Genomic DNA, 60,948 nt, shown 5'->3' with positions numbered 1-60,948 from the left:
TGTTTTAGAATCCTCCAAATGATTCTGATCCATGTTAAAGGTTGAGAACCGTAGCCGTACGTGAATCTTCTCATTGGGAAAGATTGAACCATGTACTTGAACCCCACATGGGCTGTCAGATGGGGAGTCTCAACTTTGTATATTAGCATCACTTTTTAAAAATACTCATGGCAAACCACAGGACACACCAATTTAATCAGAATCTCTAGGATGTGGATTTAAAATGGTCCAATTCTAATATCCACCTTGGGTTGAAAGATGACTGTTTTAACTCATCAGCAAATCCACTAGCCAGTGCTACCAAAAAGTAGGATTCTAGTGTCCTTTTGCTTTATACTGACACATTGGCCTGATGTGTTCTGAGTACTTGTTGGGAGATATGTCTCATGACTCTCTCATGCTTCTCACAGCTTGCTGGGTGTACCATGAATGGAAGGTCATCACTACTTTTGACCTGGACCATTCTTAGGGCTTTTATTTTCAGGGAACACCTTGAGGAATGAAGTATTTTATATCTGAGACAAAGGGCAGGCTTGTTTACTTCTTGCTATAAAATGGTGGGTTCTGCAACAACAGAGTTTTTCCCCAGTAACACCACCTCCTGTGTATGTGAGCACCCATTGGATCCCTCCTGCACATCACCATATTAGGACTCACAAAGCAAGGGAAGTAGATGCAGATGCCCCTGCTGCTTCCTGGGCTGAATAAACAGTCCTTTATTCCTGACTCAGGAGTCCCATATCTTCTACCAGTGTTTATGAAGGTTCAGGTGACCTTCCTAACTGGTAATCAGGTAAAATCTCAGACCTGTAGTAATGCATACCAATCTATTCCCAATACTCTGTTCTCTTCTGCTATACCTTGCTCTTTAGACAAGAGTTGGGTATTATAGAGACCTGGATTTGATACTCATAGATGATACTCCTAAATTTCATTCTTGCCTATGTCTGTGATTCTTCCTGTGATATAATGAGTTGTAAGAAATATATATTTGGTTGTTCTTATGACCAAATATATATTTTCCAGGTATATTTAGTCTTCATCCACATTTCCTGAAAACACTAGAGAGTCTTAATGGCAAAACAGGTGGTTTCTTGTGTTAATGAGAGACTTTTAGACCCCCACCCTAGGGCAGGGGCTGGAAGCTGAATCAGCCGATGGCCAATAATTTAGTCAATCATGACTATGCAGTGAAGCCCTCACAGAACCCATGAGAGGAGCTCTCACTCTCTGTGCTCTGCTCGATTGGATCCTGCTCCTTGGTCCCTGAGAGCTTCTGTGCCTGAGGAACCAGAACACGTCCACGTGCCACTGAGCCAGACCCCAAACTCTGCAAGGATAGAAGCTCCTTTATTTGGGACCTTGCCTTATGGCTCTCTTCATCTGGCTGTTAACTTGTATCTTTTATGATATCTTTATTAAACTGGTAAATGTGTTTTCCTGAGTTTTGTGAGCCACTCTATCAAATTAATGGAACCTTAGGGGCAGGTTGTGGGAAACTCCACAGTCTGTACCCAGTAGGTCAGAAGCACAGGGAGCTTGCCTGGGCCTTGTGACCGGTGTCTGGAGTTGGGGGTGGAGGGCAGTCTTGTAGGACGGAGCCTGTAAACTAGGAATCTGGTGCTGTCTTCCAGGCAGATAGCATCAGAGTTGAGTTAACTTATCCGACACCCTGCTGGTGTTCAAGAATTGCTTGGTGTAAATACATGTGGGAAGACCCCCTCCCACAGACCCACGCACATTGGAATGGGGTCTGGGTACCCAAATGAAGTCACAGTGCTGTTACTGCTGTGTATAATACTTTAAATGTTATACATATGTGTAGGCAAAAAATACACCATGACATTTGGTGTCCGAGATGTTGCACTCCCTTTTGTAACTATTAGCTTCAGTCCACTCAGGAATGGGCTCTCGTAATGGCAGCCTTACTCCATAGACTTTCTGGTTATCGGTATCTGCCTGTGGTATCTGCCAGTATCACTCTCTGAAGATGCTATCATCTTCCCCAGCGATACAGATAACATCAGTATCTGCCTATGAACCAGACCAACCTAGGCCCAAAAGAGGAGTAAAATTCACTGTGTTAAAAGCACATAAATCTTTTTGGTTGTAAATAATACTAATACACATTTATATAACATGTTACAGCCAGGAAAGTATTTTCATAAAAATCATTTTACCTATTTGTATTCCATATTTAATAACCTTGCATGTAATAAACTCATTATTTATTGCTTTGAACAAATAAATAAATATACTCAAGAACTCAGAAATAGATGAAGGATAGGGAAAAGAAAAATTCTGTTTGTGGACATAGGTATGTAACTTAACTCTCTGATAAAAAGTACTTTAATTATATTAAGCATCTATGGGTAAAATTGTAATATTTCCGGAGTCTCTCACCTGGCCTTCGTCTATCTCCATATCAATAGGTGTTTACATGCAGAACTAGGGCATAGCTGGACCGGAGAGATTGCATGGGGTCCTTTCTAGCAGTGGGTTGTGGGAGACTCCAGAGAGCAGAAGTGGACAATGGCTTGTAAGCAATCAATGCGTTCCTTCCAATTTATTTATCCCTTTGGCTGATTTTGGTTTCAAAGGTAATTTGCCTGGGCTGGGAAAGTATTTTCCCACCAGAGTTAGACCATCCTTTATCATCACCATCTTTGTGATTATCATCATCATCACCATTTCTATTAAGTGAGTTCACATAGTATTTTGTTAGAATGGTTTATTTTCTTCCCGGTAAAGAGCTCCACACTAAAACAGCAAAAGTATATCATCAAGTCAGTCAGCAGCCTTTATTATCTCTGTTAATTCACGTATGGCTTGTTTTATCCTTCTTTAGTGCCTTCCCATCCTGTCTCTTTGAATTTGGACAGTTCATCCTTCCAATAACTTACTGAGAACACTCATAGGGAAGGAATGAGGAGTGATTTGCAGTTTGAGGGTGGAATGTCTGCTCTCCGTTCCTCCTTCCTCTCAGGGAGACAACTGCTGGGCTTGCTTACTCTAACTTTGGGCCACTCCGCTAAATCACATCTGGGGTGGTTTCTTGATGCTTAGGGCTAAAGTAGGGAAATGGAAGGAGATTCGAGGAAATGCAAATCTTCAGTCAGCCTTCACTGTCACACAGCGATAAGATGGTTTGAAGAGAATGGGCAAGATAAAGAGCACCTGACTTTTAAACAGTATCTCTCTGATTCATTCCTGCTTCTGCCTTTTGGTGAATTTGGGTATTGTAAAGGGGTACTACAATACAGGATTACTGTTAATCATAAATACAGAGAGTAGAGAAGTTAAAAAATTTGGTTAATAAACAGTCTTAAGTCTTCCTTTATTGTCAGTACTAGATTTTTGCTTCCCACAAATAAGTTGAGGAAATACGCCAGGTCTGCCCTCTGTTTTTTACAGAGCAGGGAGAAAAGCAGTAGTCACTGAAGGGGCTCACAGGGAGTCCATCTGGGAACCCCGTCATCAGCTGCCTACTGTAGGAGGTTTGCTTCTACTCAGGAAAGAAAGACTGTGCCCAGCATTTTAATCCACAAACACCTCACAGGTTTTAATGTAAAAATGACAAAATCTTTAGTTATTTTCAGGCAATATGCTTTGCTGTTTTGTTGTTACATATAGAAAACAGCAAGACTTTATAGCACACACTGGGTGGGAAGCTCACTAAATTCTATACAACTAAGAACAAACCTCAAGAGCTACAGAAATTGCTTATGGAGAATCTACCAAAAACTGAAACTTAAAACAACTGCAGTTGAATAATCTAAGAATACTTGGTACTTATTTCAATTCCTGATTTAAACAACAACAGCAAAATTCTAGGAAGTATCATGAAATATGAATAGTGTGGAATATAGAGGAAATTAATTTACAGTAAAACCCCTGGGTAATAAAAAAATAAGTAAAAGTGTTTCTTTGATTTAGAAAATGTTTTGTTATCCCCCACCCTTAAGTTGAGAGTATAATAACTTGTTCCTTAGCTTGAAAGAATGGAAGGAACTGGCAGAAGTACACAATATTTTTTATAAGATTTTCACCTGTACTTAATCATACTCTTGAAAACTTTATTATATGTTTTTCTCATTCCATAGCTTGGATTCAGTCACTATCAGTGTTTTAACTCAGGAGTCCAAGTAAAGAATTCCTTTTAAGTATTTTAGATAAAAGAATTGAGTGAAACCAGCTGATAATTTCAATGAAGATTTGTACCTAGAATGGTCAGGAGTCATCCCCAACCCTCTTCTGAAAGTAGGTTTGGAGCCTGAAAAGGCTGTTCCTCCTTGGCTGTGCTGCTGCTTAGAGGTTTTCTCAGAGCAAATTGTATTTGCCTATGTTTGAAAGTCTGTTCTCATTATGCTGATTGTTCATATCATCTAATTGCTTTTTCAAGTGATCAATTTCACATGATACTGTGTTATAAGGATGTCCTTGTTTTAGATATTTTAAACACTTCTTATGTCCTCAGTGCATAATAAAGCATGACTTCCTGTTCACTTTTGATAGTTCCTAACATATTTACATTAGAACTCATAGCGATTCTAGTAGTTTTACTTAAATTTGTGTAAAACCCTTGTAACTTTTATAGGGAAAAGAAGGGTGATCAAAATATGATGCTCCATGTTAAAGTATGCTAACTGAAAAAAAAGTTTGCATTAAAGATAATTTACAGGACATCAAGGTCATATTCACCAGCAAAGTGCTATATTGTGTTTAAATTTTTAAAAAGTGACAAAGTAGAATTTTAGAATAGAGACTGAAAACTGATGTCTGAGGAAGAAGACATATTGTAAGGTTATATGTAGGAAATATATTCTAACATATGTGAAAAATATCTTTTTTAATGTTTGATTTTTGGAGAGAAGACAACTGTATTCAATAATATAGTGAAAGACTGGAAAGAGAGAGGGGGACCAAAATATATTTGGTTTAAGCTTTGCCTAAAGACATATTTGAGTATTTTGTTATTTAATTTTAATGGGTAAACTTAAAAAAATGTGTAGCATCTCCATTAATACCTGTTTCATTCTAATAACATGTTTTAGCTATTGGTAATTTGTTTTTCAGTATGCTCTTAGTGAGTATCAAGTATGTACAGTTAGTGAAAGGTTTTCAATGAGATTGCTTCCAAAGATGAATATGACAAGATCCCTGTCCTCAGGAGAGAGAAAAATACATAAACATTTAATTCTAGCTGTGTAACTCGGATAGAAAATCTCAAATTATTTTAATATCAGTACTTCTTTAAGACTCTCAAAAATTACTGAGGATCCCAGAGAATGTTTTTTTAGTACTCCTTCTGATGCCAGCGTTCTTGTTTGAGGAGTTGAAGAATGAACTTAGCAAGCACTCAAGGTGGAAGAGTGAGGGAGAGACCTTTATTTAGATATAAAGTGAGAAGACCGAGCTCCTGGCTGACATGAGGAGGGGACAAGAGAACCCATTGTTGTGCGTTGTCTCTGGGCTTTATAGGCAGTTGAGGATTTTCGGGAACGTGATAAATAGCTTAGGGGTCTTAGAATGTTCATCCTTGATGAGAGATTATGTGAGTTTTCTCATCAGTCCTCTAGGTAATTCTGAAAAATTAACATAAGAAATTTACTGCATATTTCTTGCCCAGAATAGCAGCTTTTCTTGGTCTCGGAGCATATCAATCATCAGTCAAGACTGCCTGCCCTGCCCTCAAGGTGGGCTGAGTTATTGTCTGTTTGCTGAAGAGTTTAAAAGGCAGTCTAAGATGTAATCTTTCTTGCTTTTACTGTGCTGTTTATGGCTGGGCTTGCTTGCCACTATTAATTACCCACGTTGCTAATAACCTGATCAGGTCTGATGGAGGAAAAACAGCATATAGGCCTGGGCCTTTTAGCATGCTGAAGTGAATCTTACACATGTTTACAAATGATTAGCATAATAAAAACACAGGCTATGCCAAGATACTTTATCTGGGGAATATTAACTGATCTCACTGAAGAATGACTCTAGAGCTTAATGTTTAACATGGAGTTTTGGTAGTGGGGTTTCTTTGCATGTAGTTACATTGCTCTGACCGTGATTGTCTTGCCTGGCCTTTTGCGGGGGCCTAACCCTCCTCTGTCTAAGTTCACAGTCCCTGTCTCCCTTTTATCTATCAATATTTACCACATTGGATATGGAGCAAAATAAAATACAAACATACAATAACAGTGCTTTCCTTTAATGTCAGAGTAATTTTATCTCATGTCCTGTAACCTCGGGAAAACTCTACTGTATGTACACTTGTGACAACATGAGAGTGACGAGGGCAGATAATATCTTATCATTATTAAGAAACTATTCTTGACGTTGTGAAACCTCTGAAAGAGTTTTTAGGAACCCCAGAGACCACACTCTTGCAGTCAGTGCACCAGAGTACAAAATGTTTGGAGTTACAATGATGTGTAATTATAATCCCATGGGGATACAGAAGGGGAGAGGAATTATATTAGCTATTGTTAAGAATTGTTAATTAATACATTATCAATACTGTTCTCTATTGAGTCGAGATTACAATGAAAACCAAATAAAATAATTACGAATATGAGTTTTTGCCAAGTAGCTCAGTTCATGTAACGAAGGCATTCCCCTCCACCTGGTGGCAATGTATCCTAGTGATGGATTGAAGAGTTTTGGAATGGTGTACAATTAAAATATATCCTAATTTAGATCTGGAATTTTTGAATGTGGACACCACCCATCAAAGATGGTATAATATACCTGTGTGGCTAAAATTGTAATATTTCCAGAATATCCCCAGGGTGGCCGGTGAAAAAGCCAGATGGCTCCTAGTGTATGACCATAGACTACAGGGAATTGACTAAAGTCACACCCCCTTTGTATGCTGCCATGCCCTCTATAGCAGACATTCTGGACACCCTCAGCCATGAGCTGGGAACATGTCATTATGTAGTAGACCTTGCTAATGCTTTCTTCTCTATTGACATACCACAGGAGAGCCATTAATAGTTTGCCTTTGCATGGTAAGACTGGCAGTGGACATTCACTGTCCTTCCACAGGGATATGTCCAATGTAACACCATCTGTCATGGACTGGTAGCTCAGGACATGGCCACATGGGAGAAACTGCAAACGGTGTGGCTGTATTGATGATACTATGCTCACATATACTGTATCAGATTTAGAAGAGGCAGTTCCTAGGCTATTGCAACATCTACAGGAGAAAGGATGGGCTGTGTACAGCCCCAAGGTTCAGGGACCTGGTTTCTCTGTAAAATTCTTGGGGGTTGTCTGGTCCGGTAAAACTAAAGTTCGTCCTGAAGCAATCATAGACAAGGTCCAGGCTTTCCCCACCCCTACCCCTGTTGCAGTCTTACAAGAGCTTTTGGGTCTTTGAGGCTACTGGAGAGTGTTTATCCTGCACTTGGCACAAATTCTGAAGGCCTTATGCTGGTTGGTATGAAAGCTCATCCAGTGGGACTGGGATGAGACATGTGCAGCTGGTTTTACTGCTGCCAAGCAGGCAGTCAAGGCCGTGCAGGCCTTGAATGTGATGGACTCATCAAGGCCCTGTGAGCTAGCTAGATGTTCATGTAACCAAAGATGGTTATGGATGGGGTCTTTGGCCACAGCTTGAATGGACATGCTAACCTGCTGGATTCTGGTCACAACTATGGAAAGGAGCACAGGTCCAGGACACCTTTATAAGAGAGGCAACTGCCTGCTGTGTGACATGCCTTGCTGGCTATGGAGCCCATCACTGGAGCAGCTCCGACCAAGGTAATCATTACCTATCCCATTGCAGGGTGGGTTCAAGACTGGAACCAAAGTCCACGGAGTGGCATGGCACTGATGCTACACTGGCCTAATGGGGCACATATTTACACCAGCACTGTGCCCTCTCTACCAGCCCCATTAAGTGGAGAACTCCAGTGCTTATTGGGGCCAGTGACCTATACCAATGGAAAACAGAAAGAAGTTGCTTTTGAGCCATTGGTAGCTGAGAGTCCTTATCAGGAGGGAAAAGCCCCTATACCTGAAGATGCTTGTTATACAGAAAGCTCTGGTCATGGGCAGCCCCCAAAGTGGAGGGCTGTCACTTTCCGTTAAGACTGAGACCATATGGATGGAGGTTGGAGAGGGGAAGAAGAGCCAGTGGGCTGAGTTGTGGGCAGAGTCGCTCATAATCAACTAGGAGCCTTCCCCCTAGTCGTCTGCACTGACAGCTGGGCTGCCTATTGGGGCTTGACCTGTGGCTACCGACATGGTACCATGCCAACTGGATGGTTGGATATTATCCCCTTTGGGGGCAAGAGTTGTGGCAAGACCTGTGGGCCTCTGGTCAGACTGAGACAGTTACTGTACATCATGTGACTGGCCATTTGCCTTTGGCATTCCCGGGGAATGATGAATCAGACACCTTGGCCCAGGTGCATTGACTAGAAGGAAAGCCTGCTTCTGATGTAGCCCAATGGTTGCATCTGCATTGGTTGCATGCAGGACAGAAGACAGTGTGGTCTGTAGCCCATCGGTGGAGCTTGCCATTGACCTTTGAAGAAGTCAAGAGAGCCCGGAAGGAGTGCCTGTGTGCTCTGAGAAGAACCTACACCGAGTCCGGAGGATCATGGTACAATATTAAGGGGATCGATACGCTTTGTCAGGTGGCAGATAAGCTATATTGAGCCTCTGCCCATATCAGAAGGATATCAGTATGCCATGACTTGTGTGGACACGGCTACTGGACTATTGGTTGCTTTTCCTTCATGTCATACAGCTCAGCAAACCACCGGGAGGGGAACTAGGGCGTCTCTTTGCAGCCTATGGCTATCCTCAGGTGATTGGGAGTGATCAAAGACACCCACTTTAGTGGACATGCATTACAAGGATGGGTGCAGCAATTGGAATAAAGTGGAAATTTCGTGTACTATATAACCCTACTGCGGCAGGCATGATAGAGAGGGACAATGGTTTGTTTAAATCTGGTGTGAAGTTGGGCAGCAATAGTCTATGGGGCTGGTCAGTTTGCCTGTGGACAGTACCACAGCATTTGAATAGGAATCAAAAAGGAGCCTTGATCCCTGTGGACATGCTAACACATATTGGTGCCTTTCCTGTACAATTGTATGCGCAAACCAAAGAAGAGATATTGAAGCCAGGATATTTAAACTTCATTTGTCCCAGGAGAGCAACATCCTGCTGTCAACCCGCACTGCATTAAACCCTGGAGATACTGTTAAATGGACATGGCCCTGAACATTCCAAAAGATGGACCAGCGATGGCTGGCCCATCCGGCAACTTGAAGAAAAGGCCTGGAAGCTGGTCTCATGTGTGTTCAAGGAGTAGCAGATTGGCCCACAAATATCAAGATAGTGTTCTCAAAATGTCCAGGAGGTACTAGCATCTTATGGGGAAGTTTTGTTTTATCTTTGTAACCAGTGCATAGTCCTCCCATAGCCCTATGTATTGATCCATCTGTAACTCCCACAGCGAGGGGTCTGAAAGTCTGGTATACTAGACGAGAATGAGATTCCATTCCTGCCACTGTTTTATCACAGGACCACTCTCTTGCATGTATCCTACCTGATGGACAAGAATTTGGCTATGCTGGCGTCATTAAAACATGTGTCTTACTGCCCTTAAAGTTATTTTCTTCTACAGTCCCTGTGGCCTGGATGCGCCTCCTGGTTGCAGCTGCCATGTGATCATTGCTCTGAACCCTCTACCTCTTCAGTGACTGCCTGCCCATGGCATGGGGGAGCTATGGACTTATTCTATATAAGACTTTGAACCTAGCTGAATCCTCCAGCTTGAGGATTATCATGATTTTATTGCTGTTGCTATTGTATATCATTAGTCTGGTCACGAGGGTCCAGTTCTCACCCAGGGACCACTGCAGAAGAGGGGAAATGAGTAGATTGTAAGGCGAGATTTCTGGAGGGGTGGCCTGTGGGTAAAATTGTAATATTTCCAGAATATCTTGCCTGGCTTTAGTGCATCTTCATATCAAAAGGCATTCCTCAGGGGTGGAGAGTCGTTCATCTCCATATCAATGGGTAATTACCTGGGCATCAAAGGGCTTATCTGAACGTGAGACCTTCGGGGCAAGTCTTGTTTGCTTTTGCCTGAGCAAGAAAGAGAGGGCCCCGGACTGCAGTTTGTAAGTAATGAAAAAGGTTTTAAACTTCATTTGTCCCTTTGACTGACTTTGGTTTTAGAGGTACTTTGCCCCAGGATTTCCTCTCCCTAGAGTTACAACCTTGAACCGCTGAAACATGCCAACTTTCCTTAACAGCTCATCAATGCAATAAAAGCAATTAGGTTAAAATACATCTGTGTTTTAAAGAACTGATAATTAGGCAGGATTTTCATAGTGCTTTGAATATAGTTGGTGCTCATTAAGTACATCAGGGTGGCAAAAAGAAGAGCTTTCTTTATGTTTCTCTAATGCATTTTCTCAGAGCCTATGAACAAAAGAGATGGGTCTACAACATTTAGGTTTTGTGGACTCAGTCTTGGAGAGTTGAGAATATGCCCTAGAAGAGATCAGGATAATGGGCTCATTGATCCACGCTCCATTCTAAAACCTAAGGAAGGCATGCTGCCCCAGCAAGTGCAGTACATCAGCACACAGATAGCTGGACAGAGAATTAAGGGAGCGATGGAGGGCCAAACGAACTTTGAGCCTGAGAAATATGGTAGGGTGACACGGATTGACTCCTCTGGTTGCTCCCCTTTTTTAGTATAAAACATTACATTCTCTGTATTATATTTTTCAAAAGGACAGTAGGAATAGATTTCATCCTTATACTGTGGTAACTGAGCTTTTGTGAAGCAGGAACTTGATAATTTAATATTTTTATAAGGTTTTTGCATCCCTCCCAATGTTTAGAAGCACAGTGTAGCATGGTGAGTACATACTCATCAACCTCTGAGTCCATACCAGCTTTCCAAAATACCTAAGCATGGATGGCTTTAAGACAATACATTTCCCAATACTTCCATATGTAGTTTTTCCCCAAAATTGATGTGCCAGAGAACCACACTGAGTTCCCAAAACCCAAGTCCCACCTCATAAAGGATATGCAAATTCCTCATCCTCCTCTTACATCTTAACTAAGGTGAATGGCATGAAGGGTAAACCAATCTAGGTGCCTAACAAGGGGGAAGCCTTTGTAATGATTAATCACAGCAGCTGCACCTAGGGGGCCTGAGTCTTTTTCAAATTTATACATATTACTGTTAAGGATAAAGCATAGTGATCAATCTGGTTTATTTGCCTCTTAATAATGTGATGAGTTCAGATACATGGTGTAGAGAGTAAGGGAGTAATATCAATTTTTGTTTAATCAACTTTGCTTCTGTAGTCTCCTCTATTTCCAAAAATTCATGGCTTTTTTTGGAAGAGTACACTGAGGAGAAAAGAAGGAGCATCAGTAACAAATACTAAATGCTTGCCAATGATCTTTTTTATATGTTTAAGTTATGGAAATCCTTTTCCGCTATTCTCAATAATAATTGTCTAGTCTCTGAAAGCACCAAAGAACAACCAAAGTATATAAAGTAGGAAAGCTTTTTTAAAAAAATGTAATTCAGTATTTTCTGGAAATAGCAAAATTTAAAAAATATTTTGGGAAAAATCTCCAGATAAAACTTTAATGTGATCTCTTTCAAAGTCAATGTATATTGTCCACCACAGTAATCAAAATCTTTTTAAAGTCATGTTTAAGATTTATTTTAAAATTATCATTAATCCGAGGGCGGAGCCAGGATGGCGGCGTGAGTAGAGCAGTGGAAATCTCCTCCCAAAAACACATAGAGCTATGAAAATATAACAAAGAAAAAACTTCCTAAAATAGAGACCACAGGACACAGGACAAAATCCAGACCACATCCACACCTGCAAGAACCCAGTGCCTTGTGAAGGGGGTAAGATACAAGCCCCGGCCCGGCGGGACCCGAGCACCCCTCCCCCCGGCTCCTGGAGGGTGGAAAGAAACCGGAGCGTTTTTTTTTTTTTTGGCGAGAGCTTTTTGGAAGCCTTAAAGGGACAGGGACCCCGGTGCTAGGGAGGCAGGGCGGCGGGACTGGTGAGCGGGTGCCTGGGACCGGTGCCTGAGGACAAAGAATATCCCGCGTTTTTCCCTGCGGGACCAGTGGGCGGGTGCCTGAGACCAGCACCAGAGGAAGGAGGAAATCGCGCATTTCCCCCCTTTTTTTTCCTCTTTTTGGCGAGCGTTTTTGGAAGCCTTAAAGGGACAGGGACCTCGGTGCTAGGGAGGCAGGGCGGCGGGACTGGTGAGCGGGTGCCTGGGACCGGCGCCTGAGGACAAAGAATATCGCGCATTTTTCCCTGCGGGACCGGTGGGTGGGTGCTTTTTGGAAGCCTTGAAGGGTCCGGAACCCTGGTGCTAGGGAGACAGGGCAGCAGGACCAGTGAGCGGGTGCCTGGGACCGGCACCTGAGGACAAAAAAAAAAAATCGCGTGTTTTTTTCCTTTTTTTTTTTCTGTTCCCTCTCTCATTGTTGCTGTTGTTGTTTTTGTTTGGAGAGTGCTTTCTGGAAGTCTTAAAGAGGCAGGACAGGACACTTAGACCAGAGGCAGGGAATCTGTGGATCTCTGGGCACTCTAACCCCCTGGGCAACAGGGAGCACAGAGACCCCTTACGGAGAAAAATAGACTCCCGGCCACTCCCCCTCCAACGGGGCTCCACCAGTTTGGAGGAGTAGCCCCAGCCAGGCCACACCCAGAGCAACAGTGGAGATAAACTCTATAGCAAACGGGCAGGTGGCAGAAGCCCTGTCTACGCAGAGCTGACAAGCATAAGCCACTAGAGGTTGCTATTCTCCCAGGAGAGGAAGGCCACAAACCAACAAGAAGGGAAGCTCTTCCAGCGGTCACTCGTACCAGCTCTGCAAACTATCTCTATCACCATGAAAAGGCAAAACTACAGGCAGACAAAGATCACAGAGACAACACCTGAGAAGGAGACAGACCTAACCAGTCCTCCTGAAAAAGAATTCAAAATAAAAATCATGAACATGCTGAGATGCAGAGAAAAATGCAAGAGCAATGGGATGAGATGCAGAGAAAAATGCAGGAGCAGTTGGATGAAGTCCGGAAGGAGATCACAGATGTCAGGAAGGAGATCACAGAAGTGAAACAATCCCTGAAAGGATTTATAAGCAGAATGGATAAGATGCAAGAGGCCATTGAAGGAATAGAAGCCAGAGAACAGGAATGTATAGAAGCTGACATAGAGATAAAAGGATCTCCAGGAATGAAAGAACACTAAGAGAACTATGTGACCAAGCCAAAATGAATAATATTCGTATTAAAGGGATACCAGAAGAAGAAGAAAGAGGAAAAGGGATAGAAAGTCTCTTTGAAGAAATAATTGCTGAAAACTTCCCCAAACTGGGGGAGGAAATATTCGAACAGACCATGGAATTACACAGAACCCCCAACAGAAAGGATCCAAGGAGGACAACACCAAGACACATAGTAATTAAAATGGCAAGGATCAAGGACAAGGAAAGAGTTTTAAAGGCAGCTAGAGAGAAAAAGGTCACCTATAAAGGAAAACCCATCAGGCTAACATCAGACTTCTCGACAGAAACCCTACAGGCCAAAAGAGAATGGCATGATATACTTAATGCAATGAAACAGAAGGGCCTTGAACCAAGGATACTGTATCCAGCACGACTATCATTTAAATATGATGGCAGGATTAAACAATTCCCAGACAAGGAAAAGCTGAGGGAATTTGCTTCCCACAAACCACCTCTACAGGGCATCCTACAGGGACTGCTCTAGATGGGAGCACCCCTAAAAAGAGCACAGAACAAAACACACAACATATGAAGAATGGAGGAGGAGGAATAAGAAGGGAGAGAAGAAAAGAATCTCCAGACAGTGTATATAACAGCTCAATAAGCGAGCTAAGTTAGGCAGTAAGATACTAAAGAAGCTAACCTTGAACCTTTGGTAACCATGAATCTAAAGCCTGCAATGGCAATAAGTACATATCTCTCAATAGTCACCCTAAATGTAAATGGACTAAATGCACCAATCAAAAAACACACAGTAAGAGAATGGATAAAAAAGCAAGACCCATCTATATGCTGCTTACAAGAAACTCACCTTAAACCCAAAGACAAGCATAGACCGTAAGTCAAGGGATGGAAAAACGTATTTCAGGCAAACAACAGTGAGAAGAAAGCAGGGGTTGCAGTACTAATATCAGACAAAATAGACTTCAAAACAAAGAAAGTAACAAGAGATAAAGAAGGATACTACATAATGATAAAGGGCTCAGTCCAAAAAGAGGATATAACCATTCTAAATATATATGCACCCAATACAGGAGCACCAGCATATGTGAAGCAAATACTAACAGAACTAAAGAGGGAAACAGACTGCAATGCATTCATTTTAGGAGACTTCAACACACCACTCACCCCAAAGGATAGATCCACCGGGGAGAAAATAAGTAAGGACACACAGGCACTGAACAACAGACTACAACAGATGGACCTAATAGACATCTATAGAACTCTACATCCAAAAGCAGCAGGATATACATTCTTCTCAAGTGCACATGGAACATTCTCCAGAATAGACCACATACTAGCTCACAAAAAGAGCCTCAGTAAATTCTAAAATATTGATATTCTACCAACCAATTTTTCAGACCACAAAGGTATGAAAGTAGAAATAAATTCTACAAAGAAAACAAAAAGGCTCACAAACACATGGAGGCTTAACAACACGTGACTAAATAATCAATGGATCAATGAACAAATCAAAATAGAGATCAAGGAATATATAGAAACAAATGACAACAACACTAAGCCCCAACTTCTGTGGGATGCAGCGAAAGCAGTCTTAAGAGGAAAGTATATAGCAATCCAGGCACACTTGAAGAAGGAAGAACAATCCCAAATGAATAGTCTAACATCACAATTATTAAAACTGGAAAAAGAAGAACAAATGAGGCCTAAAGTCAGCAGAAGGAGGGATATAATAAAGATCAGAGAAGAAATAAACAAAATTGAGAAGAATAAAACAATAGCAAAAATCAACGAAACCAAGAGCTGGTTCTTTGAGAAAATAAACAAAATAGATAAGCCGCTAGCCCAACTTATTAAGAGAAAAAGAGAGTCAACACAAATCAACATAATCAGAAATGAGAATGGAAAAATCACGACAGACTCCACAGAAATACAAAGAATTATTAAAGACTACTATGAAAACCTATATGCCAACAAGCTGGAAAACCTAGAAGAAATGGACAACTTCCTAGAAAAATACAACCTCCCAAGACTGACCAAGGAAGAAATACAAAAGTTAAACAAACCAATTACAAGCAAAGAAATTGAAACAGTAATCAAAAAACTACCCAAGAACAAAACCCCGGGGCCGGACGGATTTACCTCGGAATTTTATCAGACACACAAAGAAGACATAATACCCATTCTCCTTAAAGTGTTCCACAAAATAGAAGAAGAGGGAATACTCCCAAACTCATTCTATGAGGCCAACATCACCCTAATACCAAAACCAGGCAAAGACAGTATATCAAAAGGATCATACACCATGACCAAGTGGGGTTCATCCCAGGGATGCAAGGATGGTACAACATTCGAAAATCCATCAACATCATCCACCACATCAACAAAAAGAAAGACAAAAACCACATGATCATCTCCATAGATGCTGAAAAAGCATTTGACAAAATTCAACATCCATTCATGATAAAAACTCTAAGGAAAATGGGAATAGAGGGCAATCTCCCCACTGTTATTTAACATAGTACTGGAGGTCCTAGCCACGGCAATCAGACAAAACAAAGAAATACAAGGAATCCAGATTGGTAAAGAAGAAGTTAAACTGTCACTATTTGCAGATGACATGATACCGTACATAAAAAACCCTAAAGACTCCACTCCAAAACTACTAGAACTGATATCGGAATACAGCAAAGTTGCAGGATACAAAATTAACACACAGAAATCTGTAGCTTTCCTATACACTAACAATGAATCAATAGAAAGAGAAATCAGGAAAACAATTCCATTCACCATTGCATCAAAAAGAATAAAATACCTAGGAATAAACCTAACCAAAGAAGTGAAAGACTTATACTCTGAAAACTACAAGTCACTCTTAAGAGAAATTAAAGGGGACACTAATAAATGGAAACTCATCCCATGCTCTTGACTAGGAAGAATTAATATCATAAAAATGGCCATCCTGCCCAAAGCAATATACAGATTTGATGCAATCCCTCCCACCAAAAAAGAAAATTACAGACCAATATCCCTGATGAATGTAGATGCAAAAATACTCAATAAAATATTAGCAAACAGAATTCAACAGTATATCAAAAGGATCATACACCATGACCAAGTATATATCCATTGTATGGATAAAGAAGATGTGGTACATATACACAATGGAATACTACTCAGCCATAAGAAGTGGAAAAATCCAACCATTTGCAGCAACATGGATGGAGCTGGAGAGTATTATGCTCAGTGAAATAAGCCAAGCAGAGAAAGAGAAATACCAAATGATTTCACTCATCTGAGGAGTATAGGAACAGAGGAAAAACTGAAGGAACAAAACAGCAGCGGAATTACAGAACCCAAAAATGGACTAACAGGTACCAAAGGGAAAGGAACTGGGGAGGATGGGTGGGCAGGGAGGGATAAGGGGGGGGGAAGAAGAAGGGGGGTATTAAGATTAGCATGCATGGGGGGGAGGGAGAAAGGGGAGGGTGGGCTGCACAACACAGAGAGGACAAGTAGTGACTCTACAACATTTTGCTAAGGTGATGGACAGTAACCGTAATGTGGTTGTTAGGGGGGACCTGATATAGGGGAGAGCATAGTAAACATAGTATTCTTCATGTAAGTGTAGATTAAAAATTAAAAAAAAAAAAAAGAAAGAAAGAAAGAAAGAAAAGGGGGATTACTCCTTGATAGGATAAAACTATTGGTAAATCAAAGATCAACACATGCTTTAAATATCCTTAATGTTGATCACTTAAAGGGTGTCAGATGATCAGCTATGGAGGTACTCTTTTCTGATAATATTCCTTTCTCTTAAAAAAAAAAAAAAAAAAAAGCAGTTACTGTGTGCTGACGTCCAATGAGTTCTGCATAGCGGTATAGAGGGCATGTCAAAGAGTGGGCAAAGCGTCTGTTTGTTTCTATGCAGAAGATCAAGGCCTAGCTTGGATACCCAGAAAATGAACTAAGATACGATATGAGGAGGAGCTTCCGGCATCAGCACTCTCTGGAGGACTTGTGCCGGGGGATGATCATTAAAAAGCCTCCACAGGGATCCGGACGATGCTGCGGTTGTGGCTGCATCCAGCCCACCGTCTCCTGGACTTGCCATCGGAATGAGGAGGGAGATGTCTAGGCTGGCATGTACATACAGTGAGACAACGAATTTGACCGGATCTGTATTGTTGGAAATCAACCAGGAGTTGGCAGGGGTGCAAGTTGTAGCACTCCAAAATCTCATGACTATAGACTATCTACAGTTAAAACAACATATGGGATGTGAACAGATCCCAGAAATGGGCTGCTTTAATTTGTGTGATTGTTCAAGTACAGTTGGACAATATCCATCATATCATAGATAAATTTTCACAAATGCCTAGGGTGCCTAAATGGTTTTCTTGGCTTCACTGGAGATGGATGGTAATTATAGATTTGCTTTGTTTATGTCACCATATTCCTATTATGTTAATATGTGTGTGCAAATTAGTTAGTAGTTTAAAACCTATACATACTTAAGATACTCTACAAGAAGATATGTCAAAGAAATAATCAATCCTCCCATGTTTCCTTCCATATGCTACATCTATAGCTTTTCTTCTTCCTTCCTAATTACAACCCTTAAATAGAATTCGTGCCTCATATCGAATTTACCGAGTATCGTAATTCCTCCAGGTGGTAAAGATACCTCGATACAAGTGCTGGGTATAGAAGCCACAGGGCATAAATCTGCAATGAAGTAAAAAGCTAACCTTTGCAAACAATATGGCTTCTCTCTCACTTACCAACTTTACATTTCCCTGTATGGCCCCAGAAGATGACTGGTTAGCCAGAGACGGGTAAGATTCCTCAAGGGAGGAACAACCTAAGACAGGCACAGTCGCAGGGGGGCCATCAGGTGAGAATTTGGGGATCAACAGAGGTGAGGCTCAGAACCTCACCCCCCCTGCTTTGAGAGAAATCTTCTGCATCCGTGGATGTCTTGCTGCCCTTGTCTAGCCTGGATTAATACTTAGTCCATAGGCACACACCTGATCATCTGATCATCTACATTTGCCCTCTTACAGCACTAAACTATGTTTTCTGCCTTTATCTTGCATCTACCTACCACTTCAGCATTTTATTAAAAATAAAAGTAATAATAATAATAGAGGGAGAAATGTGGGATCCACATATAAATCAAGTACAAAAATCAAATGAATATTCATATTTGACCTGATTGTTTATAGGTCATAATGCGTGATCAAAACCGAAAGTTTCTGTGATGAATGCCCTTGTACTGTTCACCATGTAGGAATTTATTCACTATGTAAGAATTCGTTCACCATGTAAGAACTTGTTCATTATGCTTCAGAAGATTGGAGACTGACGAGAATTAGGCTTGAGATGGATTCATGATTGTACATTGAGCATTGACCCCCCTGAACTGAATTTTATTGTTGTTAACAACCATTTGATCAATAAATATGAAAGATGCCCTCTCAAAAAAAAAAAAAAAGATAACTTCTCACCCTGCAGAAGTTTTGTATTCAGAATTAAAATGGACCTACTGCGCCCAAAAAAAAAAAAAAAAAAAATTACCATTAATCCTCATCTTACTCGGTAATTAAAAATATATACTTCCTAGGCCCTTTTAACAAAGTATAAAATACACTCCAGCTGTCAGACCAGTTGCGGCCTGAAGGAAGCCAGCACGAGAACCTAGCAGGAACGGAGCAAGTGGTAAAATTACTCTGACTTAGGTGTTATTGACTGAACACACGGGAAGGTACAAGGGCTCTGCAGGTCAGCCTCCCAGAGCGTGGAATAGTGCAAAAGGGTGAAATGAGGATCCAGAAGTGTTGGAAAATACCCAGACACTGGGAAAAATTGTTGGTACATCATAATGTAGGTCTTTTAGAAAGTGTGTCCACAGGTAAAGATGAAAGACTTGTTGAGGAGCAATGCGCCGTGGTGTTCTACCCAGTCGGGGTTTTCCTGTCAATTGCCAGAGCCCGTCCAACAGGCCAGGTGTGCGACAACACCCTTTTTGAATCTCTTCCAGCAGGAATCTAAGGAAGAAGTGGGATGATCATTACTAGTAGTTTAATTCACTTCACCTTATTTCCACAAGTGCCACTGCACATCACACTTGTTCCAATGGCGAGAAGAAAAGGAAACCGAGTCAGTGGCCTTTTGGAATTTCCCACCTTATGAAATTGGCCAATAGCATCCTTGTGGTGCTAATGTGTTGTTCTTCCCCATATCGTAGTTGAACCTTCCCCCATATCGTAGTTGAAGTCAGGGTCAGTCCTTTTAGAGGCGTCTACTACCTGCATCCCTGCCTCATGAAACAACCTGTAGCTGTTCAGGTTTCTAGGTATTAGCCATGTGCCATGGATTTCAGTGTCAGAGCCCATTTTAAAAGCTAAGAAAATTTGGTATTCAAATCAGGCAGAGTGTGGGCTTCATCTACCTCCATTGGAAGTCTCCTGTGACTCTGAGATTTCCTGTTGGGCTTTCCAAGTGACCAACTGTGGTCCCCTTTCTCCTGTCAAAAGGGTCTGCCCTTCCTGACACCACCTGCTCGACCCCACTCTTCAGCCGGCTTCCGGTCCTATGCTCTGGGGGACCACAACACTCAGGCAGCTCCACGGATGACTTTTGTTGTCAGAGTCCTTGGAACTAGTCATTACGTGCGGCTGTATTACCCGCAGGATCCCAGGTGGCCAATTTTCCTGAAACCCCACCAAGCTGCCTAGGCATGATGTCTAATTACCCAACAGCTCAGGGCACTACTGACAAAGAGCTTTACAAAGAAAAGGTGACTGTTTCAATGTTCCCACGACACAGCTATGAATGTTTTTGTAATAAGGCACCTGAATGTTTGCTTAAACCACCTACTTACAAAACTGAATGCTTTAAAGACGACAACAGTGGAGTCGAGTTGTAGAAAGATAAACGTATAGTCGAGTAACATTTCACCAAATATCCCCAAATGCCCATCCAGTTGGCTTTTCGTGGACGTAGTGAGTGAGTGCACTTCCCTGTGAACCTACAGGGAGCAGTGCTTGTGATGCTGGGTCAGCAAGACCAGGATCAAATAACCAAAAGGCTCCTGGTTTCCCACTTAGTTGGGGAAGCTACTCAAGAGTCTCTGAGCTTCAATTTGCTCAACTTTAACATAAATGAAGCCATGTATCTTACTGGTGGACTAAAGAATATAACATACAGCTCGGCACCAGTCGGGGCTCACTCGGCCTCGATAAAAGTAACTTCCTTCACTCTGAGGACTAAGGCAGCCTTGACACCCACAGCAGACCCCACCCCCATTCTCCAGTTGCTCTTTCGGCTTCCAGAAGCTATGTGGTTGTGAAGGAATAATGCCCCCACTCCGCCTAATTAGGGTCTTTCTTCCTGCCCTGAGATGCACACCCCGACCATTTTAAAGGGAGAGAAGGAAGAACACAAATACGTTCTTCAATCCAGCAGGAGGATCCTGTTTGTCAGGACATACACATGCTTACCCTACATGTGCATATGTAGGTTGAGTTGTATGTGACCTGGTTTCCCTACTTGTAACCTGGTTTTGTTATTTCTAGAACTATCTGATGTACTCTGTGATAAAGCTTCAGTTTTCCTAAGAACAATGCTGCATCACTTGATACAAAGCTATATATTCTAGCTACTCTATGAGCACAGACATAAAGCAAAGGAGACACTATGTCGTGAACTTTCTTAAAAATATTTTTCGGCTTAGCTGGACCATTTGTAATGTATATTATTTGGTCTTAGAGTTCATATTGCCCTTGTGGCTACTAGAAATATATGCTATAGCCATGAGTATGTGAGAATGATAGAAGCAGCTAAATTTTAGGAATGCAGCATTTTTATATGGTTGTGGTATGATGTGGTTTAGTGGTTCCTCACGGTAGAATTAAGGTATGAACATTTAAAAAGCAAATTTTTGAATCATTGTTCTTATAGGATAACAATCATAATGTTAAAAGTGCTATGAGTAGAAACTGTTTTCTGTCTCAAATACTTCTCAGATTAATAGCACAGTGTCTTCCGAGAAGGACACATCATTGGGAGCATTTTGGCAGGGCAGAGATAAAAATCGTAGCAAGAAAGAATAATAAGCCCCATCCCTAAATTTCTATCCAGTTGTAGCCTCCACATGGGTGTGAAGGAGATGGGAGTGAGCTCCTTGTGTGTGTAGCACTGAGAGTTCAATTCTAAGTAGAATGCCAAGGCTACTCCACCGTATCTAAAGTCGGTAAGTCCCATAATTCTTTGCTCCCCCTGAATTCTTTCATTCTAGGTTTCTCTGAGCAGGCCATCATTTGATTACTTCTTGTGATGGCCTGAGATACTGGAGAAAACCTTGTGATTGGGAAAATATATTCCCCGGACATATGAAGCTCATGCTCTAATTAAGACACAAGTGATGTTCATAACATAACTGAATGTTGGAAATGCTCTGGGGTCACAGAGAAGGGAGAGACTGTCTACCTAGAGGAATGAAGGGGAAAAAAACCCCTCCTAGCAATGCATTGGGTGTCTCTGAGGTTTATTTTGGGTTATTGGTTCATTGTTAGGTTCTTGCATGTACTGCCTCCCCACCCCCTCATGGAGAAGAATCAACTCTATGTCCTGAGTTTCTTTTCAGGAGTGTGGACATCAGCCAAGAAAAAGCCAGTGCAGGAAGGGAGGGGGCTCACCTCTACTTTGTTGGTTCCTGGGAAGCCGCCTGGGCTTCAGGATGAAAGGAAAGATAGCATCCTGCAGTTCCTGGGGCACCAACGGATCAGGAAGGTGGCTCATTTTAAGTCCGTAAGGATGTTCATTGCCTGCATGGAGAAAAATCTAAATATAGATTCCGGCTGATGGTGGTGGGTAGGATACAAACCTACCTTACCATGAGCATGTGCAGCATACTGGGGTGTGCTGCCATTCTGGGGCTTCTGGAGAAAGAATGCTGTGCCTCTGAGTCAGCATCATATTCACTCACCTGGGGAACCCCTGCAGAAAGCAGGTGCCCAAGCAAGGGTTTGGAAAGAGAAAAAGCTTAAACATGGTGCTTTGCTTGGAATGCACAGCCCCATCAGGGCAGCGCACCATGTTGACTTGTGCTGTGCTTCCGTCTGAGACTATTAAAGGCCCCCACAGTTTCTGTCTTGACACCAACTAGATGTGTAAGGCTCAGGCAGATTGCCCCTTGGAACCTTAGATTCATGCTTCAAGCACTTGCTTATAAGGATCAAAGTAAATATAGTAAACATCGGTAGTTAATCATTTCAAATAATTGCATACGTTAAGAATTGCTATGATCACTGTTCTCTCACTCAAGGTGTCAGCTTAACAAACAGAATTTCCATTTGCTTTTGTCAATTCTAAACCGAGGGCTACTCAAGAGCAGCAGGGAGCCTTTATGCTTCTCCCCCCCACCCCCCCCCCCACCCCCTGGAGGCTCCTGCCAATGGTCAGATGGAAGGATGCACCCTGTGTTGGGAACCCAGAAGCAGAGTGCAAAACACTTGTTCACAGAGTTGAAAACTGCACCCAAAATCATGGGGAGTTGCCGGCCAAGAGTTTTGTTTTGCTCTTTCATGCTCTAAGTTGCTTCCTCTCCGTAGAAATCTCAAAACTTTGGGCTCATGACCTGGATTTCATTTTTCAAGGATAGAATGAAAGTTCCCTTTCTTTCAGTTCACAGGTATTATTGAATGTCACTTGAGCAGCTCTTGTTTTCCTTTTCATCTGGTGCACATGCAATGTCAGTACTCTGTTTAGCACAACAATCACAGTGACTTCCATCTTTTAAGGCAGAAGAAGCTTCTGTGACAGCAATAAAATACCATGAAATCACGAGTATAGCCAGGAACAGTTAGTCCACAATTGAGAATTTACAGCATGCTAGGAAAAGTATTCCGAATGGCTGCTAAGCGACCATCAGGAATGGACAGGCTCTTAGAGCCAGCTGTGGTACGTGATGGTCTAAGCTTAAAAGTTATCATCTATATTGCTTTATCTCAGTGAATGCATTTTATTAAAACGCATGTACCGGTATTTCATGTTTTTCACTTTATTGCTGATTTCTTACTAACTGAAAAAAATGAAGCAAGTGGGCACGCTGTCCTCAGCTATGCACCTGGTGACTCTTTGTATTCTAAGTTGGGGAGTATATATTTCATAGAGAAAACTTGGTTCTTTAGATTATCCAGATCACTTGAAAATATTCTTTGATTCACTGGAGAAAGAATAATAGCCAATGGATTGTTGGAAAGATTAAAAATTAGTAATTATCTAAGAGGAAATGCTTGAAGATTTCTAGCAAAAGTCATTGTCACCATTACTGTATTGCAAGGTCTCTCACAGATCCTGTGCATGTGTTTATTTTAATCTATTTCCATTTCCACAGTGAACAAATTTACTGATCCAAGAATTACTATTTTGAGCTGACTTGTAATAACTATTTTAGGAGAGGTGTAAGCTCTGTATCAATAACCTTGGGAACAATGCTGGTAAACTCAGCCTGAGACACAGCAAAGTACGTGTGGCTCAGTCAGTGACCACTTGAGGAATCTAAATGTGATCATCTCATTTTCTTTAGGCCACTGAGAAAAATTCTGGGCACAGAGCAGATGATAAATATTTGGATTTGGATTCAGAGACATGACTGGGTTTTAGAAGATGCTCACAAATTAGAGGCTATTTAATAGTTAGGAAGTGGGACAGAGGAATTCAAGACTTGAATACTAACGACATCAATGAACACTGTATGAGATTTTCAGTTTGAAAGGTATTTAAACATAAGACCAAAGAGCCATTAACTTGAGATTTTAGAGTTAGAATTTTGAACCCCACCAACCTCATCATACATTTTCCCTGACACTTACCAATGAGTGGATGTAGGGTTTTTTCCTTCTCAGAAGTGACCCACAGCTGGTAATCATCCTCAGAGCCCTTGGGGACAAAAAGAATGTTTCACCATGAATCTTTCACAGTAGTACTTGAAGAACACATTTCCTTAGCAGTTTAGTTGTTTCCAGAAAGAAAGAATTGAGTCCAGTATAAATGCTATTTGTTCCATGGGGGGTAGCTACAGTTGTTGAGTTAACAATGCTGACTTCAGTCACCTTTTGTCCCCCAGTGACCATCCCAGATTCTTGTCCCTTTGATAAAGGCCAAGGATCTATAACACCACAAGGCAATCACTCCCTCACGTTGTGGGTGGTTTGTGGCACAAGAAAACATTCTTATGCCCCCATCACTAAGGAGTAAAAGGCTAATCTCAAGAGTCCTGCCTCGTGTTGTCTCCAGACTCCTTGGAGAATGTTGGTTTTTGCTTTCAAATGTCCCTGCCCAGACAAGCACATCCTCCAGAAAGCCACACACAGTGCCATGATTATTCCTGAGCAAAGTAAAACCTGAAAGGCATCATGAGCTCAGCAACCCTGAGCAGATGGCAGCGTGAAGTCAGCCCACTGGCTTTGGTGCGGACAAGCCCCCATTTAGGGACTGAATGGACATGGACTCTAACCTAGAGCACAGGTCAGATGCAGAAAGCAGTTAGTCCCTGCAGTAACACCAGCATTCCCACTTGAAATAAACAAGTCTAAATTAGAAAGACTGCTGAACTCTTTCAAAGAATCCTTCAGGAGACAATGAAGCAAAAAATGTTTGAAATGGAGTTGATCATAGTTATTATGCTTGCCTGTACTCCTGATTATAATCATGGCCTTACCCACATGAAAAAGGGCCCAAGCATGGAAGCAATCTCTCTCTCTCTCTCTCTCTCTCCCTCTCTTTCTCTCTCTCTCTCTCTCACACACACACACAGCTAAATCTGCTCAAAATCATTGCAAAAAGGCATTGAGAGCCAATAAAAATATTTTAAAGTAGGGATTGGAAACACGATATTGGAATCCTTTAAATCAAGCATGCATATGTAGCCAAATAACCTATTTTTCATTAAAATAGAAATTTTTTCTTGCCTAGTTGAGATTGATCACCTTAAGCAAAGGAAAATCACACACATAAAATGAAATTAGTTGTATCATTAATCAGTCTCCCCAACTTCATCCCTGAAAACAGCTGCTCTCTTCCAAGATTTTTTTATTATTCAGGGTATACATATCATATACGTTAGAAATCAATATAATATGTGTTTTACTCAATGCCTATATTCAATTTTACTTTATGCATATTATTAAGTTCCATTTGTATAGAAATCCTTAATTTCTTGTGCAAATTCTGGTTGCCTAGAGTTTTTAAGGGGCTTTATTGTACCATTGGGTCAAATAAAACTTAAATTACAATTTTGTAATTCTGTCACACAATAACAGGACATTTCCCATTTACAGAGAATTTTATATAAGAAACTGTGCATTGCAAATGCTTCCTTCAGCTCTGTCCATCTGATATCTCTTCCCTTACAAAACCTCACCCTGAAACATACCCATCTCTTTCACCAAACAAAAATTTCAGCAGCTCACTCTAGCCCCATCTAAATGAGGGACATGACATTTAAAAGAAAACAAGATGAAAGTGATGTGTATACAGATATCCCCAGACTGGGGTCTTATTCAACCCTCGCCTCCTTTACTTGTATGAACAAGGCATTAGCTTATCTCATTCTGAGGACCTGCATCAAGGGGATGTAGCTTTTAGCCAGGCGATCTCTATATGTCGATCATCTATGCCATTTGAGATGCATGTTACCTAGACTGAGTCCTCGGGTGATGACCAAGGTAAACAGGGATGGGAGAGGAGGGATCAGGAAAGAAGATTCAGAAAGAGTAGCCCCATAGAGGAAGAAATATTTAGAGTCTTATGAATTGTCTTATGTAAATTCTTTGTTTATATTATTTATAATAAATATGCAATGTGATTAGCCCTCTAAAATTATAGCCCAATTTAATGCTATGACTTTCAATTTGCACAAAATTAAGTTGGGAATACAGGAATAGTACTCATGTATAGGCTAATAACATAGCTTTGCTACCTCCAATTTCTACATTTGGGGGAGAAATAAGACTTTGGCATCTACAATAATGAGCTATTTTATGATGGGTGAACACACACACACGAGCTTGCAAAATCAAATTTGGTTTTTAACTAAAAATAACTTGCAGGTAACTTACAGTTACTCCTAGCACTTGTAGGGACATGTGGATGACATCATTCACTGTGTCTGAGGTTTTTACAGTTATAGTTACAGGCTGTAAAAAAGAAATAAGAAAATGGCCATGAATTAAAAAATTTAAACCAGGTGAGCAAATAATTATTGGCAAATTATTATCCATATTCTAAAGTCAAAACTTGTTTTCAAGCAATGAGAAAATAAAGCACATGTAAAGCAAACCCTGATTACAATTTGTTTCCATTCCTTTATATAGCATGAAGGTAGTAGGAAGCATTTCAGTAAAATATGTATTTCTCTTAGAGGATTTGTGGCGCATAAAACGTAACAGCTTCATTAAGAAAGAGAAAGACTGAGAACTCTGAGAGGGCACATGGGCTTCTCCTCAACATCCTCAGGCTGTGAACATAATGGAGGGGGGAGCAGTTGAAAAAGGAGGAACTGGATGCTTTTCTTTCTTACTGCGTTGTGTTTTTATAGTATGGCTTTGTTTCTTTGCAGTTATATACTCAGCTTCAGTAAGAACAGAATAAGAACATGAAATGTCTTTAATATATAAAGACATTAAAAAATAGTGTACTTTCTCTCCATCAGATGACATGAGTACTAAGATTTTCAGTGTTGAAATCTGTTGAGACAAACCAATGAGTCTAGCAAATGATACTGAAAATGTTAGAAATTGGAGTTCCGTTCCCAAATCTGACAGTGAACAAGTATTTATACTAGCTTTCTATCATTTTTCACACTGAGAAACTGCTCATCAAAGCAGGACAGTTTACAGAAAATTACCTAAAAGGGATTGATAGGATACTGAGATGGTATCTATCAAACTATCTGAATTTCAAAAGATATTTAAGTAACATTTACTATGCACAACATAACATTATAATATTATCAGACGATGAGGCCCGTGTCATCTGATAAAGGACTCAAAGAAAACTGTGTAAATGGACACTCATGGGCTTTAAAAATTAAAAACAAAGTTAAAAGAAACCCTTTTTAGCCTATTATTTTTCTTTTCATTGTATTCTTTTTCTTTTTGATTTCAATTCAATTGCTTGATATGCCACATGGCCCTGAAAATTGTTTGATAATGGGACTTGTGTTAAGAAAAGCATTTATGGATTTCAAATTACTTGTAGCACTAAGGATTATGAATAAATGTTTCAGAACCCAGAAGTAGAGTTAACAGCACTGTGCTAAATTTTTGATAGAAGTATTCAAACAGTGTGTTTTAGCTTTGGATTTAAGTTTTTTTTTTATTTTTAAAAAACTTTTGTAACAGTTCTATTTTTAAAGATGTCCCAAAACTCTCCAATACAATTTAAAAACTCTCCCATGACATTGCTTGTAAGGTAAAAAAAACAAAAACACTAATCTGTTTTGAAATGCTGGCAATCACTCCCTCATTTATCTGGCCTGTAAGACAGTAAATGGCTTTTCATAGCATATGGAACATACTGTGTTCAAAATAATAATTACAGGATTGTATGTATTTCTTCCTGCATGTTGTCTCTTCTCCCAAACAGATACATTCCAGTAGAGTCTTTGTATGAAAATAGGTTGAAAAAAACCCCCATTTTATCAAACAATTTGAAAAACAGAAATATGACCTGTTTTTCCCTTTTGACCTAAGTGTTAACATGGTCTATAAAGAACCAGAAAGATGTGATCAATTCTCAAGACTTCAGGCCAACCTTGAAGTGTCTAGGTGTTCAAATTATTAGCCAAAACAACTATTGTAATTATGTTTGATGATATCAATGAAAATATGCTATTAATTAAAAATATAGGAATCTCAGCATAGAAACTCAAAATGTTTAAAAATAGCACGTTTTTATGGGTAAAATATTTGAAAGAAAATTTATTCGATGGGCTAAATTACAAAATGAAGATGACAAGCGTAAAAGTCAGTGATTTAAAAATAGGTAATAGAAATGATCCAGTCTGAAAAAGAGAGAAACCAAGATTGAAAAAAATTAATAGAACCTGAGGGACCTGTGGACAATATCAAAGGCTCTAATGTACATGAAACTTTTGAGAGTGTGAGTGAAAATCAGACATTGTCAGATAAAAGAAATAAAGAAAAACTGTTGGTACAAGATGTTCTCAAGAAATGCTAAGGGAAGTTTCTCCAGGATGAAGTGAAACAGTATGAGAGGGAAACTTGGGTCTTTGGGAATGAATGAAGCACATTAAAAATGTTTATTTTGTGTAAAGTGTGTGTAAATGAAGTTCATTTTTTAAAATTTCAAGGTGATTTTCCATGAAAAATTCTGAATGTAACCCACCGGCACAATGGAAATCAAAACAGGCAGAGACAAGATTGTGCTTTGCTACAGGAGGATTGTCTAGTCTCATATCCCTCAACTAATGCATGTATGTGGCACTCAGAGCCAGCATGAGTTCTGCTACTGTATGGGAAATAACTCTCTTAAACTACCTTTTCCCCCCACCTTAAAATAGTATTGTGTATGATCTAGAGCTACTATAAAGCATAACAGAGTATTATGAAGTATAACAGTATCATAAGAAATAAACAGAATATTTTGTTCCTCATTGTAAATGTCTTTGATAGTGCACTATAATTTCAGAAATCACATTATACATGAATAATTGGGGCTAATGGTTTGATATTTTCCCCAATAGCATAAAAAGAATGAAGTAGAAATATGCTGATCCCTTAAAAGTATCATCCTCTCAGCTCAATTCAATCCAGACATTTCTCAGAATGAAAGACTTTCAAAACAACTCTGCCTTTCACATAGAAACTAAATGTAATACCTGGCCCTTGAGTGGATCCTGTAGTGGAAAGATGATATTATTGAGGTCAGCTGACAGAATGGGTCAACAAAGTAGATTAAACGTTAAATTTCCTGAGGTGATGACCGTATGGTGGTTAAATAATGGAATATCTTTATTCTTAGGACATACTTAATATTTAAGGATGAAGGGCTGTGGTGACTGTATGCCCTCAAACATAGGTATACACATACACATACGGAGAGAAAGAGAAAATAAATAATAAATCAAGTGGAATAAAATATTACTAAATAGATGAATGTAGGTAAAGGGCATATGGGGTATTGTTTATACTATGTTTTTGCAGCTTTCCTGTAAGATTACAATTACTACAAATAAAACATCATAGGGAATAAAAACTATACAAACAACCCAAACCACTCTGTAAGTAGTGACATCTGGAAAAAATGTTTAATTCTAATAGGAAAATAAAAAATCACTTAATTACAAGAAGCCACTATAATTGCTATTTGAAGGATCTTGAGACACGTTATGGGCATTAATATGTCATGCTCTTTCCATGCTTAAGCACTGTACCTATTATGGATTCCCCTTTCTTCGTATCACCTAGGACTCACTTTTTATATGCACAAAAATACATTTTCCCAACATGGCACTTTCTAAATACTCTCTCCTCCACTCTTTCTTTCTCCCTCCCATCCATCCGAGCTCGCTGTGTCTCTGATTCCGCCTACATCAGAAACTTGAAATTTAATTGTTGGTCTTAAAAACACTTACAGAGGTACACTTCTTGATGTCCTCCGTGAAGATGTCCAGGGAAATGCTTTTGGGCTGGTCCCTCTCTTTGGCCAAATTGCTGTACCTAATCAAATTCAATAATAACCCAAAATAGTAGGATGAGTTACCTATTTGCTTATTTTCAAATCAATCTATGTTGTTAATATTTTCAATATACTTTGTTATTTTTAAAGGCATATAAAAAACTCAGCAAAATCAAATTGTGTGTTGGAGGAAAACATGCAGTCATATTTCAAGAAAATAAGATTTGACCCAGGAATTTTCTGGTTTCCCTTGTCAAGTGGGATTTGGGCAGCATATCCATTCTCAAAGCTTTCCTGCCTGTTTGAGGGGACCTGGCACCTTCCTGGGTCAAAGGTAGGATGTAGCAGTTGCTTTGGGAGTCAGTAGTGTCACCTGTACTTAATGAAAATTTAATACGTTTTGAGAATAATGTTAGCTCCTGTAATTAGGTTGGACAGAAGGGGAAGATGAGGATGAGAACCAGTAGTTCCTCAAAAAGCAGCACAACCTGCATGTAAGTGACAGAACAATTTCTACTAAGGAGAGGGAGAATAATTTGGGGGTCCTGCTTTGAAGAGATTTATATTACTTTATCCTGGATTAAAGATTTAAGATATGTATATTGACAAAATACCTTTGAAGGCAAGAGTACCACATTTCCTTTTGTTCTGGAGATCTGCAATTTAAAAAAGTGGGAGAAAATATTAAATGACATAAAATGCTTAGAGTAACATATTAAGATGGCCATTCCATATAACCATAGCAGCAGCCAGTAGTTAGTGATGTGGACGTTATGTGTAAGTTGTACTCTCCTTATAATTGGGCTTTTGATGGGCCCTGCTCTTTTACAAGCAGTATTACAGTGAAGGAAACAGGTCCTAAAGTGGAAGAGAAGTTGGTTTGGAATCTAAACACTTCATTGCAACTCTGTGATGCAAGCTATACGATCATGGGCAAATCACATCCACTCTGAGCTTCAGTTTCCAGAACTGGAAATGGGTCAGTTATACCTCAGTGTTCCTGCAGCTGGTAGTGCTTTTCAAATACAAAGCTGATTACAGATGATTCAGATTAAATCGTACTTAAGAAACTTGGCGTTTGGATGGACTATCTTGACCCAGAAGCAGAATATCCTTTTAGGGAAAAGCCCTACAATCTTCTATATCTAGATATAGAAGATTGTAGTTCATTTAATTAATTTCTAGAAAGGTTATTCTTCATTCTATGATTCTCTGACCAAGATCAATCCACCTATGAAAAAATAACTAAAGATTAGTAGTTTCCGTGATAAAGTTTCTACAGAATGTAATATCCAAAAGTGAAAAAGCTGTAAGGTTCATTTATACATGGATTTATCACTTACTAGCACTTTTTTTATTGTGGTAAATTACACATGCCATAAAATTGGCCATTAGTGCTTTTTAGCACCTTTACAGTATTGTGCAGCCACCACCATTAACGAGTTCGGGGCCATTTTTATCACATAAAAGCAAGCCCTGGGTTCTTCAAGCAATCATTTCCATTCCTCTTGTCCTCAACCACTGTCACATTTTGTTTATCCCTTTATCAATTGATAAACACTTGGGTTATTTCCACTTTTTTTGCTATTATGGACAATGCTGCTGTGAACATTCATGTACAAATTTTTGAGTCAATGTATGTTTTCATTTCTCTTGGGTATATACCCAGAAGTGGCATCACTGGGTCATACGGTATTTCTATTTTAACATAATGAGGAACCATCAAACTTTCCACAGTGGCTGCCACATTTTATATTCCTACCAGCAACATACTTCCCTGGCCCCCTACCCCCATCACTACTCTGGACCTATGTCTGGCAACTGGAATGCCCATTTAGTTCCCAGCCTGAATATGTATGTGGACACAGCTTCTCATTACTCAAGCCCATCTGTAGGAGAGTACTAACTGCAAATAGCACAAGCACCAGGTGTCAGGCGTGGTTATATGTATGCACTTACACAGCTTTTCACCAAGAAAACGTGTAAACCTGGCTTCCACTCAGGTTTCTCATCCCCTCATTAGGAAAAAAAGTTCCTGAGAAACTCCCTTATCAAATACTTTATATATTCCCACCTGAAACTCTTTCCTCCCATTTGCCACGTGAAGAAGACATTAAGCAACAGAAACTGCTAATCTTTAGAGAAATCTGTCGTGGAAAAGAAAACATGCAGAGAATGATACAAATCCATGTTTCTTCCCAGTAAACTTTGAAAAATTTTCCTGAAGTCAGCAGTTGCATTATAGAATTTAGCAAATGTAGTAGTCTCATCATTATGGCGACGCCTGAGACTTTGGTGGAGTGGGGCGCAGGGGAGAAGGAAGAACACTGAGAGCGTGTGATGAGAACTTGAGGTGTAAGACAAGAATGAGACTTGGGGTGTGGCTGCTCTAAAGAGCAGATGCAAGTGTGGCAGGACCCCTGGTAGCCCAGGAGTGCCCACTCAGGATAAGAGGCCACAGTCCTCATCTTCATGCCAGTGTAGGAATATATTTTTGAAAACTAACCTCTACTCCATGGAGTTACAGATTTGTTTTAGACTGTCACCTCCCTATAGACACCAAATATGATCATAGGTACACAGATATTCAGACAACCTAGTATTTGATGCCCCGATTAGTTGTATTTATATGATACTAATTTTTAAGGGAATTAATTTGGGAGTGTAAAAGCAATTTTTCAAACTTGGATGGACTATCTAATAGTGCTAGCTCAAGACAGATACTCTAGTGATTTAAAAACACATAAACTCTAGAGGCCCAGGGGGCAGGATGTCGGAGAGAGGCCCCAGAGCCTCGCTGTCTCAATGCTGCTTCCGCACACCCTGAACATACACGTTCCCAAGCAACTTGCAGAGCCCATTTGTAAAACTTCTGAGCAACACCAGAGGAAGTTACTCCAGTAGTTCCCACTGTTTACTATGAATGTGCGTACATTTTCACATAAACATTTTTTGGGCAAAGTACAAAACAAGTGTCATCATCGGAGGTCAAAAAGTGAGTCACTGGCTTATGACAATCACATTTTAAAGTTTTCCTTTTTAACTCATGTAAATACAGGACCAGTCTGTAAGTCATACCTGAAGGTGGCCACAAAGTTCACTGTGGGCCAGCCTAAGACGAAGGACCTCTGGGCACCGATGTTGGCTTTCCCCATAGAGTCAGCAGTCCACACTGTGTTCAGTGGTACTTCATGTTTTATCTTAAACATTTTTTTTCTTCCTAGAATGATAACCAAACAAGACCTGTTAGTTTCTTAAAAGTGTTGTGTGAGCAGTTCACAACAAGGTTCCAGGTCTCATTGCTCCAGGGAAAAGCGTGCCTCCTTCATCTCTATTATCCTGTTTGATTAGCACAGCAGATTGTTAGATGGGGCTTTATAGAGTGTGTGGTGAGCAAAGCCTGACCCAGGAAAGCCGTGAAAACACTTCCTTGATGGCAGGAAATAGTCATTTTTCTGCATGCTGACTATTGACTATAGACTAGACTATATATTTTAGAACTTTTTAATAGAACCATTCTTTCATCTTGTATTGATGTATTTGTTATATAATATATATATAATCTTTATAGTATTTAATTTACACAAGTCTTGCTTACTCAAGAAGTATTTGAGGGGCTGAACAAAGATACACGATACATGATACATGCTTTACAAGAATAATTATGCACATTTTGTCATAAAATGGCAGACTGGGAAGAAAAAACTTCGATTAGATACCAGGAGGTATCTTTGCCATCTGGAGGAATTATGATACTCGGTAAATTCGATATGAGGCACAAATTCTATTTAAGGGTTGTAATTAGGAAGGAAGAAGAAAAGCTATAGAGGTAGCATATGGAAGAAAACATGGGAGGATTGATTATTTCTTTGACATATCTTCTTGTAGAGTACCTTAAGCATGTATAGGTTTTAAACTACCAACTAATTTGTGCTCACATATTAACATAATAGGAATACGGTGACATAAACAAAGCAAATCTATAATTAACATCCATCTCCAGTGAAGCCAAGAAAACCATTTAGGCACCCTAGGCATTTGTGAAAATTTGCCTTATGATATGATGGATATTGTCCAACTGTACTTGAACAGTCTGAGAGAAATCAGACAAATTAAAGCAGAAGATCAAGGCCTAGCTTGGATACCCAGAAAATGAACTAAGATACGATATGAGGAGGAGCTTCCGGCATCAGCACTCTCTGGAGGACTTGTGCCAGGGGGATGATCATCAAAAAGCCTCCACAGGGATCTGGGCGATGCTGCGGTTGTGGCTGCATTCACCCCACCATTTTGTGGACTTGCCATTGGAATGAGGAGGGAGATGTCTAGGCTGGCATGTGCATACAGTGAGACAACGAATTTGACTGGAGCTAGGCCTTTAACATTTTCCACCTTAATTTCTAAAAAGATTTTATAGCCTTTATAGCGTAAGCTATTTTAAAATCTTTTCTTCAAAGATTTTGTTCATACCATTTTCCCTTAGGTTCCTGCTAAAACTGAAAAATTCAGTCCACAGATTGAACTGAACTTAAACCCTATATGAAGATGGTGGAAATCCTTCCCATTTATCTCAGGGAAGTCAGGTGACAATTTCTTCCTTGTCTCCTTTGACCTCTGACATGGAAACCACCATATCTCTTCTGTTATACATAAATTTAATTCTCAGGTGGGCCTATTTAGTTACAAGCCTTATGAAGGATTTCTAGGAAACATGCCACACCACTGTGGAACTTCCTACTGTTCAGAACCACATGTGGGAACACTAAAGCTAAAATGAGATCAGAGACACCTCGTGCAAAAATTCCTGTGAGTCCACTGATTCATGGAACAGCTAAAGCTGGGACTCTTTGATAGCAGTTATGAAATGAAAACAATTTTGCAGGAAAACCAACTGAAGGACAATGTAGATTCAAAGGTTAGGTCACAACCAATATAAACAAGATGGAAACACGTCTTGTGACACAAGGTGGCTACTTTCTACATTTTACTTCAATATTTTTTACCCTATGTTTGAGAACTTGAAGATTTTTATGAAACAATTATTAGATATGATCATTTTTCTTGATAGTCACTCTAAAGGCGTTATCAAGTTAAAAATAGCCAGTGGGAAATATAGATACTTATTTGCCTGTTTACAAAGATTTTTAAATTTTCTAATGTGGGTATGTATGTGTATGGGTATGTATGTCTATACACTTCAGGTATTGTGTGGAAACTTCCAAATGTTAACCTGGAAAAAGTCATTTGAATAATTCCCTCCGTTCGACAAATTGCCAAGATCACGTACTCCTTTGCAACTAAACCAAGTTATCCAAAAGCCCAGAACATGGTTCCCACTCTTCTGTAACATTTACTAGGCCCTTACCATATGCCAAGCACTGTTTAAGTATTTTTTTTTTGAGAGGGCATCTCTTATATTTATTGATCAAATGGTTGTTAACAACAATAAAATTCTGTATAGGGGGGGTCAATGCTCAATGCACAATCATTAATCCATCTCAAGCCTAATTCTCGTCAGTCTCCATTCTTCTGAAGCATAACAAACAAGTTCTTACATGGTGAACAAATTCTTACTTAGTGAATAAATTCTTACATGGTGAACAGTACAAGGGCATTCATCACAGAAACTTTCGGTTTTGATCACACATTATGAACTATAAACAATCAGGTCAAATATGAATATTCGTTTGATTTTTATACTTGATTTATATGTGGATCCCACATTTCTCCCTTTATTATTATTATTATTATTTTTAATAAAATGCTGAAGTGGTAGGTAGATGCAAGATTAAGGTAGAAAACATAGTTTAGTGCTGTAAGAGGGCAAATGTAGATGATCAGGTGTGTGCCTATGGACTAAGTATTAATCCAAGCTAGACAAGGGTAGCAAAACATCCATGGATGCAGAAGATTTCTCTCAAAACAGGGGGGGTGAGGTTCTGAGCCTCACCTCTGTTGATCCCCAATTTCTCACCTGATGGCCCCCCTGCGACTCTGCCTGTCTTAGGTTGTTCCTCCCTTGAGGAATCTTACCCATCTCTGGCTAACCAGTCATCTTCCGGGGCCATACAGGGAAATGTAAAGTTGGTAAGTGAGAGAGAAGCCATATTGTTTGCAAAGGTTAGCTTTTTACTTCTTTGCAGATTTATGCCCTGTGGCTTCTATGCCCAGCACTTGTCTCGAGGTATCTTTACCACCTGGAGGAATTATGATACTCGGTAAATTCGATATGAGGCACAAATTCTATTTAAGGGTTGTAATTAGGAAGGAAGAAGAAAAGCTATAGAGGTAGCATATGGAAGAAAACATGGGAGGATTGATTATTTCTTTGACATATCTTCTTGTAGAGTACCTTAAGCATGTATAGGTTTTAAACTACTAACTAACTTGCATGCACATATTAACATAATAGGAATATGGTGACATAAACAAAGCAAATCTATAATTACCATTCATCTCCAGTGAAGCGAAGAAAACCATTTAGGCACCCTAGGCATTTGTGAAAATTTGTCTATGATATGATGGATATTGTCCAACTGTACTTGAACAGTCTGAGAGAAATCAGACAAATTAAAGCAGCCCATTTCTGGGATCTGTTCACATCCCATATGTTCTTTTAACTGTACATAGTCTACAGTTATAAGATTTTGGAGTGCTACAGCTTGCACCCCTCCCAACTCCTGGTTGAGTTCCAACAGTACAGATCCGGTCAAATTCGTTGTCTCACTGTATGCACATGCCAGCCTAGACATCTCCCTCCTCATTTCTATGGCAAGTCCAGGAAATGGTGGGGTGGAGGCAGCCACAACAACAGCATCGTCCGGATCCCTGTGGAGGCTTTTTGATGATCATCCCCCGGCACAAGTCCTCCAGAGAGTGCTGATGCCGGAAGCTTCTCCTCATATCATATCTAGGTTCATTTTCTGGGTAGCCAAGCTAGGCCTTGATCTTCTGCATAGAAACAAACAGACCCTTTGCCCACACTTTGACATGCCCTCTATACCACTGTGTAGAACTCATTCGAGGTAAGCACACAGGAACTGCTTTTTTTTTTTTTTATTAAGAGAAAGGAATATTATCAGAAAAGAGTACCTCCATAGCTGATCATCTGACACCCTTTAAGTGATTAACATTAAGGATATTTAAAGCATGTGTTGATCTTTGATTTACCAATAGTTTTATCCTATCAAGGAGTAATCCCCCTTTTCTTTCTTTCTTTCTTTTTTTTTTTTTAATCTTTAATCTACACTTACATGAAGAATACTATGTTTACTATGCTCTCCCCTATATCAGGTCCCCCCTAAAAACCACATTTTGGTTACTGACCTTCAGCTTAGCAAAACGTGGTAGAATCACTACTTGTCCTCTCTGTGTTGTACAGCCCACCCTCCCCTTTTTCCCTCCCCCCCCATGCATGCTAATCTTAATACCCCCCTTCTTCTTACCACTCTTATCCCTCCCTGCCCACCCATCCTCCCCAGTTCCTTTCCCTTTGGTACCTGTTAGTCCATTTTTGGGTTCTGTAATTCCGCTGCTGTTTTGTTCCTTCAGTTTTTCCTTTGTTCTTATACTCCTCAGATGAGTGAAATCATTTGGTATTTCTCATTCTCCGCTTGGCTTATTTCACTGAGCATAATACTCTCCAGCTCCATCCATGTTGCTGCAAATGGTTGGATTTTTCCACTTCTTATGGCTGAGTAGTATTCCATTGTGTATATGTACCACATCTTCTTTATCCATTCATCTACCGATGGACATTTAGGTTGCTTCCAATTCTTGGCTATTGTAAATAGTGCTGCGATAAACATAGGGGTGCATCTGTCTTTCTCAAACTTGATTGCTGCGTTCTTAGGATAAATTCCTAGGAGTGGAATTCCTGGGTCAAATGGTAGGTCTGTTTTGAGCATTTTGATGAACCTCCATACTGCTTTCCACAATGGTTGAACTAATTTACATTCCCACCAGCAGTGTAGGAGGGTTCCCCTTTCTCCACAGCCTCACCAACATTTGTTGTTGTTTGTCTTTTGGATGACAGCTATTGTTACTGGTGTGAGGTGATACCTCATTGTAGTTTTAATTTGCATTTCTCTGATAATTAGCGATGTGGAGCATCTTTTCATGTGTCTGTTGGCCATCTGTATTTCTTTTTTAGAGAACTGTCTGTTCAGTTCCTCTGCCCGTTTTTTAATTGGGTTATTTGTTTTTTGTTTGTTGAGGTGTGTGAGCTCTTTATATATTCTGGACGTCAAGCCTTTATCGGATCTGTCATTTTCAAATATATTCTCCTATACTGTAGGGTTCCTTTTTGTTCTATTGATGGTGTCTTTCGCTGTACAGAAGCTTTTCAGCTTAATGTATTCCCACTTGCTCATTTTTGCTGTTGTTTTCCATGCCCAGGGAGATATGTTCAAGAAGAGGTCACTCATGTTTATGTCTAAGAGGTTTTTGCCTATGTTTTTCTCCAAGAGTTTAATGGTTTCATGACTTACATTCAGGTCTTTGATCCATTTTGAGTTTACCTTTGTATATGGGGTTAGACAATGGTCCAGTTTCATTCTCCTACATGTAGCTGTCCAGTTTTGCCAGCACCATCTGTTGAAGAGACTGTCATTTTGCCATTGTATGTCCATGGCTCCTTTATCAAATATTAATTGACCATATACGTTTGGGTTAATTTCTGGAGTCTCTAATCTGTTCCACTGGTCTGTGGCTCTGTTCTTGTGCCAGTACCAGATTGTCTTGATTACTATGGCTTTGTAGTAGAGCTTGAAGTTGGGGAGTGAGATCCTCCCTACTTTATTCTTTTTTTTCAGGATTGCTTTGGCTATTCGGGGTCTTTGGTGTTTCCATATGAATTTTTGAATTATTTGTTCCAATTCATTGAAGAATGTTGCTGATAATTTGAGAGGGATTGCATCAAATCTGTATATTGCTTTGGGCAGGATGGCCATTTTGACGATATTAATTCTTCCTAGCCATGAGCATGGGATGAGTTTCCATTTATTAGTGTCCCCTATAATTTCTTTTAAGAGTTACTTGTAGTTTTCAGAGTATAAGTCTTTCACTTCTTTGGTTAGGTTATTCCTAAGTATTTTATTCTTTTGATGCAATGGTGAATGGAATTGTTTTCCTGATTTCTCTTTCTATTGGTTCATTGTTAGTGTATAGCAAAGCAACAGATTTCTGTGTGTTAATTTTGTATCCTGCAACTTTGCTGTATTCCAATATCAGTTCTAGTAGTTTTGGAGTGGAGTCTTTAGGGTTTTTATGTACAGTATCATATCATCTGCAAATAGTGACAGTTTAACTTCTTCTTTACCAATCTGGATTCCTTGTATTTCTTTGTTTTGTCTGACTGCCATGGCTAGGACCTCCAGTACTATGTTAAATAGCAGTGGGGAGACTGGGCATCCCTCTCTCCCTTGTTCCCGATCTCAGAGGAAGTGCTTTCAGCTTCTCGCTGTTAAGTATAATGCTGGCTGTGGGTTTATCATATATGGCCTTTATTATGTTGATCTACTTGCCCTCTATTCCCATTTTGCTTAGAGTTTTATCATGAATAGATGTTGAATTTTGTCAAATGCTTTTTCAGCATCTATGGTGATGATCATGTGTTTTTTGTCTTTCTTTTTGTTGATGTGGTGGATGATGTTGATGGATTTTCGAATGTTGTACCATCCTTGCATCCCTGGGATGAATCCCACTTGGTCATGGTGTATGATCCTTTTGATATACTGTTGAATTTTGTTTGCTAATATTTTATTGAGTATTTTTGCATCTACATTCATCAGGAATATTGGTCTGTAATTTTCGTTTTTGGTGGGGTCTTTGCCTGGTTTTGGTATTAGGGTGATGTTGGCTTCATAGAATGGGTTTGGGAGTATTCCCTCTTCTTCTATTTTTTGGAACACTTTAAGGGAACGGGTATTATGTCTTCTCTGTGTATCTGATAAAATTCTTAGGTAAATCAGTCCGGCCCCGGGGTTTTGTTCTTGGGTAGTTTTTGATTACCGTTTCAATTCCTTTGCTCGTAATTGGTTTGTTTAACTTTTGTATTCCTTCCTTGGTCAGTCTTGGGAGGTTGTATTTTTCTAGGAAGTTGTCCATTTTTTCTAGGTTTTCCAACTTGTTGGCAAATAGTTTTTCATAGTAGTCTTTAATAATTCTATTTCTGTGTGGTCTGTCGTGATTCTTCCATTCTCATTTTTGATTATGTTGATTTGTGTTGATTCTCTTTATCTCTTAATAAGTTTGGCTAGAGGCTTATCTATTTTGTTCATTTTCTCAAAGAACCCGCTCTTGCTTTCATTGATTTTTGCTATTGTTTTATTCTTCTCAATTTTGTTTATTTCTTCTCTGATGTTTATTATATCCCTCCTTCTGCTGACTTTAGGCCTCATTTGTTCTTCTTTTTCCAGTTTCAATAATTGTGATGTTAGAGTATTCATTTGTGATTGTTCTTCCTTCTTCAAGTGTGCCTGGATTGCTATATATTTTCCTCTGAAGACTGCTTTTGCTGCGTCCCACAGAAGTTGGGGCTTAGTGTTGTTGTTGTCATTTGTTTCTATATATTCCTTGATTTCTATTTTGATTTGTTCATTGATCCATTGATTATTTAGTAGCATGTTGTTAAGCCTCCATGTGTTTGTGAGCCTTTTTGTTTTTTTTGTAGAATTTATTTCTACTTTTATACCTTTGTGGTCTGAAAAATTGGTTGGTAGAATTTCAATATTTTGGAATTTACTGAGGCTCTTTTTGTGAGCTAGTATGTGGTCTATTCTGGAGAATGTTCCATGTGCACTTGAGAAGAATGTATATCCTGTTGCTTTTGGATGTAGAGTTCTATAGATGTCTATTAGGTCCATGTGTTCCAGTGTGTTGTTCAGTGCCTGTGTGTCCTTACTTATTTTCTACCCTGTGGATCTATCCTTTGGGGTGAGTGGTGTGTTGAAGTCTCCTATAATGAATGCATTGCAGTCTATTTCCCTCTTTAGTTCTGTTAGTATTTGCTTCACATATGCTGGTGCTCCTGTATTGGGTGCATATATATTTAGAATGGTTATATCCTCTTGTTGGACTGAGCCCTTTATCATTATGTAGTGTCCTTCTTTATCTCTTGTTACTTTCTTTGTTTTGAAGTCTATTTTGTCTGATATTAGTACTGCAACCCCTGCTTTCTTCTCACTGTTGTTTGCCTGAAATATGTTTTTCCATCCCTTGACTTTTAGTCTGTGCTTGTCTTTGGGTTTAAGGGGAGTTTCTTGTAAGCAGCCTATAGATGGGTCTTGCTTTTTTATCCATTCTCTTACTGTGTGTTTTTTGATTGGTGCATTAAGTCCATTTACATTTAGGGATATTACATTTAGGGATACTATTGAGGGATATGTACTTATTGCCATTGCAGGCTTTAGGTTCGTGGTTACCAAAGGTTCCAGGTTAGCTTCTTTAGTATCTTACTGCGTAACTTAGCTCGCTATTGAGCTGTTATATACACTGTCTGGAGATTCTTTTCTTCTCTCCCTTCTTATTCCTCCTCCTCCATTCTTCTTATTTTGTGTGTTTTGTTCTGTGCTCTTTTTAGGAGTGCTCCCATCTAGAGCAGTCCCTGTAGAATGCCCTGTAGAGGTGGTTTGTGGGAAGCAAATTCTCTCACCTTTTGCTTTTCTGTGAATTGTTTAATCCCGCCATCATATTTAAATGATACTCGTGCTGGATACAGTATCCTTGGTTCAAGGCCCTTCTGTTTCATTGCATTAAATACATCATGCCATTCTCTTTTGGCCTGTAGGGTTTCTGTCGAGAAGTCTGATGTTAGCCTGATGGGTTTTCCTTTATAGGTGACCTTTTTCTCTCTAGCTGCCTTTAAAACTGTTTCCTTGTCCTTGATCCTTGCTATTTTAATTATTATGTGTCTTGGTGTTGTCCTCCTTGGATCCTTTCTGTTGGGGGTTCTGTGTAATTCCGTAGTCCGATTATTTCCTCCCCCAGTTTGGGGAAGTTTTTAGCAATTATTTCTTCAAAGAGACTTTCTATCCCTTTTCCTCTTTCTTCTTCTTCTGGTACCCCTATAATACGAATATTATTCCTTTTGGATTGGTCACATAGTTCTCTTAGTGTTGTTTCATTCCTGGAGATCCTTTTCTCTCTCTCTATGTCAGCTTCTAAACGTTCCTGTTCTCTGGCTTCTGTTCCTTCAATGGCCTCTTGCATCTTATCCATTCTGCTTATAAATCCTTCCAGGGATTGTTTCACTTCTGTGATCTCCTTCCTGACATCTGTGATCTCCCTCTGGACTTCATCCCATTGCTCTTGCATTTTTCTCTGCATCTCATCCCATTTCTCTTACATTTTTCTCTGCATCTCTGTCAGCATGTTCATGATTTTTATTTTTTTATTCTTTTTCAGGAGGACTGGTTAGGTCTGTCTCCTTCTCAGGTGTTGTCTCTGTGATCTTTGTCTGCCTGTAGTTTAGCCTTTTCATGGTGATAGAGATAGTGTGCAGACCTGTTACGAGTGACCACTGGAAGAGCTTCCCTTCTTATTTGTTTGTGGCCTTCCTCTCCTGGGAGAATAGTGACCTCTAGTGGCTTATGCTTGTCAGCTGTGCGCAGACAGGGCTTCTGCTACCTGCTCGTTTGCTATGGAGTTTATCTCCACTGTTGCTGTGGCCTGGCTGGGGCTGCTCCTCCAAAATGGTGGAGCCCCATTGGAGGGGTAGCCGCCAGGAGGCTATGTATCTCTATAAGGGGCCTCTGTGCTCCTTGTTGCCCAGGGGTTTAGAGTGCCCAGAGATCACCAGATTACCTGCGTCTGGTGTAAGTGTCCTGTCCTGCCCCTTTAAGACTTCCAAAAAGCTCTCTCCAATCCAAAACAACAAGAGCAAGAACGAAAGAGGAAAAAGAAAAAAAAAATTAAAAAAAATCGAAAAACGCGTGATATTGTTTGTCCTCAGCCGCGAGTCCCAGGCACCCGCCCACTGGTCCTGCTGCTGTGCCTCCCTAGCAGTGGGGTCCCCGTCCCTCCAACGCCTCCAAAAAACACTCGCCAAAAAAAAAAAAAGGGAAAAACGCATGACCCTCTCCTTCCCCAGGCGCCGGTCCCAGGCACCCGCTCACCGGCCCTGCCTCCCTGGCACTGGAGTCCCTGTCCCCCTAAGGCCTCCAAAAAGCACTCGCTAAAAAGAAAAAAAAAGGGAGAAACACACGATTTTCTTTGTCTTCAGGTGCCGGTCCCAGGCACCCGCCCAGCAGTCTTGCTGCCCTGCCTCCCTGTTATTGGGGTTCCCGTCTCTCCAAGGCTTCCAAGAAGCACTCGCCAAAAAAAAAAAAAAAAGGGAGAAACGCGCTATTTTCTTTGTCATCAGGCGCCGGCCCCAGGCCGCCGCCCTGCGTCCCTACTATTGGGAAAAACTCGCGATTTTCTTTGTCCCCAGGCGCCGGTCTCAGGCACCCGCTCACCAGTCTTGCTGCCCTGTTTCGCTGGTATTGGGGTCCCTGTCCCTTTAAGGCTTCCAAAAAGCACTTGACAAAAAGAAAAAAAAAAGGGGAAATATGCATGATTTTCTCTGTCCTCAGATGCCGGTCTCAGGCACCCGCCCACCGGTCCTGCTGCCCTGCCTCCCTAGCACCAGGGTCCCTATCCCTTTAAGGCTTTTAAAAAGCACTCGCCAGAAAAAAAAACCGCTCCGGTTTCTTTCCACCCGCCGGGAGCTGGGGGGAGCGGCGTTCAGGTCCCGCTGGGCCGGGGCTTGTATCTAACCCCCTTCGCAAGGCGCTGGGTTCTTGCATGTTTGGTTGTGGCCTGGATGTTGTCGTGTGTCCTCTGGTTTCTATTTTAGGAAGAGTTTTCTTTGTTATATTTTCATAGATCTATGTGTTTTTGGGAGGAGATTTCCACTGCTCTACTCACGCCGCCATCTTGGCTCCGCCTCCCTGTTTAAGTATTTTATAAACATTATTTCATTTCATCCTCAAGCAACTATATGAGGTACTCTCTGTTTGCCCTATTTTATAAGTGAGGAAGCTCACAGAGAAGTTAATTGTCCAAAGCAACCCATTTGACTCTCAGTATCAAAGTACTCTGTGAAATAAGGAACATAATCCCATCTCACAGAATAGCTAACCTGCAATAAGTCCACAATAAATTATTAGTATTAATGTCATTCAGATTAAGTATAGAACTTGCCTGCCTTATATTTGACATGACATAACTGGGGGCGAGGGTGAGGGTAGTAAAGAAAAGAGTTTCAGTTTTCTCTCATGACTGAAAGGCTTCTTGATACTTTGGTAAGTATTCTTTGTCTTTCATGATGGGACAAGTAAACAAACCCCCTTCCATCTACCTGCCTTCAGATACTTATTGAGCAATCACCACATTTTCTCTGGACTGGGTATTAGTTGCATCCGCGTTCAGCTGAGAGGAAAGTGCACCCAGTGGCCCCAGCTCCAACATGTACTCCTAGTCTGTCTGCTGCGTCTCGTTGTCACTGCCATTCCCGAGGCAGAGCCCTTGTTACCATTCACCGGGACCATTGCCTCCTTAACTGTCTCCTTGCCTCCCCACCAATCCATGTTCTGCCAACAGTCAAGAGAATTTGCTAAAAATTTAACCAGATATGGCCTAGTGAAAAACCTTAGCCTACTTCAAGCCCTACTGTGGCATGTGGAGACCCAGTGTGACTGGATCCCTGACCACGGAATCGTGTCTGATATCACACCCATGCTCCAGGCTCCAGTCCCATCAGCCTTTGACCCCTCCCTCCAAGGGGCCAATAGCACCCACTTAGGGCTGCTGTTCCCTCAGCCTAGAAGGCTCAGCCACCGTGCATAGGAATGGTGGGGTGGCTGCTTCTCATCCCATAGGTTCACTTTAAGTGCTGCCACTTCAGAGAGGCCCTCCTAGACGACCCCTCTCTAATGTGGTCCCTTCTTCTTCACAATGCACCCTGTCCATCTGATATTGGAAGCACTAATCACAGTCTGCAATTGAACCCCTTTTGTTTGTACCTTCCGTCTGTAAGCCCCAGGCAAGGGAGACTCTGCCCGTCACATTCTCAGTTGTTTCTACTGTGGCGTGGCACAGAACGCGACCTGCATAGTACTTGTTGGATAAATGATCAAAACATTTGTAAAATGAGAGAAAAAGCCCTTAATATTTTCATTACAGTTGATTAGTAAAAGGGTTAGTGAATTTATGGTAATGAGGAGAACAAGTGGTGTCTGCGTACTTGGTGTTAGACACAAGCACCAAATTGCTGAACAGGAGGAGGTGCTACTGCTGTCTCCTCCAGCCTCTTCTGAGTTCCATGTGGCCATGAAGCAGCAGGACATGATGTAGTCGCTTCACTGTGGGTGTCCACCTCAACAGAAGGGCTTTTCCTGCAACATATCAAACACCAAAAGCAGCTAGTCACAGTCCAAATACACAATAACATTTTTTCTGCTATCTGCCAAGGTTGACACAGCACTAAAAATTAGTCTCGACCCCCAAAATGGGTTGATTGCTCTAATTTAGGGTTGCCAAGTTACCGAAATGTATTGAAAGAGATGAGGTTACATAGGGAGTTGATGCAGTGGAGAAGAGTTTCCAGGACAAAGCCCTGGAGCAGGCGGACTCTAGGGTTGGAGAAAAGAAGAAAGCAGAGCCGATGACAAGCTGTTAGGAAGGAGAGATCCAAGAGGCCAAGGGCATTATAACAAGATGTTAAAAAAAAAAGATAGGAAAAAGAAAAGGGAAAATTTGTGGCAATATCAAATGATAAGGAGATTTGTGAGGAAGTAATTACAATTCAGTTTCATGTTAACATTAAAATACATATAATGGAGGATTCTAGAAAATTAACCTGAGTTTTATCTAAGTCATTGTTCAGATTTCTCAAAGATCAGCAAATAATACTGGGAATATCAAAAAGTTTCTAAACCCAAGTAAGTGCTTAGCTATTACTTGCCTGAGCCATGACTAGGCTCTAGCAGGACTCTGGCCGGGAGAGGAACGGCAACCCAACTGAACAGACCACAAAAATTCTTTCATAAGCAGGGCAGGATTTCACAGACCTACTGGGGGTTTGTTTTCTCCCATGAAGCCAGGAAAACTGTCTTCCCCAGAATGTAAAGCCTGCTCTCTCATGCTCAGCAGTGTGAAGCTTCAGGAACATGAGTAGATTTTCATGAATCCAGCTCTGAAGTTAAGAATTAGTTCATACATTTTAGAGAAAACAAAAGAGAACACTTCCTGTCACTGCCAGTCTGCTTTGATGACCGAAAGTAGCATATTAGAAGAGTACCTTATGCTCTGAGGCCTTGAATAACCATCTAGTCGCTTTTTGATTGATGAGAACATCCTTTTTTCGTCAGTTCTTGGCACTGAAAACCAAGAGTGTCTACAGTACTTGGCTAAGCACTGAAGTAACTGAAGTAAGCCTGTGGATTCCAGTAGTCAAGCTCTCTGGCCATTATGATGTCAGAGTTCTAAGGCTCATGCCATAACCAACCAACTGACATAGTGGTTTCCATGACTTTGCTTCCATCTTTTGATTTTTTTTTAAATTTATCGTTTTATTTTGAGATAACTGAACACTGACATGTAGCTCTAAGAAATAATACAAAGAGATTAATCAACCTTTTACCCAGTTTCCCCATGATAATCTCTGTCTGAACTACAGAACAATTTCCTAAGTAGAATATTAACACTGATACAGTCAAGAGGCAGAACATTTCCATTACTAGGATCCTTTCTAGGACCCTTTTACAGCCCCCCAGACTCCTTCCCACCTCTACCATCTCTTTAATCCCTGGCAAGCCTAGTCTGTTCTCCACTTCTGTAATTTTGCCATTTCAACAATCTTATAGAAATGGTATCCTACAGCATGTAATGTTTCTGGACTTGCTCTTTTCCACTCAGCATAACTGGAGAATCATCTGGATTGTTGTAGGTATTACTAGTTCATTTCTTGGTATCTCTTAGTGATGCTCCGTGATATGGATGTATCAGTTTGTTTAAACAACTATTGAAAGACTCTGGGTGGTCTCCAGTTTGGGGCTATTACAAATAAAGCTGTCATAAACATCTGTGTACAGGTTTTGTGGAAACATGTCTTCATTCCTCTGGGCTAAATGCTCAGAAGTGCGATTGCCAGGTCATATGGTAGTTGTATGTTTTGTTTCTTAAGAAACTGTCAACCTGTTACCCAGAGTGGCTGTGCCATTTCACATTTTCACCAGCTCTGTATCAGTGATTCAGGTTCCCCACGCCCACAGTAGCATCTGGTGGTGCCATGTTTTATTCTAGCTTTTCTGACGGCTGTGTGGTGACGTGTCCTTGGGGGCTGCATTTGCATTTCCCTCATGGCTAACGGTGCCAAACATGCTGTCATGAGCTTATTTGACATGTGTGTATCTTCTGCGGTATAACGGAACCTATAATAGTCGGCTAAAATCATCCTGTGCAAATACAAGGCTCCCTTTCCACCAGAAAACTGGCCCTTTTATAGATGAGGAGGCTGCTCTGAAGCCAGGCAGCCATGACACAGAGGATTAAAATCCAACTGACTCCTGAGGGCAGAGGGCCTCCTGGCATTGAGGCTCCTTTACCTCCTCTCACAGGCAGTCTCTTTCCTTTGACAACTGTGGAGAGTGAAAGCTGACGCTCCTAAGAAAGTCTGTGATTTCCCTTACAGGCTCCTGTAATCCATTTTTGGATACATACTTTTTATTTCTCATTACATTCTAAGGACCTCAAGGAAAGAGTCTGTATCTGATTTATCACTTAATTTTCATAGGTATTGGCACATTGGAGGAATTAAAAAAGTTGTTGAATGGATGAATGACATGGTTTCTTGTCATGAATGGAAGAGTAAAAGGGATGATCTAAAATAGTCCCTTTTTCACTTACTTCATTCATTTCACAGAGAGTGTTTGAACCTGAATTAGGAGAAAGGAATCTTGTTTAGGTCTGGGCAGCAGGGAGCAAGAGGGATCCAGGCCCAACTGTCACAAAACCGAGATCTGAATGGAGGTAACAGAAATTAAATAGAGTCCCACAAAAATCTGTGTAATTTGATACTCAGGTAAGTATTGCAAAGAATAAAGAGTAAGATGAAAAATTAGAAGAGGGACCTGACACCTGACTTTGTGGAAAGGGCAGGCAAGGCAGGCATCCTTGAAGAGTCCATCTGAAATGAGCTTTAAAGGATAATTTGGAATTAGATAGGGAAGAGAGAAGAGTGTATGTTGGGAGGGGATATTTTCATTTTCATGCTGAAAGGATAGAATTCAAGCACATGACATTTCAGAGACATGGAAGAGTTTGCTGGGTTGAGACACTAACAGAAGGCATGGGAATGTGAGATAAGCACGACATGGTAGGTGGTGGTCAGAAGCCCAGGAAGGCCTGTCATCTTAAAACCGAAGTGCCACAGAAGTGGTATATAGATGTGTCCTCCAGAGACTTCCCACTGGTTTTAAAGGGACAGTGCTAGTCTAGACATGCTTGACTGTATTTAGAACCATGGCAGTGGGCAGTGGGAGGCTCACTGGGCAGTACTTTCTGGCCTCCCATCAAGCATCTGTCAGAATTTATAGTAAAAATGCAGGCTCACTTATCTCCACACCTTCCCCAATTCCCAGATTATCTCCCATTCTCTGCCTCTCCCTTTTGGAGAGGTTAGGGGTCAGGAGAACTTTTCTCCTAAAATCTAATCACTGATAATCAGTTCAGATAGGCATCACAAGCGCCTGGGGGAGCTTTATAGGCACCCTTTCACCATAGGTTCTGATACATCAGATGCAGAATACCTGTATTTTTAAAAAGCTTTTTGAGTGATTCTTATATGTAACAGGATTATGACTGTTTTTTAAGTATCCATTGAGTTAGAAGTGCTGTTCAGATGCCATATTCCTTTTCTAAGGTGAAGCAGAGGAAACTTTTTCTTAGAACAAAGGGAGCTCTCCTTAGTCATGTAATTTTACCTTTACATGCAATAGCTTAGCTTGATTTCTTCCAAAATGTCACTGTTAGTTCTTTTAATTTCATGAAAGACTTTTAAATGGGACTAACAGTGACAGGGCCCGTTTTCATTTATTTCATTGAACACTGAACTGCTCACTGTAAATATCACAGAAAGAGTACATGGTGATCCTGTGCCAGTACCATTTAAGCACATCACAAAGACAAGCCTGTCTTTCCCCATTACTTATTACCTTTATATATAAAATCCATATTATGGGTATTACGGGTATTCTTCCAAGACCTAAGAGAGGGAGAGCGAACAGGTGGTGATATCCACTGAATAACTACAAGCTGCCAAGCTCTTTGCCAGGTAGTATATTACCTAATCTCCTTGCAGCAGATTTGTGAGGTAAGAATCATTATTTCTATTTTTACAGAAGAAATTGAGACTCAGTAGAGTTAAGCAACTGAGAGCCACATACACGATTCATAGAGTCGTTTGTCTAATTTCAAAGGCATATAGTGTTTCCACAACTAAACAGTTTCTCCTCTGAAGGAGAGAAGAGGATATATATATTTTAAGCCATATGACATTTAGGTTGGCTCCCAAATTATTTAACTGTCATGTATCAGTATTTTCATCAACTGTCAGTATTTGCGTTTGGTGTGGGTACCCCTCAGTCTCCCCTCCCTGCAATGGCTAGTTGTAGAAACCTTACCACCACCAGTAGGAGATAACAACCCGTGGATTCACTATACCTACCATCAAATACTGGCACTTATTTGTGCTGTGCTGACAAATCAAAGAATGCCAAGACCTCACCCTTTATTCTGAACAAGCACACAACTGAACCAGAGAGACAGACTATCTCAGTGAAACAATAAGAAAAATACATAATAAAACGAACATGTTTGGTTACTTCATGGTCCTTTGCCATTTGTCTTCCAAAGACCTCAGGCTTCAGAAAGGCCTGTACTTGTCTCATTCATCCTGGCTGGCACTTGGCACAGACCAGTCTGCACACTAACAGATGCTCACTCTGTAAGTTTGGAATGAATGGAAACACACTCTGTGTATTTTACTTAATAGTGGAGGTTAAAAGAGATAATACACATAGAATAGTGCCTCACATTACGCACATAATGAATCATTACAAAATGAGGGAAGATTTAGAATAGAAAAGATGTTTTAGAAGTCTGCCTTACACTGACCTTGGAAAAACAGGTAACTGAATGAATACCTGATGGGAGTATTAATGAGGGCACAGGGATCAGCACAGTAGTTAAGTATAGAAGGAAAACTGGGCTGACAGTAAAGCTAAGAGCTTTGGTACTATAACCCTACATTTGCTCAACCGAATTAGTTCCAAATGACATTTACCTTTTTACACAAAGAATTATGCTTATTTTAAGCCTACTGTTAAGAGGCAGAGAGGGTATAACTATAGTAGTCATTAAACTGAAAATACCTCAAGACTTACTCAGTTTTGTATCCATAGACCTTACAACCTGCTAGGCACGAGAAATAATTTTTTATACTGAATCTATCCTATTTAACTGTATTATCAACAAAAAAATACTATAAGACAAACTTGAAACATAAACATTTTAACTTTATTTCATAATTTCTATTTAAAGCTTGATTTTTTGAAATATAAAAGATACTCTTAAAAGTTTTATATCACAAGAATCTAAACAGCAGAAATAATCATAGATTCATAGGTTCAAGTTAGATAAACAGAAATCAAATAACTGAGAATTTCTTCAACATGGAAACCATACAAATGAAATAAAGGCAAAGGGCCTAATAGCATTATTTTACTACTTATGGATTATTATTAGACACTTTCAGGATCTAAACAAAGATTCTGAATATTCAGACTGCTTTTGCTATACTTTATATTTAAATACCTCCCTAAGTATACATTGCGTCAAGCTACTTGACCAAGAGGCTGATTTAGGAAGGTATTTAGTTTTATAGCAAATTTTTCCATCTTACAGTTATTACCTTCAAAGGCATTGACATAACAATGCTGATGTAGTTATCTGTTGGTTCCCTTGTGAACCGTGTGCAGTAACTTACGTCAACCCTAGGTAAAGTCAAATAGACCAAAAAACTAGAACAATTATGCACAGCTCAGTGAAGTATAACTGTTAAGTTTTCCCCACCTAAAAATTAACCAGTGAAAGAAAACATACCAACTGTATGTAGTTGACTTGGTTTCAGGAAAACCACATTTGAGAATTACGAAGTATATTATTGACCTTATCTCAACCTCAGTCATTGACAGGAATTTTGTAGGCCACCGTACTATTTACTTTGTGGATTGTAGTAGTAAACGAACGAAGACGGACTTCTTCAGAATTGGTAATGAACTGTGGTCCCGACTCTTCCCATTTTTCGGGTACAACCAAATCTTTGTCTGTATAAATCAGTAGATCAAATGAACCTAAATTGGGGATAGATCATTGAAGTACATTATTTTTCAAAAGTAAAATTACCCTCCCTGTCTCTCTCACATTTTGAACCACCTATCATGTTAGAAAAGATAGCCTGGTCTCTAATCACTAGTTAATTGCTTTTCACTAATAGAAATGTATATACTTCTTTATCTTATGAAAAATTCAAGGTTTTCTTTCTTTAAGGTATGTAGGAAGTGGATAATCAGCCACATGGGATGGGATGAATGTAAGCCACAGGAAAGCCGACACCTTGGTTCTGTGACTGTTGTATCCCAGCGCCCAGAACAGTGTCTGGCATATAGCAGGTATTTAGGAAGTATCTGATGAATGAAGGAATAACTATGATAGTAGACACAATTACAGCTATAGTCCTTTAACTGTATACATAAAAATGTATAGAAAATAAAAGTAACGAAAGGTTACATAAAAACATTCAAGAGTAAGTACTGCAGAACTTTCATTCCTCTCCTTTTCAGCATTTTCAAATTTTCTAGAATGCATATGACTTTTGCTTCATGTAAGTTCTTCTCATTCACAGTACATGATATTATTAAGAAAACATTTAATAAAGGGATAATTCTTAAAGCAGTAGCTTACGGTTTTCCCCAGTAAATTTAAGCCAATATGTAGCTGTGTAATACTCACAAGAAACTTCCAACAGTGGCAGAAATGTCACTGTAGCTGTGATCTGTCTGATAACAGAGCGGATTTCATCTTGAATAGCTTTCTGAGACTTTTCTCTGGGTATGCTATCAAAGAAACCAAATCAATTAATACATTTTAAATTTTAACTAGTTATTTATATTGGTAAGATTATTTATCTGAATAAACACTTCCAAAATCAATATGTAAGACATTAAAAAGGAATTTAAAAAGAAAATGAGTATAGGTATATCCTTAAGAGTCCATAACCTAGTATCTTTATTATTTCATTATCCTTCCCATCACTTTGTAGGGTTGGTCTTAGTATCAGATGACTAGAAAATCTGCCAAGGGGTATAAGAAAACCGCAGTTCTTAAAAATAAGTGGTATCTAAAATTATTTAATTGGTATAATCAATTTGGCATTTTTAGGAATGTGTATCTAATTCCCTATTGCCTGAAATAAGATGTTAAATTATATATCAAATTATTTTTATAAGCTAAAAATTTCTTAAAATAGAAGGCTTCAGAAATAAACTAATTTTCATTATGAGAAATGGTTCCGGGTTATAGCTAACTAAGCATGCTCAGGACAGTGCCAGGTATTAGCACATAATGGACATTTCCCATCCAGTGGGTCTGGAAACTTCAGTTTATTAAGTCTTAGTAAGTCTGTGGCATTAAATGAAACCCAGTAGAGCTACGTCATCAACTGAGACAGTCTAGGATAATCCCTTTAAACATTTCATTTACTGGCCCACCTAGTACATCACGTGTAGTTTTGCATATAGTACCATAAATACTAGTTTGAAATTCACTGATTTAGACTAAAGGCAATTATGTTCAAAGTATACTATCTATACAAATCAATGACATGCTAAAAGTAAGGACAATCCTTTTCCACAAGAGATTGAAGATCAAACATCTTAGAATCAAACCATAACTAATGGGCCTCACTTAGTAAAAATATGTTTTAGAACAAATATGAAAATGGAAATAACATAATTCAAACTTACCTGTCATCTTTTGCAGTCTTGTCACACTCAATATCAAACTGCCATCTTTCAAGGACCTCACCACTTTCAATGTTTGAAATGATTACCACCAGTTTCTGAACTGAACACTTGTATAACCAATCTGCAACACATAACAAGGCATTACAAAACCACTCTCTTTTCAGGTCCCACTTCTTTCCTAGGCAAATTCTTACCACTCCTATTTGGGAACTCTTCCAATGTGTACAGATAACTTTCCCCATCAATAACCTAGCTCTTGTTTCCAAATCCTCACTGTTTGTACCAAATATAGTCCTTGGAGCTAAGGACACAGCAATGAACATTTAGTACCTCCATTCTAATCCAAAGTAGAAATGTAGATGGACATTAATCTCAGCATTGCACCAATAAAAGTAGTATTGTAAGTGTGGTAACACTATGAAGGTGTGATATACGGTGCAATAAGAGCATATAAATAGGAAAATTTGACTCACTCTGGGTAGGCCTAAGTTTAGTTCTAAGAATCAACAGCAATAAATATGTAAAAGGATAGGGAAGAGGATATAGATCTTAAATACTCAAAAGGGAAAAGCATCTGACCAGTGGATTGGAGGAAGGCCAATACAATTACAGTTAAGAAAGGGAGAATGAACAGAGTTAAGTCTGGAGAGATAAACAGTAGCCAGACCACACAAGGGCATGTGGTCCAAATTAAAGAAATTTTCCTTCAAGAACAAGAGAAGCCATTATAAAGCAGGATATGATGCAATTAGAGTTATATTTCAAAACTTTCATTTTGGCTGTGATGTGGAAAGTGGACTGGAGATAAAGAGGGAATACAGGGACACTAGGCGATTGGTAATTTAAAGGCTTGTAGGAGGATAACATGGCAGAGATGGAGAAATAAAAGTCAGATGCAAGAGATTTCATGATGAACATTAAAGTCTATTGGATTACTCATGAGAGAGAGGAAGAGGAATGAGTCAGGGATGATTTCCAAGTTTCTGGCTTGTTTCAATAGTTGGACAGTTGGTCCATTCACTGTGAGTCAAGCAAACAAATGGCTGATCCTAAATTTAGTTTTTACTATGCTGTTTGAAGTATCCCTGGGATAGGCACATAGAAATAAAAAAGGAGCACTTGATATAGGACCCTATTTAAGAGAGACCTGGATTAGATACATTTGTGAATCATCTACCCAAAGGTTGTTAGTGAAGCTATGTACATGTAAAAGATCATCTAGAGAGATTATAGTGGGAAGATGGCTTCAGACTGAGCCCTGAATTAATTTTGGAAATTAAGATAGTAAACGCAGGGATTAGCAGTTTTTAGTAAAGAGAAAATAATTCAGTAATACTCAAAGATCGTGGGCCACATAGGTCTTAGTTGCATAGACTTCTTAAAACAGCCTTTTAAAAAATGTAAAAATAACCTTAGCTTGCAGACAGTACAGAAATAGGCCACTTGCTGACCCCCTGGCATATATCTACGACTTTTTTATCAGTGTACCTATGAAAAGGAAGAGATTGGGTGGTAATTTGAAGATCGAGGCAGGTGTTCATTTTGTTTGTTTTAAAACTGGAGAGAGATGAAATCAGTGGGAATAATCCAAATCAAACTAATTAAGTAAAAATACAAAAGAAATAGGGTAAAATCCCTAAGAAGACAAGGATGATGGGATTCAAAACAGAATGAACGACTTGCCTCTACAAAGAGCAATTCCTCCATTTTGCCTAAATTAAAAGGGAGAGGTTCAATAGGAAGGTCTAGCTACACCTGAGATGAAATGCCATTGGTGTGATGTTAAAGGAGATAAACCAAAAACCAATAGCTTAGGCAGGGCTTGCTTCTCCAACAAGTTAAAACAACATAGACACAATAATTGTCTAGAGGTTCCAGGGCAAATAATCTTCAGTGCAGCCCTATGAATGACTAAGTGTGATTTAGCCATAAGTCAGTAAAATTACAGTGATGTAATTAAAAAAAAATGAAGCTACCTGAAACAAAAAATATGTGACATGAATAGTAATAAAGAGATGACTATTGTAGTGTCTTTTTGGAACTAGTATTTTGGAAGATCAAATGAGAAGTTAGGGAGAAGCATCCTACAATGTTGAAAAACTAGAAGTGAGAACCCTAAGTGAAGAGAAACATAACAGAGAAACTAATGGGAATTCTAGGAGACAAAAGGAATGGATGGAGACCATGTATTGATCCAGTACAGCAACTTCTGGAGCTTAAGAAACAAGTGGTAAGATAGAAAAGGCTCCCTGACTCACAGGGAGGATTTTAAAAAAAGGCAAAGGTGAAAAATAAAGACACTATCAGATGCTCTATTATTTAGTAGCTCTTTCAAAGTTTAGTTCTCAGGTTGAATACAATTTTATTTTTCTTAACCTCAAAATAATGATGCCTTTGGACTGCAAGAAGCTACAGAAAACATATTAAGAATATAGTGTGTTTTCTAGATTGTATGATCTGAACACAATCATAATTATATAAAATTCCAATTTCCATTTGGCCACACAGACTACAAGTCATTTCTGAGGGAGTTGATGGAGACTGTGTTGCTAAGCCATATCAGATTCCTAACATCAAAATATTCAGCCCAGTCAAAATGTGTTATTTCTTTTAACTTGTATATTATATGCTTCCTCCCAATTGAGAGTCACTATGTTTGCTAGATTAAATTTTATACTTCTAGGTACAGATCACCAAGATGCTATAAAGTGGATCCTAGATAGCTTACAAAACTCAAAACTGTTTCCAACAATTAAATACCTTTTAGTTGTTCCACCACATTATTTAAGTATTTTATGAGCTCAGGATCAGTAGTTACAAGCAGGGTAAGTCCGTATTTCTGCACTCGAGTGAAGGTTTCAGATGGATATATGCCACGCTGATACAAAATGCTGTTGATTCCAAATGCTGAAAAAAGAAATGTTAAAAAAAGTCATTATCACTTTGTAACTCTGCAAAATACATGTTTATATATGCAGCTGTTTTCATTAATCCTATAAAGCTGTAAAAGCTAAACACAGGTGTTTGTGTGTGTTGCTGAAAGCACAGTAGGTACAAAATGGCATTAAAAAATCCTTTAAATCTTGATTCTAAGAAAGAAAGCGACATCTGTATTTGTGAGGCAATAAAAGAAAAATGCCAAACTGCATTAATCTACCAGTGCCAAATTTCATCTTATTGCAATTCAAGCCTAAATTCAGATTGTGGTTAAGGAATATCAAACCCCCTTTTGCATCTGAGTTACCAACTGATTAAATGGTCCAATTACCCCAGGCAAGGCTCTCCCTCCCTTATTCTTCCTCTTCTCTCAAATCATCCCAGGTTCTATCGGAAGGTACAACCGGCCTGGTGCAAAACAGTGTTTCCCAAAGTCCATCACCACCAATCCCACAATTACCTGGAGGTAAGGTAGGAGGAGTAAAGACACAGGGGCCCCACCCCAGTTGTACTGCGTCCTAAGTCTCAGGGGATGGCAGGGGTGGGGGGGTGGAAGGTGGGGTGGTAGCTGCAGCTTACAGAAGCTCCAGGCGAAGGGGCTATACGGCGAGGCAGGCTTCAGCAGCACTGAGGCCTCTACGTCCACCATTAGCAACATGTCGGGGGAAGCACCTACATCCGCCTCATCCCAAATTCCTCCTGTCCGGCAGGAGGCGGGGGCGGAGAGGCACTGAATTAGCTGCCGTAGGCCCACCGGTCTCCCTGCCTGGCAGCCCAGACGCGGGCCTAGGCGGAGGTCTGGGCTCAGTTTTCCTCGCCCTGCGGCCTGCGCGAGGACTTACAGAAGAACTCGGCCACGATTTCAGCGCTCCCGCGCAGGGTGATGCCTTGCTCCCGGGAGAGCTGCAGCGCCATGACTAGGTCCAGGGACGAAGGCACGCACTTCAACCCGGCAGACAGCGACGGCAACGGCTCCCACAGCAACTCCCCGCCACTCCTTTCGAAAGTGACGACGCAGCACGCCGTGCAGCCCTTCGCGCAGGCGCGCAAACCTCTAGGTCCCGCCCCACGGGGCGGAGATCTGCCCGCCTCTGCCGTCTCGGAGCGGGCTCTTCCGCAGGCGCAGTGGGTAGGCGTAGCCACGCTCTTCTGGGTTGTTGCACTTTGGGGTTCCCTGATGGGCGCTTCTAGTTGCGGAAGCTAAATCGGTGGAGGGGAGAAGATTGCCCATCACGGTTTAGTGGCCCCTCTCCAGGTTTGCGGAGCACAACGTCTGCGTTTCAAAAATACTTTCAAAGTGATTATGATCTGCCTCACCGCTGCACCAATAAGGGGCCCAGTGACCCCTAGTGCGCGGTCGGAACCTCTGACAGCTCCAAAGCAACTGCTTCCGTCGCAGCCAAGCCCAGTCTTTAGAGGGCCTGATTACTGTGTGGGCGCGCGGCTTTTCCTGAGAAATTGGGTTAGGGATTAAAGGGACGAACCGCGTCCGGTTTTCTGTCCCGTGTTTACGTCCGACCTCCGCTGTACCCAACACCGTCCACCTGCCCGGGCGAGGCAACCGCTGGCCGCTTGGAACTGCGTCTGGCGCTCTGCTGCGTCGACTCCGCCCACCCGTAGTAGGCTGGTCAGAAAGTCACCTCAATGAAAAGGGCCTTCAATAATGATTTTTTTTTCCAATGAATTTCGATTCTCAAGTTGAATGACTTTTCATGTTAAGGTGAGAATTATTTAAGAGATAGTACCTAATTTATGTTCATTAAATTGTAAAGTTAAGCAGCTAGAAAAATTATTTGTAAAACGAAGTCAAACACCTTTGTCTACCAGGCGTACTGTTAGTTCAATTATATGAAAAATACCCAAGTGTATTTGTTTTCTATTATATAACAAATTAATGCAAATTAGTGATTTAAAACCACCCATTTTTTCTGCCAGTCCTGAAAGCCATGACCGTGTTGGTGTAGCATAATTGTGTGCTTTGCTTAGAATCCCAGAAGGTGGAATAAAGGGGTCTGCAGTGGGTTCTCATCTAAGATCTGGGGTCGTCTTCCAAGCCGCTTGGTTGTTGGCAGGATTAATGTCCTTGTGGTTCTTGGATTGAGGTCTTCCTCTTGCTCGCTGTTGGCCAGAGACATCTTGCACCTTTGCCCAGGTTGCTCTTCTACAGACATTCTCATACTTGCAGTCTCTGACTTCAGAGGAGAGCCCTTTAAGGGCTCACCTGCTTATGTAAGTCCCAATCCTGTGCATCATTTCCCCTTTGGTGAACCTAACCCCCAAAGTGATATCCTTCATATTCATAGGTTCTGTCACACACAGTGGGAGAGAATATAGGTTGTGCTCCCTAGAGGGCGCAAATTCGGGGGAGGACACTTCAGAATTCTGCGTTTCACAGTGTTATGTGTCAAATTTTGATAAGTTTGAAGAGTAAAACATAGGTACTATGTAACAGGCAGACTTGACCCAGTAAAGTATCTTCCTTACATCCTTTCGTCTCTGTGTGTGTGTTTAAATCAACATCTTTTCACTTCTACCAGAAACTTGGGTTAGAGCCAGAATTCTGGCATCACCATAGTAGATCAATGCCCACCTTATTCCCTATAAAAATTGTCTGTCCGTCTAAGGAACTTTATGTAATTCTCAGCACCTTAGGAAAGACTTCTTGCATTTCATGTAATTAATTGTTCATATTATTTTGGAGATTCTATAATTTAAAAGGTTAACAAAATACATGACTTTTCCATGCATAGAGGAAGTATTTATTAAATACTTTCTTTGTGCTCTATGAGATATAAGAAATAATGCTTAGAAGGCATGATGTATACTTTTTGAAGAGTTTGTCATCTATTTTGTTTAAATATGCATAACAGAAAGAAAAAATATTGAAGGCTCACAAATTTGGTGTCCTGTGACTTCTGCCTACTTCAGCAGCCCCCTTTCAGAAATATTACTTTCCTAATCTGCCTGAGCCTTTAACTTTTCCACCTCAGAGCTTTTCACGATGTGCTTTCCTCTACCTTACATTTATATACTCGGTTAGAAAATTTAAATGCTACTGCATTAAAGAAATTTTCTTTGACTCCTCAAGCTAAAAGGTCCTGCTTTTATGCATTCTCATAGCATCTCATAGCACTATTTACAGCCCTGCTTTCAATTTGGCAATGAAACAATTATATTGTAGTAATTATGTAATGATTTGTGTTTTAGCTTCCTGTTTTGGGAAGGATCCATGTGGGATCACATTTTGTGGGTGCTCCACAAATATTTGTGAATGAATAAGGATTTGAATATTTTCTTAAGAAAACTTCATGGAAAAACCCAGAATATTTCCTATTGGAGAGTAGGTTAGATAGATGAGGTTGTGGTCACCTTTATGGAGCTTTGAATACCCATCTGAGTTGATTAACTGGAGGTACCAGGGATTTCTGGGTTCTTCAGATTGACATAAAGGAGAATTTTTTCAAGTGTAAATACAGTAATAATTGTAGAATGGATTGTGTACAGGGTGGTCTAGAGTGGTGGTCCTAAAACTTGAGGGTGTGAAAGAATCACTTGAGCATTTTGCTAATAGATTCCTAGCTTTGATTTATCCCTTCTCCAAATCAGATTCAGTCCAGTATCATAGCCACTAGCCACAGATGACTCTTAAGGTCTCGAAAGGTGCTTGTCCAAACTGAAATATGCTACAAGGACAAAGTACCAGATTTAGAAGACTTAGTATGAAAAAAAGAATATAAAGTATCACATTGATATGTTTTTAACTGATTACATATTGAAATTACATTTTACATGCATTGGATTACATCAAATATATTACTTAAATAATTTCATTTGTTTCTTTTTAGTTTTTTAATCTGACTTATACAACATTTAAAATTACTTGTGTTTTTACCTATGAAATTATTTTTAGTAAAATATGACACTGGTGGTCTACTTTATGGAGTCAAAGAGATGACATGTTTTAACCAGCATCCTAAATGATTTGTATGCAAGTCCTTAATCACTCTAAACAGTAGACTATGACTGATATTTTAGTAACTCAGGTCTAGGAAGTTGAGAACCTAGACTGCATGGATGCCAGAAAGTTTAAATAAGAAGGTATACATCAGAGCAACACATTTTGAAAACAAGAATTGAGTTGATGCCTGATATGAAGGGAGAATGAAATAGTAGTAAGGGTAAATCCAGGGTGACAAGCTTACAATACAGGGTGGTGTCAGTCAAACCTGTGGGGATGTTAGGAGAAGCTACCTACACTCTGAGCTTTTCCAACTTGTTATATGTGACAATAACATTTAGGATTCTAGAAGCTTTGGAGGGATTTCTTTCCTATTAACTTTTGGGTGCTTGATTTGACATTGACTTTATCTTATCTAAAGCATGCACACTTATTTTTACAGAATTTTTAAAAAAACTTCAGTCATATGAGTTTAGATTTATTTACAATTAAATGAAGTTTTTCTATTGTGTAATGTTTAGGGGCAAGCTATTTGGAAAAGGACAAGTGTAAATTAAGGTTTTCTGAAGAAAATTCAAGCAGTGGGTGTAACCAAAAAAATCCATATTAATAAAGGAGATAACTATGAAAAAATGTGCCCAGATAGGCCTATATTCCATATTAGATGCTAAAGCCAGAAATAGTCATAAAAATTTCTAAAGCTAGAATCAAATGGAATTTTAGTAACTTTTGGAACTTATTTAATAACTTAGTTGAACAACCTTATAGATAAGGAACCTGAGGTCTAGAGTGGCTTATATAGTTAATCTAAAATTCAATATCTAGTTAGTAGAAGATTTAGTTGTAGAATCCGTAGGATGATTGACTCAGTCTCTTTTGAAATCTATGTATGTGAAGAAATGCTGAAACATGCTCCTTTTATTAAAAGTGTTTTTTCTTAATTAATTTTAATGAAGGATTTTTACCCAATAATCTGTACATGTAACTTGTGGAGAAAATGGAAG

General features: G+C 40.0%; 2 protein-coding genes across 2 annotated transcripts; both read right to left on the bottom strand.

Moving 5' to 3' along the window:
- Positions 1 to 18,204: 18,204 nt before the first annotated feature.
- Positions 18,205 to 51,378, bottom strand: LOC140849565 (rho GTPase-activating protein 20-like). Its single transcript, XM_073237109.1, has 9 exons — positions 51,248 to 51,378; positions 45,210 to 45,360; positions 33,062 to 33,203; positions 30,598 to 30,639; positions 29,940 to 30,024; positions 26,401 to 26,478; positions 24,154 to 24,220; positions 21,976 to 22,104; positions 18,205 to 19,323 (listed from the first exon to the last, which is right to left on the bottom strand). The coding sequence occupies exons 2-9, from the start codon at positions 45,310 to 45,312 to the stop codon at positions 19,253 to 19,255; spliced, it is 717 nt and encodes a 238-aa protein (XP_073093210.1). The 5' UTR covers positions 45,313 to 45,360; positions 51,248 to 51,378; the 3' UTR covers positions 18,205 to 19,252.
- Positions 50,521 to 57,660, bottom strand: LOC108386649 (mitotic arrest deficient 2 like 1). The gene is made up of 5 exons (XM_037000928.2): positions 56,829 to 57,660; positions 55,810 to 55,956; positions 53,050 to 53,170; positions 52,037 to 52,140; positions 50,521 to 51,378 (listed from the first exon to the last, which is right to left on the bottom strand). Exons 1-5 carry the CDS (start codon positions 56,899 to 56,901, stop codon positions 51,206 to 51,208), a joined length of 618 nt encoding a protein of 205 aa, XP_036856823.1. The 5' UTR covers positions 56,902 to 57,660; the 3' UTR covers positions 50,521 to 51,205.
- Positions 57,661 to 60,948: the final 3,288 nt, after the last annotated feature.

This window comes from Manis javanica, chromosome 5, assembly GCF_040802235.1.
Source record: "Manis javanica isolate MJ-LG chromosome 5, MJ_LKY, whole genome shotgun sequence".
Classification (NCBI taxonomy): Eukaryota; Metazoa; Chordata; class Mammalia; order Pholidota; family Manidae; genus Manis; species Manis javanica.
The sequence above is the reverse complement of the archived record's forward strand: the minus strand, read 5'-3'. Positions and strand labels throughout refer to the sequence as shown.

Excerpts from the sequence above, each read along its gene's own strand:
- LOC140849565 (XM_073237109.1), bottom strand. The coding sequence starts at position 45,312 with ATGTCCTGCTGCTTCATGGCCACATGGAACTCAGAAGAGGCTGGAGGA. Across the intron at positions 33,204-45,209 it reads GTGCTTGTGTCTAACACCAA|GAAGAAAAAAAATGTTTAAG; the intron begins GTACGCAGACAC and ends TTATCATTCTAG. Across the intron at positions 30,025-30,597 it reads TGGTACTCTTGCCTTCAAAG|GTACAGCAATTTGGCCAAAG; the intron begins GTATTTTGTCAA and ends GAATTTGATTAG.
- LOC108386649 (XM_037000928.2), bottom strand. The coding sequence starts at position 56,901 with ATGGCGCTGCAGCTCTCCCGGGAGCAAGGCATCACCCTGCGCGGGAGC. Across the intron at positions 53,171-55,809 it reads TGTGGTGGAACAACTAAAAG|ATTGGTTATACAAGTGTTCA; the intron begins GTATTTAATTGT and ends TATGTGTTGCAG. Across the intron at positions 51,379-52,036 it reads GCCACTGTTGGAAGTTTCTT|GTTCATTTGATCTACTGATT; the intron begins GTGAGTATTACA and ends TCCCCAATTTAG.